Source organism: Nansenia antarctica (genome assembly GCF_963989245.1).
Source record: "Nansenia antarctica genome assembly, chromosome: 3".
Taxonomy (NCBI): Eukaryota; Metazoa; Chordata; class Actinopteri; order Argentiniformes; family Microstomatidae; genus Nansenia; species Nansenia antarctica.
The window spans coordinates 51,852,761-51,924,849 of NC_137688.1; the positions used below are offsets into that span (position 1 = coordinate 51,852,761).

General features: G+C 44.0%; 2 protein-coding genes across 2 annotated transcripts; one reads left to right on the plus strand and one right to left on the minus strand.

Annotated features, from left to right (window-relative positions):
• Positions 1–14,071: 14,071 nt before the first annotated feature.
• Positions 14,072–21,922, plus strand: eif2b2 (eukaryotic translation initiation factor 2B, subunit 2 beta). The gene is made up of 8 exons (XM_080526739.1): positions 14,072–14,310; positions 14,447–14,567; positions 14,905–15,056; positions 18,325–18,488; positions 20,552–20,647; positions 21,150–21,287; positions 21,388–21,454; positions 21,743–21,922. The coding sequence occupies exons 1-8, from the start codon at positions 14,139–14,141 to the stop codon at positions 21,898–21,900; spliced, it is 1,068 nt and encodes a 355-aa protein (XP_080382865.1). The 5' UTR covers positions 14,072–14,138; the 3' UTR covers positions 21,901–21,922.
• Positions 21,923–29,917: 7,995 nt separating this feature from the next.
• On the minus strand, positions 29,918–40,868 carry zc3h14 (zinc finger CCCH-type containing 14). The gene is made up of 17 exons (XM_080526819.1): positions 40,711–40,868; positions 40,335–40,377; positions 40,122–40,236; positions 39,978–40,018; positions 39,633–39,810; positions 38,676–39,015; positions 38,180–38,358; positions 37,798–37,898; positions 35,225–35,380; positions 34,527–34,604; positions 32,879–33,038; positions 32,358–32,542; positions 31,435–31,570; positions 31,060–31,199; positions 30,680–30,759; positions 30,256–30,362; positions 29,918–30,097 (listed from the first exon to the last, which is right to left on the minus strand). The coding sequence occupies exons 1-17, from the start codon at positions 40,744–40,746 to the stop codon at positions 30,094–30,096; spliced, it is 2,079 nt and encodes a 692-aa protein (XP_080382945.1). The 5' UTR covers positions 40,747–40,868; the 3' UTR covers positions 29,918–30,093.
• Positions 40,869–72,089: the final 31,221 nt, after the last annotated feature.

Genomic DNA, 72,089 nt, shown 5'->3' on the forward strand with positions numbered 1-72,089 from the left:
GAACAGCCATGGGGCTCCCTGTAACTAATCATTTATTTCTAAATAAACAGGATTGTACATCTCGTAAATGTGAAGGCTGTGAAGTAAATGTGAAGGCTGTGTGTAAATGTGAAGGCTTCCATAGGGAAGCGACACCGTTGGAACGGTGTAGAAAGCGGCATAATAGCTATTTCTTTTGGGTTATGCTTGTTGTAAATAAAAGTTCTATGATGCATTGAAATGACAGTAAACTAAGATAATAAGATGGTTATCATAATTTTTCAAATCTTTATTAATAAATAATTACAGTAAAAGTAAATGACATTTCTGTCATGGCTTCCGCATTTTGGTCTACGAGAGAGTCGTAATCATATCGTAATCATGTGCTACCAAGCGGACCAATCACAGTGCTTACGGTTGCGTAATCACTGCCGCGTAGTTACATTTTGGGAGAGGTGCGCATCAACCGACGCCGTAGGCTACGCAAGGCTACGCGGGCCTACGCAAGCTACGCCGTAGCCTACGCCGTCGATTTTACGCAGAAGCATAAACTGGGCTGCGATGATACCCAAATGTCATCCACCTGTCAACAGCTAAAGGAATGCATCGACGCGATTGGCTTAACTAATGGCTCTGTTATAGATTGGATGGCACTATTGGAAGAAGAAATAATTTGAACTTCATACCGGCGTCAGCCCTTTCGATAGCTCAGTTGGTAGAGCGGAGGACTGTAGTGGAATATGCTGAAATCCTTAGGTCGCTGGTTCAATCCGGCTCGAAGGAGGTGTAGATTTTTCCCTCACATAGGGCTTTTGAAAACCGTTCTTGGCTTGTTTTCTACTCAGGTAATACATCATGCAGTTCCGAACGCCGGTTCGCGTTCGGAAACCTCCGAACGTTGGCGCTGTCTGGCGAACAATACACTGGTATGAACGCGGGCTCGTTCGCCAGACAGCGCCAACGTTCGGAGGTTTCCGAACGCGAACGCGAACCGGCGTTCGGAACTGCCGGTGTGAAAGCCCCATCATAGGGCTTTCACACCGGCAAAGAACCGTGCCGGTTCGCATTCGCGAACCAAGTCTGGAACCGGCCGGCGCGTTCAGACCGAAGCTCAATTGGTTCGGAACCTGAAAAGTTGGTTCGCAGCAGGCACCAAAAAATTGTGGTTCTCAAGCGCGAACCAAAACGTAGAACAGTCACGTCGTCAGTGGGTGTGTCATATTCTAGACTGCAGAGACCAGCAAGAAGGAAGTAGACAAAATTTAATCTAATCTAAATCTAATCATTAGTGATCAAAAACAATATCAAAAGTGTCGCGGACATGCGCGAACGCGATTTTCGTAAGCCATTTCTATTCCAGTAACGGAGCAGCTGATTAGTAAAAGAACGCATAAATGTTACACCCACCATATAGGTCCCTAGCATAAGAATGACAGTTGAGAATGTACTTTAAATAGAAAATAGTTTTATTACATTAGTTCACAATCCAGGCCCACATTGACCTCTCTCCAAAGAACCTCAGTTATTGTTACCAGGGCAGGTGTTATATTCACTGCACACCATAGGCTACACACTGTAGAAAAGGGTTGTTCACTGCACACGCCCGTAGGGAAATACTTTGACACTCTGGGTGAATAAGTTTACACACGTGATAGGATTCACTGCAATCATCTATAAATATAGCACACTCAAACCTGCCCTGATGGTCGAACTGGGATTAACCCGGTGAAGTCAGGCAATGGTGGGGGAAAAGCGGATTTAATTAACAAACAAACAAACAAAAAAGAAAAACTAGTCCGCCCCGCTACCGGCACACTTGCCCAGGCGGACTAGATAAGAACATAAACTATAACCAAAACAAAAAGTCTCACGGCAAGAGCAGCTGGCCGCACTGAGGCTCTGGAGGAAACACAAATAAACAATCTTAAAACACTATTACCGACATATTAAAATACATAATGATTCAATTTACATGACGAATACTTTAAAATACCTGGTACGTCGATGGCAGCGTCCTACCAGCGACTACCAGCTGCCTTCAACCCAGCAGGGAAGTAGGTGACCTGTAATACATCACGCAATCAATATTACATACAATCAAAGCAATAATATAAAACGCTACGCACAGAAAATAGCCATAGACAGCGGCCTACCTCTTGATCTCTGCCTGTCAGCATGGAGTAAGGTGTGCAACTACCTCACCTCCGACCTGATCACACGGCTGCGCTCTGGCGTTCCCCCTAAGGTGAGTCCTATGTGCTTTCCTTTGGGCACCTCCCCTTTTCCTATTGGCCCTGTCATGCCAAATCGTGTGCACTGCCAAATCGTGTGCACGGCCATCAGCGCGTCACGACCTTACGCGTCACGACCAGCTGGCACGCGTCACGACCAGCTGGCGACTGTGACACGTCAGTCTAGTGTTTTTGACAACTGTCATGCCAAATCGTGTGCACTGCCAAATCGTGTGCACTGGCCATCAGCGCGTCACGACCTAACGCGTCACGACCAGCTGGCACGCGTCACGACCAGCTGGCGACTGTGACGCGTCAGTCTAGTGTTTTTGAAACCTCCGTTTTGGCCGCCATTAGCGAAAAGCTTTAATTTGGCTCTACAAGTGTTAATATGTCATTTTATGAAGTTTTAATATGTTTTCAGGCGAGAAAGTAACCATATATATTCACAAAATGTATCCGGTTTATCAAAATAACCCGTTTATATATGAAAACACATATAATGCTATCGCGTCTCCACAGGCTAAAGTACAACTACACTCATATCCTCAACTTATGTCCTAATCACACTACTGTCATACAAGTCGTACCTTCTCCTTGACATGGACATAAACACCTGCTACCTTCTTTGAAAGAAATCGCGATTTATTCAGTGAAAACTAGTACACCATTCAACATAGCATAACAATAGCATAGCATTCGCGGACACAGTCAGGCAATGCACCTAGCACAACAATAGCATAGCAGACAGCTAAACAGCTAAACATTAAAAATGTTTGTGAAGATTTCTGTTGTTTCACTGTTTGGAAACAGAAACGGGTGTGACTTTCATAACTGTGTCCAAACAACACTACAATTAATACTGTTGAATTTCATTAACAATTTGTCATCCTCTCCCCCCTCTAGGTTACAGCAGCGGAATTTACACATGTGTACCACACGGTTAAGCACAACCTCAGCTACAATAGTGCGGACTGTGGACACAAACTCAATCAAACGATTCTGCATGATTCCAAAATCGTAAAGAAAATGTCTCTAGGGAGAACAAAGGCAGAAGCAATGGTCAAAGACGTCCTTGCGCCGAAGGCAGTGGGTGAAGTTCTTAATGTCTTGACATCAGGACCCCTCCCATTCTCCATCCAGACGGATGCATCAAATAAGGGGAACAGGAAGATGTTTCCCCTTGCTGTACAATTCTTTCAGCCAGAAACTGGGGTCACCAACAGAATGCTTGACTTCATAGAAAATGCAGATGAGTCAGCCGCTGGGATTATAGATTCCATACAAAAATCACTTGATAAATTTGGCTTATCATTAGATCAAGTGATAGCATATAGTGCAAACAATACTAATGTAAATTATGGAATCCACAACTCGGTCTTCACAAACCTGAAGAAAAAGCAAAAGGATCTGCTGCAAGGGAACTGTCATGCCCACATTATGCACAACACAGTGAAACATGCACTGGACCCAGCTCACTGTAGATGTCGAAAACATTGTGCTGAAGGTCTATGGGCACTTCTCCGTATCAGCCAAACGAAGAGAATCCCTCAAAGAGTTTTGTGAATTTTGTGATGTGGAATTCAGGGAGATTCTACGACATGTCACAACAAGGTGGCTCTCCCTCAATCCAGCCATCACCCGGTTTATGCAAACCTGGACTGCTCTCAAGTCTTACTTCATCAGCCTGGGGGATGAGTGTCCCAGACAGATCAGAGATTTGTTAAATCTCAGTGAAGACTCAACTGGGGAAGACCCTGACATTGTGGAGGTTTACCTCCTGTTCTGCAACAATATCCTCTCCCTCTTTGAGGAAGTTGTTAAGAAGCTGGAAAGCAATTCAACCACCTGTGTTGAGTTATATTCCATCATGGATAACTTCAAGCAAAAACTCACACAAAGACGAGACGACCATTTCTTAGTTTCATAAATTATTATTTGCACAACCATTGTTGCACTATATATGAAAATGGCAAAGCTTTGTTTAATTGTAAGTTATTGAGTTAAGTTATGGTGCATATATACAGGGGTATTCAATTACAAATTCAGTTGGGCCAGATTTGAAAACCAAGAAATTTTGCTGGGCCAGACATTTTCAGCGGCCAGTAGCCTAGGCACCAGGTAATGACACATTTCAAACCAACACAAATGAATGTAGGCTTAATGAAATACAAGCAGTTTATTTATAGTTTTCCTTTTAAATTAGGTAACATATGACACAGGCACGTCAAAAGTCATCTCAAAGTGCATAAAAAAGTGTACAGTAGTATACCAATAAAAAAATGTCCTTTTGTAAAATATAAATGTTGGTCATAGCTGACCCAGGCACATCACAAAGTGCTTTTAACTGAATGAAAATAACCATCAACGCCTTGAGTGCACAATTTAACACGTTACAATTATAGTTAAACAATCAAATCTAATCTAATCTAATCTAATCTTACCCAGTTGACTTTCTTAGTGTGAGAAGTGACATGTTTTATTCTGAACAAGAGCAGTGACATTTGGCTCATAAGATGTCAATGCAATCCGAAGGCATTGGTGAGTACTGTCAGTCAGGGAACAACGAGAGCTGCTTTTTATTGTGTTCATGTGTGAAAAGCTTGATTCACAGGTGTATGTTGATCCAAACATACTGAGCACATGGATTGCTACTTTCTTAACGTTAGGGAACTGGTGCACGTTGACATCAGTCCAAAACTTCGCAGGTCCATTAGTGCGAAGCTCCTGTGCCATGGTTACGGATGACTGCATGTCAACAAGTTCGAGTATGAATTTCCCCTCGTCGATGGAAGGTACCACTCCCAGTCCCTTTCCTCTGGTGGATAAGTCCCCTTCTATTGCAGCAGTGAACGGGTCTCTGGCAAAGCCCATCACCTCTGCGGGCAGAGCAAGTCCATCCAGTCGACCAGCAAAGTTCTCTTTCAACCTCGCAATGAAAACAGTCATCACATCTGTGATGTGTGCCGGGGATGAGACGCATTTGCGGAGCGTCGGAAAAATGCAGCATTCTGCCGATGCAGAAGTACGGCCGCGAAAAGGTCCAGTTTGACTTGGAACGCGCGCGTCTGTTCCACAAGATCAATCACAGTTTTGTCTCTGCCTTGTAGCCCCACATTTAGGTCATTCGGGTGTTTGAACATGTCGCTCAGAAAGCAGACATCAGCCATGAAGTTGTCGTCCAGTATGCGATTCAAGTGTGTTTCTGCCTTCGTTTGCTTGCTGCTGCGGAGGAAAGTTGTAATCTCCTCTCTGAGATCACAGAAACGCTCCAGTGCCTTGCCTTTGGACAGCCACCTGACGTCGTTATGCAAAAGCAGATCATGGTGCTCAGCAGACATTTCTGACAGCAGCTTGCGGAATAAGTTAATAATAATAATAATGTTGGAGGCTCGAAGTGGAGCGAATAAAATTAATTGTAGCCATCACATTGTCCATTGTTGTTTTAAGCTCCCCGCTTAGTTTGTTTAGAGTGTTATATTCACGTTCTGTAGGCTACTATTGTAGACATTTCTGCATGAATTTCTGAACACTTGCGAAATACGTTTTTCTCTGCTTTTATGGCTGGGCCAATCGGGGGTCACGTCTGGGCCGCATGCGGCCCCCGGGCCGCTAATTGAATAGGCCTGCTGTATGCTAATGCTTTTTGTTTAATACATTTTGTATTAAGATACGTTCAGTCAGTGTTAATAAAGCACTTTAAGTATGAATCTAAATGCACAAACTTTAAGTATGAATCTAAATGCTTTATTGAAACGATGTTTAACTTATGATTTACTAGCACTGGGGCCCCCACCCCGCCCTTGGGCCCGTGGTGGTCGTGGTCCCGAGGAGCGGGGCCCCTACTGCGAGGGGTGTCCCTTATTTCTCTGACTGAAAGGTGGCAACCCTATGTATGACAGTAGTGTGATTAGGACATAGAAACACAAGACTATAGCTGGATAAGGTCTACAGGTCTACACGGTCATTTTAAGCCGTCGACCAGCCCTCTACGACCACGGGAAGTCATGTTAAAAGTGAAGATACTTCTGTTAAACTAAGCTAAGCTAAACATCGCTAATCGCTAACTCCCTCCTAACGTCAGATCAGATAGATATAAGGGTTATTTTGATAAACCGGATACATTTTGTGAATATATATGGTTACTTTCTCGCCTGAAAACATATTAAAACTTCATAAAATGACATATTAACACTTGTAGAGCCAAATTAAAGCTTTTCGCTAATGGCGGCCAAAACGGAGGTTTCATAAACACTAGACTGACGCGTCACAGTCGCCAGCTGGTCGTGACGCGTGCCAGCTGGTCGTGATGCGTTAGGTCGTGACGCGCTGATGGCCGTGCACACGATTTGGCAGTGCACACGATTTGGCATGACAAAACCTCCGTTTTGGCCGCCATTAGCGAAAAGCTTTAATTTGGCTCTACAAGTGTTAATATGTCATTTTATGAAGTTTTAATATGTTTTCAGGCGAGAAAGTAACCATATATATTCACAAAATGTATCCGGTTTATCAAAATAACCCGTTTATATATGAAAACACATATAATGCTATCGCGTCTCCACAGGCTAAAGTACAACTACACTCATATCCTCAACTTATGTCCTAATCACACTACTGTCATACAAGTCGTACCTTCTCCTTGACATGGACATACACACCTGCTACCTTCTTTGAAAGAAATCGCGATTTATTCAGTGAAAACTAGTACACCATTCAACATAGCATAACAATAGCTGTCTAGGATACAGTAACATAGACAGATAGACAGCTAGACAGATAGACCGCTAGACAGATAGACAGCTAGACAACTAGACAACTAGACAGCTAGACAACTAGACAGCTAGACAGCTAAACAGCTAGACAGATAGACAGATAGACAGCTAGACAACTAGACAGCTAGACAGATAGACAGCTAGACAACTAGACAGCTAGACAACTAGACAGCTAGACAACTAGACAGCTAGACAGATAGACAGATAGACAGCTAGACAGCTAAACAGCTAAACACCAAGACAGCTAGACAGCTAGACAGCTAAACACCAAGACAGCTAGACAACTAGACAACTAGACAACTAGACAACTAGACAGCTAGACAGCTAAACAGCTAGACAGCTAGACACCAAGACAGCTAGACACCAAGACAGCTAGACAGCTAGACAACTAGACAGCTAAACACCAAGACAGCTAGACAGCTAGACAGCTAAACAGCTAGACAGCTAGACAGCTAAACAGCTAGACAGCTAGACAGCTAGACAGCTAAACAGCTAGACAGCTAGACAGCTAAACAGCTAGACAGCTAGACAGCTAAACAGCTAGACAGCTAAACAGCTAAACACCAAGACAGCTAGACAGCTAGACAACTAGACAACTACAACAAGCTGTCTAGCTGTCTAGTTGTCTAGCTGTTTAGCTGTCTTGGTGTTTAGCTGTTTAGCTGTCTAGCTGTCTTGGTGTTTAGCTGTTTAGCTGTCTAGCTGTCTATCTGTCTAGCTGTCTAGCTGTCTAGTTGTCTAGTTGTCTAGCTGTCTAGTTGTCTAGTTGTCTAGTTGTCTAGCTGTCTAGCTGTCTAGTTGTCTAGTTGTCTAGCTGTCTAGTTGTCTAGCTGTCTAGCTGTCTTGGTGTTTAGCTGTCTAGCTGTCTAGCTGTCTAGCTGTTTATCTGTCTAGCTGTCTAGCTGTCTTGGTGTTTAGCTGTCTAGTTGTCTAGCTGTCTAGCTGTCTTGGTGTCTAGCTGTCTTGATGTCTAGCTGTCTAGTTGTCTAGCTGTTTAGCTGTCTTGGTGTTTAGCTGTTTAGCTGTCTAGCTGTCTAGCTGTCTAGCTGTCTAGTTGTTTAGCTGTTTAGCTGTTTAGCTGTCTTGGTGTTTAGCTGTTTAGCTGTCTATCTGTCTAGCTGTCTAGCTGTCTAGTTGTCTAGTTGTCTAGTTGTCTAGTTGTCTAGCTGTCTAGCTGTCTAGTTGTCTAGTTGTCTAGTTGTCTAGCTGTCTAGTTGTCTAGTTGTCTAGTTGTCTAGCTGTCTAGCTGTCTAGTTGTCTAGTTGTCTAGCTGTCTTGGTGTCTAGCTGTCTAGCTGTCTAGCTGTCTAGTTGTCTAGTTGTCTAGTTGTCTAGCTGTCTTGGTGTTTAGCTGTCTAGCTGTCTAGTTGCCAAAACGGAGGTTTCAAAAACACTAGACTGACGCATCACAGTCGCCAGCTGGTCGTGACGCGTGCCAGCTGGTCGTGACGCGTTAGGTCGTGACGCGCTGATGGCCGTGCACACGATTTGGCAGTGCACACGATTTGGCATGACAAAACCTCCGTTTTGGCCGCCATTAGCGAAAAGCTTTAATTTGGCTCTACAAGTGTTAATATGTCATTTTATGAAGTTTTAATATGTTTTCAGGCGAGAAAGTAACCATATATATTCACAAAATGTATCCGGTTTATCAAAATAACCCGTTTATATATGAAAACACATATAATGCTATCGCGTCTCCACAGGCTAAAGTACAACTACACTCATATCCTCAACTTATGTCCTAATCACACTACTGTCATACAAGTCATACCTTCTCCTTGACATGGACATACACACCTGCTACCTTCTTTGAAAGAAATCGCGATTTATTCAGTGAAAACTAGTACACCATTCAACATAGCATAACAATAGCATAGCATTCGCGGACACAGTCAGGCAATGCACCTAGCACAACAATAGCATAGCATTCGCGGATACAGTAACATAGACAGATAGACAGCTAGACAGATAGACCGCTAGACAGATAGACAGCTAGACAACTAGACAACTAGACAGCTAGACAACTAGACAGCTAGACAGCTAAACAGCTAGACAGCTAGACAGATAGACAGCTAGACAACTAGACAGCTAGACAGATAGACAGCTAGACAACTAGACAGCTAGACAACTAGACAGCTAGACAACTAGACAGCTAGACAGATAGACAGATAGACAGCTAGACAGCTAAACAGCTAAACACCAAGACAGCTAGACAGCTAGACAGCTAAACACCAAGACAGCTAGACAACTAGACAACTAGACAACTAGACAACTAGACAGCTAGACAGCTAAACAGCTAGACAGCTAGACACCAAGACAGCTAGACACCAAGACAGCTAGACAGCTAGACAACTAGACAGCTAAACACCAAGACAGCTAGACAGCTAGACAGCTAAACAGCTAGACAGCTAGACAGCTAAACAGCTAGACAGCTAGACAGCTAGACAGCTAAACAGCTAGACAGCTAGACAGCTAAACAGCTAGACAGCTAGACAGCTAAACAGCTAGACAGCTAAACAGCTAAACACCAAGACAGCTAGACAGTTAGACAACTAGACAACTACAACAAGCTGTCTAGCTGTCTAGTTGTCTAGCTGTTTAGCTGTCTTGGTGTTTAGCTGTTTAGCTGTCTAGCTGTCTTGGTGTTTAGCTGTTTAGCTGTCTAGCTGTCTATCTGTCTAGCTGTCTAGCTGTCTAGTTGTCTAGTTGTCTAGCTGTCTAGTTGTCTAGTTGTCTAGTTGTCTAGCTGTCTAGCTGTCTAGTTGTCTAGTTGTCTAGTTGTCTAGCTGTCTAGTTGTCTAGTTGTCTAGCTGTCTAGCTGTCTTGGTGTTTAGCTGTCTAGCTGTCTAGCTGTCTAGCTGTTTATCTGTCTAGCTGTCTAGCTGTCTTGGTGTTTAGCTGTCTAGTTGTCTAGCTGTCTAGCTGTCTTGGTGTCTAGCTGTCTTGGTGTCTAGCTGTCTAGTTGTCTAGCTGTTTAGCTGTCTTGGTGTTTAGCTGTTTAGCTGTCTAGCTGTCTAGCTGTCTAGCTGTCTAGCTGTCTAGTTGTTTAGCTGTTTAGCTGTCTTGGTGTTTAGCTGTTTAGCTGTCTAGCTGTCTATCTGTCTAGCTGTCTAGCTGTCTAGTTGTCTAGTTGTCTAGTTGTCAAGCTGTCTAGCTGTCTAGTTGTCTAGTTGTCTAGTTGTCTAGCTGTCTAGTTGTCTAGTTGTCTAGCTGTCTAGCTGTCTAGTTGTCTAGTTGTCTAGCTGTCTTGGTGTCTAGCTGTCTAGCTGTCTAGCTGTCTAGTTGTCTAGTTGTCTAGTTGTCTAGTTGTCTAGCTGTCTATCTGTCTAGCTGTCTAGCTGTCTAGTTGTCTAGCTGTCTAGTTGTCTAGTTGTCTAGTTGTCTAGCTGTCTAGCTGTCTAGTTGTCTAGCTGTCTAGTTGTCTAGCTGTCTAGTTGTCTAGCTGTCTAGTTGTCTAGCTGTCTAGTTGTCTAGCTGTCTATCTGTCTAGCTGTCTAGCTGTCTATCTGTCTAGCTGTCTAGCTGTTTAGCTGTCTAGCTGTCTAGTTGTCTAGCTGTCTAGTTGTCTAGTTGTCTAGCTGTCTATCTGTCTAGCGGTCTATCTGTCTAGCTGTCTATCTGTCTATGTTACTGTGTCCGCGAATGCTATGCTATTGTTGTGCTAGGTGCATTGCCTGACTGTGTCCGCGAATGCTATGCTATTGTTATGCTATGTTGAATGGTGTACTAGTTTTCACTGAATAAATCGCGATTTCTTTCAAAGAAGGTAGCAGGTGTGTATGTCCATGTCAAGGAGAAGGTACGACTTGTATGACAGTAGTGTGATTAGGACATAAGTTGAGGATATGAGTGTAGTTGTACTTTAGCCTGTGGAGACGCGATAGCATTATATGTGTTTTCATATATAAACGGGTTATTTTGATAAACCGGATACATTTTGTGAATATATATGGTTACTTTCTCGCCTGAAAACATATTAAAACTTCATAAAATGACATATTAACACTTGTAGAGCCAAATTAAAGCTTTTCGCTAATGGCGGCCAAAACGGAGGTTTCAAAAACACTAGACTGACGCGTCACAGTCGCCAGCTGGTCGTGACGCGTGCCAGCTATGGAAGGCCATGACCACATAAAACGGCACGTCTCCACACGTTGCCTCTAGGCGTCAATTCCACACGTCGATTTTTAACGTGTCTACGTAGACACGTCGATTTCTCTACAGATTGTTTCTCTATGATAAAGTGTGGGCTATTGCACAACAAACATGACACAATTGGTTATGGAAGGCAAACCTAGGCCACCAACCCCCTCTGTCAGGGGTTCATTTTACTATTTCCTCATCGTCCGACATTGCTAGTCTCACACATTCACTAAATGTACGGTTGCAATTCGAAAGAAAAGCCCGCAATGCCATCCTCACGAAGTTGGTCTGCTTGTGAAACTTTACTCCCCCGCGAGAAGTTTTCAAATCGGCTCGCCTGCAGGGTGTGGCCTTCCATACGTAGCGAAACGTACCCCCTACGCTGTTGTCGACAGCAATGACGCGAAACTCCTCATTAATATGTATGAGTGCCTTGATTCAAGGTCCCTCATTGGCTATGATACGCGAGTCCATTTTAGCGGAGCGGGCGTTCCATAGCCAGCTGGTCGTGACGCGTTAGGTCGTGACGCGCTGATGGCCGTGCACACGATTTGGCAGTGCACACGATTTGGCATGACAGCGCCACCCGCCACATATAGAAAGTGTCTTTTGTTTTGTTTCACAGACAATTGTGTTTATTTCAGATACTGTAGTGGAAGATATTATCCTCCTATTCCAGTGAAGTAGCTGCCATCTAGTTGTGACATTTTTGTTTATCCTGCCCAGGGTTCGAGTTATAAGCTGAACTCTGTGGGGGTCTCCAAAATAACAGTGCGAAATGTTCTCATGCACGCGCGAATCATGCCCACACAGCGATGGGACTGACAAGTTTTAATTAGCTATAGGCAGTAGCGGATTAAGGTGGTCAGTGGCCCTAGGCTACTCCTTTGTGTGAGGACCCCCCGCCCCCATACACAAGCTTCCCCCCTCCCCAAAATATACAACTCACGAGCACCCTGCACACACACACCACTCATAATGCTTTACCATAAAACACTTAAACACTTTAATAACACAATAACACAACAGTGTTAATAATGCAAAGAATAAAAAAAAGTTCAGTGCATTCAGTTCTGTCTCTATTGCTCTCCTCTCCCGTTGTCTCTCTGTTACTGTCCTGTTGTCTGTCTCTCTGTTGCTGTCCTGTTGTCTGTCTCTCTGTTGCTGTCCTGTTGTCCGTCTCTCTGTTGCTCCCCTCAGCTCTAAATGAAAGAAATGAATTAGCTAATTAGTTGGCATGTAAACATATAGTTAGGGTTGGGTACAGTTTGGGTTTTATTCGATACCGGTGACAAATCGATACTTTAAAAACGGTACCGGTACAGAAACATCATCCTCATCCTCAAATCCCAACATATCCTGACGCTACAGCTGCAGGCTACTCATTTCACCACATCAACAGCCCCACATGAAACAACAGCTATAAAAGCGATAGTCACACATGTATCTCGGCCAATAATTTTGTTATTTTTGCTATACAGAAGGAGCGAAAAATACATTAGGTTAGTACACTAGGTTAGTAAAAAGTAAAAGCCACCTTACCTTTACGGAGACAAGATAGACCAAAGTGGTCTGTTTTCAGTAGGCTGACTGGTCTGTTTTCAGTAGGCTGAGTGGTCTGTTTTCAGTAGGCTGAGTGGTCTGTTTTCAGTAGGCTGAGTGGTCTGTTTTCAGTAGGCTGAGTGGTCTGTTTTCAGTAGGCTGAGTGGTCTGTTTTCAGTAGGTAGCAGAGTCCTCAGTAGTAGCAGCAGTAGTAGTAACAGTAGTAGCAGCAGGGCTAACGTTAGGTGTCATAGCAGGTTTCTTTGATAAAAACCCGACATTTTCTAGGCTTGATGACCCGGTCGGCAGCAGTGGCCTTTTTTTGGGCGGCATGGTAGCTACTGTATGTATATACTCCTGTATAGCTAATGAATGAATGTTTGCTTCTCAATAATAGGCTAGGTGCACGATCTCACTACTTCCTGAAAGGCAACTGGTGTCTCACTCTATTGGTTTAATTGATTAATCAGCTGTGCACTGTGTGTTCCAACGGTTTACCGCACAGCTGATTAATCAACCTTTTGCTGTTGCACAATATTCTACTGCGCCCCATGGTGTCTTGGTGGTGAAGTGCAGGCAGTCAAAGGCATACTGTCATTCACAGGAGATTAATGGTGCGCGTAGTTCTTTTGAAAAACGTGTTTATTTTACAATATTTATAATATAAATTAAATAATATTCATTACATTGACATTTTGATCAAATAATAGTTGTGGTAATGTATTATTAGCGACCCCCACAGATTTTTGATTTTACTGCCTTCATGGGAGCTCAGAGAGCCTCAGACCATCTCTATGGGAGCTCAGCTCCCATTGGCTCCCACATAACTCGAACCCTGATCCTGCCCCTTCATCACCCAGCGTTGATGACGCGGATGGTTCAGGTTACACTGGTCTGAACGCGGGCTCGTTCGCCAGACAGCACCAAGGTTCGGAGGTTTCCGAACGCGAACCGACACGGTTCTTTGCCGGTGTGAAAGCCCTATCAGTAGGCTGTGTGCATGCACTACCCCAACTTACTATGAAGCTGCCCCTCCATCTCTGCTACCCGCCAGCATGTATGTCTTGTATATGCTTTTAATGTGGTTGCTGTGACTATTTTCTTTTCCCTTGTCCCCTTTTTGTAATGTTTTTATTGCATGAACCGCATTAATTGCTGCCAACTGCCATCATGTGCTTGCTTGTTTGTGCTTGCTCCAATTATGTGCGATATGTTGTTTTTATGTCTTTCTTCATTTTGCTTATGCTTGCTCTAATTGTTAATATAATGTAATTCTTTTTATTTTAACTATAAATTATTTAATATTTTATTTTACTTTGTCATTTTGTTACCTTGACGTCCAATAGGATTTTGAGTAGAATGACCCGGAAACCTTCCTACACAATGTAGTTCCGGGTTACATGAATTAATGCTGAACGTGTGACAACAACAAACACTTCTAGAGAAAGTTAGCTTTACGAAATAAAATGCCGGGAGCTGACAGGGAAACAGATCTTACGGAGCGAATTGAGGCCTTTTTGGCCGATTTGAAGCGCGGAGGCAGCGGGACAGGACCTCTCCGTGGCTCAGCAGAAACTGCTAGAGAAACGACAGCCCTGCTCCGTAGAATAACAGCCCAAGCACGATGGAGCAGCGCAGGTGGATATGTTGTTAGCTAGCTAGTAGACACAATTCTATTGTCACGCGCCCGTTCTAGTTGACAGCTGTCAAACGCATTGGAGGACCATGTTGCCGTTTGTTCTGTGTAATTTTTCTGTCATTTTCTGCTGTGTAGGGGATTTGATGGAGATCATACGAAAAGAGGGGAGAAGAATGACCGCCGCACAGCCTTCGGAGACCACCGTGGGTAACATGGTTCGACGGGTGTTGAAGATCATCAGAGAGGAGTATGCAAGGTGAGAGGGGGGGACTAAATCCACCTCAATGCATTGATTGACAGCCTGAAACCAACGTTCTTGGCTTCAAAGAAAACACTTATCTGAGAACATGCTTTCCAAGGGGTACTCCTTCTTTGTATTATCGAACATTTGTTGTAGCATTGGTGATTTGGAATCACATTTAAAAAGTGTGTGCCTCTGCTGCTTTTTGCTAAGAGTACATTGTTTTACCCTCTTTTTTTGCCACTGTACATGTCACTAGAATAGTTAACATGTGTTGGCTGATGTTGGCTGATGCAATAGATAGAAATGTGAACTGATTTTGGTTTCCCCTCCTGTTATCCCATATTTCCAGGTCCCGAGGTAGCAGTGAGGAGACGGACCAGCAGGAATCTCTTCACAAACTACTGACATCAGGAGGACTGAGTGAGGAGAACTTCAGACAGCATTTTGCCCTCCTCAAAGCCAATGTCATTGAGGCCATCAATGAACTCCTCACAGAGCTTGGTAAAACACTTGTTACAACACAATGTTTCACACACACAGTTGTTGGATGCATTCAAGCTACTTTTAAGCTTATCATGTTGCTACATTAAAACATGAGAGGAACTTATAGAGTAGGGCTGCCACAAACGATTATTTTCATAGTCGATTAGTCACCGATTATTTTAACGATTAGTCGACTAATCAGATCATAAATTACAGCTTATCGCACAATTACTCAATCGCTCTTATTTAGCTATCATCTTCTAAATCAGCTTCTAAATTTAGCTTGAAGTTGTTAGTTGTTGTTGTAGGCATGTGCTAACTAAAAATAAAGACAATTAAAATGATTGTTCACTCAAAAATAGATCTTTTAATGAAGCAGCATATTTATTTCTGGCATCACTTGCATGTAATGTAATGTAATAGTGCAAAACAAAGGGTACAGTGCATCTTCTCAGGCATCAATTTTATCACAGTACATCATTTTAAAAATGTAGTACTCAGCAGTTTGCACTCTCTACTACATTTAAAAAATGTGTTTGATGCCTGAGAAGATGCACTATACCCTTTGTTTTGCACTCTCCCTCTCTCTCCCCCCCTCTCTCTCCCTCTCTCTCCCTCTCTCTCTCTCTCTCTCTTACACACTAGGGCTGCCACGATTAGTCGACTAGTCGCGACGACGTCGATTACCAAAATCGTCGCCGACATATTTGGTAATCGACGTCATCGCATGTCTTTTGGGAGCTGAAATAACACATTTAATATCTTTATTTGCGTTCACATTTTACAATAAAATTCTTGAACACAAACAGTATTAGTTGCACCAGCATAGGACACTCGATAATTCAAGCTTTACAATCTGTCTATGGGTACAGGTAGCAGCGTCTCCTCCATATGTGGCGGCTGCCTGACGACTAGTCTGTGGACATTACCAAGGCTTCCAAATATAAACACTAATAATTTACATTTGTACCCAAGCTGTACAATGGCATAGAGATCCGTGTCCACTGACAGTCCGTTCAGGTGCACCAGGGAAGGGTCGGCATTCTCCGGTAGTCTATAAACCAGGGGTGCCCAATACGTCGATCGCGATCGACCGGTCGATCGCAAAGGTAGTATGGGTAGATCGCATGGCATTGAACAAAACGAAAACGAAAAAAAAAAAAAAAAGTTTGCCTATCATCCATCCTCACTATGGCTTTTGCCACTTGATTGACGTACAGGTAAGCCAGTCTGAGATCTGATCTTTTCACCTACACCTAACACGCGGTTCACCACGCATGCGCAGTCAACAGCACCAACTACAAAATACAAAATACCGGCGAGACTAATTACCTAGTTAGCCTTCCAATTTCTACTATTTACTATATAATACTAAATAAAGGCTATACAAATGAGTGGGGAAGCTGGACCAAGTAAGAAACCAATAACGTATAACTTCCATCCAGAATGGGAGGAGGACTTTTTTACACGATGTGATATTGGAAATGCGTCTGTCTGATCAGCAAATGTACGATGGCTATTTCGAAGAAGGGAAATGTGGCAAAAGAGCGAAAACGTACGGCTGCAACGATAGCTTCTTATCGCGTCAGTCAGGTTCTTGTTAAACACAAGAAGTCATTCAAAGACGGCGAAATTGTGAAAAAAGTTTCTCGAGGCTGCAGATTGCCTTTTCGATGACAGATCCACAGTGGCTGATGACACCTTGCAACCAGCTCCTACAGCCCTGACTATTAGAAACTAGCTGCCTCCTCCCAGTGCCAGGTCTCCCACTAAGGTAGAGAAATGCATTTATTTCCTCCTTTCAAACTAGGGAACTACCTGTTTTGTATCTGGTTTACTTTTCTGTTTGTTGGATCAGTAGTTGGCTATGGTACTGCAGACTGGCTGTCAGTGTGTGAGTGAGAGAAAGTGAGTGTGTGTGTGTGTGTGTGTGTGTGTGTGTGTGTGTGTGTGTGTGTGTGTGTGTGTGTGTGTAAGAGAGTGAGAGAGAGTGAGAGAGAGAGAGGGAGAGAGAGGGGGAGAGAGAGGGAGGGTTTGTGCTATGGCTCCCTATGCAGACTGGCAAATGTGTGTGTGTGTGTGTGTGTGTGTGTGTGTGTGTGTGTGTGTGTGTGTGTGTGTGTGTGTGTGTGTGTGTGAGCGAGAATAGCAAAGAGGGAGGGTTTGTGATGGTCTTCTCCTGTGGCTGTGTGACAGAGAGAGGGAAAGTGTATTGTGAGTTTACTATGCAGGCTGGGAACTGTGTGTGTGTGTGTGTGTGTGTGTGTGTGTGTGTGTGTGTTTGTAGTACGTGCATGTACGTTTGCGATGTTGAAACTAGACTGGTAGATCTTGGCAGACTGGCTACTTGAAAAGTAGATCTTGGTTCCAAAAAGTGTGAGCACCCCTGCTATAGACTCTCCCGCTGAGCAGCGCCCGCTTGAACGCGAGCCTCAATAGGTGATAAAAAGCATTGTCAAAGCAAGTTTTCCAAGCACTGGTTGCATCTTCTACATTAACGATGGCAGTTACAACGGGTGTGCGTGTGGGTAGATGTTAATAAAAAGTTATTTAGGTTTAGATGTCGAAAAACTCTCAAACAACTTTCACGAGCTGTGCGGCAACCGGCCCGCTCCCCAGCTGTTGCTGCTGCACACACACTAGAGTGCAGATCAGACTGACGCACTTCCAATATCACATCGTGTAAAAAAGTCCTCCTCCCATTCTGGATGGAAGTTGTACGTTATTGGTTTCTTACTTGGTCCAGCTTCCCCACTCATTTGTATACCCTTTCTTTAGTATTATATAGTAAATGGTAGAAATTGGAAGGCTAACTAGGTAATTAGTCTCGCCGGTATTTTGTAGTTGGCGCTGTTGACTGCGCATGCGTGGTGAACCGTGTGTTCGGTGAAAAGATCAGATCTCAGACTGGCTTACCTGTACGTCAATCAAGTGGCAAAAGCCATAGTGAGGATGGATGATAGGCGAACGCTAGCCAGTGGCAGCTTCAGGGAAGAAAAACAAATGCTTATCGCTTATTTCAGCTCCAAAAAAACATGCGATGACGTCGATTACCAAATATGTCGGCGGCGATTTTGGTAATCGACGTCGTCGCGACTAGTCGACTAATCGTGGCAGCCCCAATATAGAGGTAAAATGGCTGAATCCATGCCTTCCGTAGATAGAGGCCTAACAAAGTGTCCTTTAACCACGTTCTCTTTGCACTGTTTGTAACCACCCTGAGGACCTTAAGGACGGTTAAACTGTGACTTTGTCTCTTGATAAGCGTCTTTTATTTGTCTCCTAGAGGGAACAACGGACAACATCGCCATGCAGGCCCTGGAGCACATTCACTCCAATGAGGTCATTATGACGGTCGGCCGCTCACGCACCGTCGAGGCCTTCCTCAAAGACGCTGCACGGAAACGCAAGTTCCACGTCATTGTGGCAGAGTGTGCCCCCTTCTGTCAGGTATCTGCCACCTCTCCATTCCAACCGTACATCTGGAAAAGAAGACTTTGGCAGACAGACATACAAGCAGGGATTAAAGTTCTCCGTCGCTACGACGGATTTCCGTCAATTGTTTCCAAGTCGCGACGGATTTCCGTCAATTGGCTACATATGTCCAGTGTACTAGAACCACTCTACTACGGAGTGTTTGTCCGTGAATAACACCGGCTATGCCCCGGGGTAGAAACACAAGACTATGGCTGGATAAGGTCTACAGGTCTCCACGGTCATTTTAAGCCGTCAACCAGCCCGCTACGACCACGGGAAGTCATGTTAAAAGTGAAGTTACTTCTGTTAAACTGGCGCTAAGCTAACATCGCTAGTGGCTAACTCCCTCCTGGCCTTAAAGAGACAAGCGCCCTTTTCTCATCTCAATCTCAAAGAGCTTCATTAGCTCACCACATCTACACATTTGGTCCCACACACTCCAGATTTGAACCAAAGGTTCTACCCAGGGTTAGTTACCCCTGGTAGAAAGCCCTTTGCTCTCAGACCTTCAGAACCCATTGAAAGTAGTGGAGGTACTCCAGAAGTCCAAATGCATCTCTAACCCTAGGAAACCCTAGGAAGCCCTAACCCTAATGGCATGAAAATGCAACATGTTGTACTCCCTGTACCCCTGTACGTGTGAGAACATGTCTTTTTACACTAGGCACTTCACATCAAGCATTAGAGCTCCCTACAGGTTCCCGCTAGCTCGCGTGCAAGGCCTCCCAGGAATGGCCTAGGACTCTGAAAGTTGATTTGGTACAATGTAGGGATACAATCAAGGAGTGTGTAGAGTTTGGTGACTGTGACTCTTTCCATGCCCGTTCCCTGGGCCCAAACGTACGCCAGCAGCAGCCACCCACTTTAATGAAGGCTTTTCCGGCCTAGTGGTTAAAGGAAGGTTAAAGGACTTTAGCTCAGCAACCACAAGTGCCACAGACACGGTTCAGATATTTTACGAATCGGCTCGGCCCCACCGACAGGCCACACCCACTTTCATACAAGCCACTCCCCCTAATTGTCTAAGCCACACCCATTATCTGATTATTTGTATGTCAGAGTCAACCCTTGCAATAAGTATCAATTTTATTTCATGAATTGAAAACAGCATTGATATCACATAAATCAGAATCAGAATCAGAAGACTTTTATTGCCATGACATGTAAACATGTTAGGAATTTGGTTTGGAACAATGGAGCACGGTTTACAGCAGGACAGGTGCAAGACAGGACAAGACAGTGCAAACCAACATCGAAGTGCAAGAGTCATAATTAATATAAATATAAAGTGCAGAGATCAAGTGTTCAAGTGTTCATATCCAGACAGTCCAGTGGGGGTGGAGGGAGGGTAGATAGATAGATAGGGGGTCAGGTCAGGGGGGGGGGCAGCGGCATTTAGGAGCCGGATGGCTGTGGGGAAAAAGCTGTTTGTATGTCGGGCCTTCACAGTTTTTAGGGACCGCACCCTCCTGCCTGAGGGGAGCGGGGCGAAGAGACCGTGTCCTGGGTGTGCGGGGTCAGCCATGATCTTCCTGGCCCTCCCCAAAGCCCTACTTTTAAACAGGGCCTCAAGGGGGGGCAAAGGGCAGCTAATCACCCTCTCCGCCGAGCGTATCACATAAAAGCAAACTGGCAATAGAAAAGCTGTTCAAAAGAATCTTCTTCCCTTAAAACGCTAAAGTTATAAAATACAAACATATAGTGGAGGTTAAAATGAGAATATGACTTGGCTTGAACAAATTTTCAGTCAGGAGATTTTTTTTTGCTTTAATCCCTGCATACAAGAGACAAGGAAGTAGATCATGTCATGATGTCATGTTCTCCCTATTTGATTTAGTCCCATTCACTTGCTTGTAGCTCTATTTGGTTTGTAGTGCACATATAGGTACTTCCTGAGCAACTTTGAGATTTTTGAGGTCACAGTCAAATCCATTCTAGCAATACTTACTCCTAACCCTCAATGTTTGTTGTCTCCATAATGTTTGACCATCATTCAATACTCTTGTGATGATACCTTTCCTTGCTCTTCTCACCAGGGACACGAAATGGCTACAAGTCTCTCAAAAGCTGGCATTGAAACAACCGTCATAGCAGATGCTGCCATATTTGCTGTGATGTCACGTGTTAATAAGGTACGTCAATATATTTGAAATTTCTGCTTGTTTTTGACATTTCTTATACCAAATCATGCAACAATAGTGATTTTCACTATTCATGAACAAGCTTCCCACTGCTGTCAGGACTGCAGCATCAATACCTATCTTCCACTGTAGACTGAAGACCCATCTTTTCAGGCTACACCTTAACTGTCCCACCTAAGATCTCTTCAGCCCATCTACAGTTTCTCTACTGTAAATAAATTAGGAAATAATCATAATCTTTATTCTTCCTTCTTATAGCATTATGACTGCCAATGGCCCCTGGCCCTCGTAAAGATTAGTTTTTCTTGCTATGACTGATGATTCACTTACTAGACAAATGTATTTGTTGTAAGTCCCTTTGAATAAAGGCGTCTGCTAAATGCCAAAAATTTAAATGTAACATGATTTGGCCAGTGATGAATTCAAAGTCTTTTCAAACCAGTAATAGGTTGATTAGTCAATGGGTGACTAAAACCTGCTGATCTCTTACCAGGTCATCATCGGTACGCAAACGGTTCTGGCTAATGGAGGGCTCAGGGCAGTCAACGGAACGCATACCCTCGCCTTGGCGGCCAAGCACCACTCTACACCTCTCATCGTGTGCGCTCCCATGTTCAAGCTCTCACCACAGGTATTCATAATACTAAAAGAAAGCCTTTCCTGTTAGTAAAGTACATTCACTCAGTGTGGGGACGTTAGATCAACTGATTACATTAATTCTGTGTCCTCAGTTTCCCAATGAAGAGGACACATTTCACAAGTTTGTGTCTCCCCATGAGGTCCTTCCATTTACAGAAGGTAACAGTGAACAGTTTATTGCTACTTTCAATTGTATGATAATGTTTAGGCTACATTTAGATTTCACATGGAAAACTCCTCAACCGATATGTAAGCACCTGTAGTCATCGCTTTCCATCGACATCAAATGTTTTCATAATTCAACTTGTAAGGATGTGTCAGGTTCTTGGATGAGTGGTATTGAAATTTCATTAAATTACTTGCTTTTCCTCACCCAAAGTGGCTCTAACGGACAATCAGTTTGTTGCCCTTGTGTGATTATCTTTGAATAATCAAATTTTCACTTAGGGGAGATTCTGTCGAAGGTGAACGTGCACTGCCCCGTCTTTGACTATGTCCCGCCGGAGCTCATCACACTGTTCATCTCTAACATCGGAGGAAACGCTCCCTCTTACATCTACCGGCTGATGAGCGAGCTCTACCACCCAGAGGACCATGAACTGTAATGAGTGTAAATTATTAAAAGGTTTATGCAACAGTATGTGTTGGTTTTCTCTGTGAGGTTAACAAACGTGCTTTCATGCTACTATGTTATATTTGATTTGTCATCGTAATGCATTTACATGGTAGCAAAGTGGTCTCTTGAGGATAACCTGTACATCATGCTGCCTCCTGCTACAGAAATAGGAGATTATATATCTACATTTTTGGAGAGAGTGTGTTATACTGAATATCAGCACGGCTGTGATTCGGTCGTAGGTATGAGGCTGCAGGCCGAGTACCGAAGACAATCACAGCCGTGCTGATATTCAGTATAACAGCACGACCTCGAGTGTGATATTGCTTTTGTACAACAGTTCTACAGCGCAATTTATTAGTTAACAGTAATAAGTGACAACAGATTATGATTTGTTTGTTTATTTAATCATTTATTTTGGCAACTGGACTGTTGCCTAGTAACCTGAACACAAACATCTGCAGGCTAGCTACTTTGATATTAATGGTTATTTCGGAGTGATACCTATAGTTAAAAGTCCCATTGCTGCTATACTGTATATCAGCACTCATGGAATGCCTCTTGTCCAATCAAATTACTTTATCCAAATTACTTTGTCCAATCAAATTACGGAACTAACTGTTGGATAACAGGGCTTATAATACTAAATACAGAGGAATCCTGGGGAATCACAATGAATCTCGCCTCAATTTAGTATGATTACACCACACAATAGCCTAATGGCATTTAAAGGAAGACTGAAATACAATCATATACATCAGTTCCCTTTAAATCTTGAATTAAACTAATTTTCTCATTTTCACAAGCCACTTTCACTTACAGTAGGCATTAACGTGTTCGAGTGCGGCTCACATGCCTGTAATAAAAAACTGCATAACCAGTAGGTAATGTGCGTACATCAAGTCAATACCTAACATAGAGCTAAGATCGTTTCCACGGTCAAATTGACCCACGTTGAAATTGTATAAATCACTACTTTGACGTGGTTTTCGACGTAAGACACGGGTAAAATCAAATTTGATCCAAAGTACTTTCTATAAATGAGGCCCCAGCAGTCATTTAATCTAGGTGTAAACCTGGATTACCAGAGGTTCAGATTTAAACCAGGATTACATTTAAACTAGGTTTAAAGTTTGGTGTGACAGGATTAGTAAATAAACCTTGATTTAATCCAGTTTAAAAGTTAAACCACGTTCTTGCAACCCAGCCTATGTGATTTATCTAGAGTTTATCAGGCCGTTCCTTAATGCAAATTATTGATTAAGCAATCTCACAACCACAGAATCTCCTAACTCGCAGGCCACTGACCGTCTTGTACACACACATACGAAAACACCATGGGAATTGTTACAAAGGCCAGACTCACACTCTGTAGAGGGTATAAATTACCTTTAAAATGAAATCAATGGTGCTGGGGCAATCTGCTTGATAGTATTAAGAAGTATCGAAATTCCAGATAATGGTATTAAGGAAGACAACATACATGCATATGAAGTACAACAGCGCTGTCTACTGGAGCTCTCGATTTAAGAATTCAGAAAAACATGTAATGACGCCAGGGTACCAGAAGGAGGCGGTTACACGTCTTCAATTTCGCACTCTTTTCAACGACATACAACCGTTTAATGAATCGGAAAATTATATACGTTTACAAGAAAATAAGAAGACAAGGCACGGAAATGAGAATACGTATACCTGTATCCCCTAGCAGATATAGTTCACAAACGGGGAAAAAGACAACGAGGCAGTATTTGCTACTCATGTAGCGAATAGTGCCCAAAACATGTGAATAAAAAAAATAATCGAAAAAGATTAGGTCCCGCTATATTGCTCAGGCTGCACTACAGCGTCTATTCACAGGCGCGATCCCACTACTGAGCGGCACGGGGGCTTTGGCCTGCTCCGTTTCCGGCCTGGGCCGGTGCACCCCTCCTTAGACGACCTGGTGGTCCCGGGCTCCCCCAGGAGCACCATATCGATACCGAACTTAGTGCGGACACCCGATCGGCATAGTGCACTGCAGCTCAGAACTCCTGAGCTCAAACGATCCGCCAACCTCAGCCTCCCAGTAGCTTGGATTACAGGCGCACGCCACTGCACCCGGCGAGAGAAGAGGAGATTTTTAGGGCTTTTAAGTTTCAAAATCGTGACGTCATCATGTGCCCTCCAATGAAGAAAGGCGGAATTGCTATTGTTACATTGCTGGTGGCTCTTGCTTTGCCTGTGTAATTTAAGTAAACAAACAAACTCTCCATACAGTATTTGGCTGATGGCCGAGTAGAAAAAATGAAGAAGAATAGTGTGCCAGTTAATCACATTTATGAAAAATAAACTAATGTTAGAGATGCATTGTAGCCTATACAGAAATATTGCCTTTCGTTTCTGAGAACTACTTTAATTGACATGGGTTGAAATTCACCAAGACCCAAATAGGTTAACCAAATATAGTGGGATGGTCAGACCAGCCTTATTAATTATATTAATGCTCATAATATATGTAACAGTTATAGAAATCCAGCATTCATTCAGTCTGATCATGATATTCTCGAATACATAGACCTACCTGTCAACCCTCCGTTTTTTCCAGTAAATCTCCCGTATTTTTTACTTATTATAATATATTTTAGTTCGTTTTTGAGTATGTTAGACGTTGGTAAAATCGCGATATCCATGCCGGAGTTGCCACTCTTTCCCCATTGACATCACATCCCAGTCTAACTGTAACACGTAAAGTGAGTATTACATTATACCACAGCTTTGTTGAATACTGTATTGTGTTGAGAGGGGTTGATTATTTTTCAATCAACGTAAAAGTAATGCCAATATTAGCCTCTTCACTGTTCCAAATAATAATAATAATAATAATAATAATAATAATAATAATAATAATAATAATAAATACTAGTATTTACACATTTTACAAATTATGTACAAAAGTGGTTCATTGTGGAGTGTCCGTTTTTGTCCTCTATGCAAAGCAACCCTTCTGCCTGTGTCAGTCTCTGTAGCAGTTCCTCTCTGGTGTCAAACACAGTGTCTCTTGTCTCACACATGACCGCTGTCTTCACCATGTCAGCTGTCTTCTTGTCAGGCCCAGGCAACCTACAATAGACACATTTGCACCTGGCCTTCTGACCATTAGGGGGGGGGGGGGGGGGGGGGAGCCAGAAGTGCAGTGCCCAGAGGTGGAGGACACAGGAGTGGAGCACCGAAGGCTGGAGGGCCGAGGAGTGGAGCCCCCCTGTCTGCCAGTTCCTTGCCTCTCCCTGAAGGCCAATTGCATCAGGGATACCTGTCCCTTGGCTTTGGCCAATTGTTTTTGCAGGATGAAGGCATTCACAACAGTATAGAATATGAAAATAAATCACTGAAGAATGGATGGCAGGTATTTTATTTATTTAACCTTTATGTAACCAGACAGGCCAATAATAACTTATTCTTATTGACATTGGCGGCCTGGCAAAAGACCAAAAGCCTCTTGGGGGGGGGATATAGAAATACACATAATTACACATACACGCTATCAGTGAACGCAGTTTCAAGGAAATGCAATTTTGATGCCCTAGAACCCGCTAATAAACTGTAGTGTCACTTTGTGATCAGATTACCAAAAACAAAAAAAAACAGTTGCCAGTTTCGACTATATCAGGGGTGCTCATTGTTCAATCTTTTTTGAACCAAGATCTTTTCAAGTAGCCAGCCTGCTGAAATCTACAAGTCCAGTTTCAACATCGCAAACGCACACATGCACAACACAGACACACACCGTTTCCATCCTCCATAGTAAACTCACAACATACTTTCTTTTCACACTTTGTCACACAGGCACTTGACATCACATCACACATCACCAGCCTCGCGAATCATATAAATTGCTCATACCAGGCTTGCTGGAACCCCCTAGCGACTCTCCCTTTCTGGGTGTGAAGATCGGTGAGTGGTGGCTTCGGGCGGCATTTAGCCAGTAGTTCTGTTTTTCCAGTCCAGTCTACGAAATCCCTTTAGGTCGCTGACAGTAATGTCCATATTCACAAAATCAAGCAAGTTATCCTTATTGATTATTATTATTTAGATCGTTTGAGCTAGCTGGCATAAGCTATTCTGCCGGGCGAGAGGTGAAATGTTAAGTGAACTTGAAAGTGATAAGAGCCAATCAGTAGTGTTAGGGATTTGTATTAAAATAACTAGAAGTGATAAATCAAGTACTGTGTGTTCATTTAAATAATATGTGACTGAGGTCAGTTGAAGTCTCACAGAACCATAAAAGAGAGGTTCTGCTTTTGAGCGACATGGGGGGAAGGGGCTCCTGACTGTGAGAAAGTGTTGTGGTTCAAACCGCCTGTAGATTGCTTATTTTTTACCTATGTAGCCTACTAACAACCATTTTGTACCTGCTGTTATGATATTCTATTTTCCTATACTCATTTTATACTATCATAACTAATGATTAATGATAAGTCTATTCTTCTATACTGTATTTTAACTTGTTAATCGAATCCCAAGTCATGGGAGTCTGTGGGCCTGGCAACAGTGATGTTTACACAAGCGATCCTGATAAGGACATAGGACCTACAGACCTGGTCAGGAGGGAATGTGTTTGAAGATCAAATAACTGGCCAATTAGTGCTTTAGAACGTACGTAGAATACACCCAAAATAACTATCAAAATATCTGTGCATCCTAAAAACATAACTGTGTGCATATGCCTACTGGTTCCTTAAAAAACATTAGAATGTGTGTGTATCTACCGTCGCGCAAGACTAGGCTGCTCAGGATACCGTTGCCGACAGAGTGTGCGAACACTCTCACCATGACAAACGACCGGGGGGTCACAAGAAGATAACACACAGCACACACGCACGGATACCGAAAGAAGTCGAAAGCCATATACCGATACAAAACAGACGCTTACCATAAAACCTAGGGACAGCCCATCCCTAAATGTTAAGGAAAATGTATAAAGACTAGGCACCAAGGGGAAACGGGGCTCTTGTCCGGTGAAGCTTCTGCAGTTAACCAGCTGATACTGGCCTGTGGAGATGAAGCTAGATAAGACCCCTTTCCATGGAATGAAATGCTATTGTTTGCTGATGCTATATGCTTGCTGATGCTATTGTTTGCTGATGTGCTCGAATAAATATTCTCTTAAAGAACAGTTCAGTAGTGGTGCCGAATATATGATTGGATCATTTTATCTTAGAAGTTATATCAAGGACGTATCGTTGAGATTAAACGAACTCGCTTGTAAGTAAAGATTCAATTAACTCAATTCTGGAGAAGTTGATCCCCTTACAGTAGCTCTTATAGGAATTAAAGAACTACTGATTGGCTGTAAGCATGCTTACCCTGGCCACATTAAACAGCGGGCTGAGGCATCGGAAAAAAATAAAAAGACATTTTCACGCATTCGAATGTACGCGAGGGAAAGCAGAGAGAGAAGTGCTTATAATGTAACGCAATGCAAGCAGAGTAGGAAGTGCTACTCCTGCAAGTGGCGCTAAAAATGCAACGTCAAAATGAATGACTCCTGCTGCACTGGGACCTAAAATACGACTCTTTTAATGAAAACAAACAAACGGTTACATGCACTTTTATTTTAATATTTTCACAGTCCTTTTTTATTTTTTCGTTGGGTAAGCACTGCTTACTCTACTTATATGGACGGCACGTCCTTGATCCACACCCGCACAACAAAAGCACACTAACAGAATAAACAATTAGCATACATACAGTATGCAAATTTGTACAGACAGGAAGTCAACAGGCATTCATGGCACAGACAGTAAGCAGCCAACAGGGAAGGTTTGGAAAAACATTAGAGGGTTGAGAAACAGAAGTAAGACGTAAACAGAAGTAAGGTGAAGCTATGTAATGTGGCTGGGTTAAATATAAGACATACATTAAGATGTATCCCCAAGATTATTTCAGTCATGGGCATGATCGAACAAACTCATACAAGTAGTCAGATTCCTTGTGTAATTTCATGAAACATTTTTGGGGAGTTGGAAAAATATACATTTTAAGTTTCTCAATATCTCGCATCCTGGTTTACCTAGAATCAAGATTGCAGTGGTCAAATCTAGTCTAAATTTTTTTTGGAGCCAGGAATCCAATGGTGCTAATTACAAATGATATAGATGCTCAATGATACATGTATGGGTGGCTATCTTGCATTTTGAATACGCATAGCTGAATTTATATTGCGGTAAACATGATCCCGGACATAATCATATTGAAATGATATTCTTGTAATCAGGATATTTATATCTAAAAATATATTTTATTCTCTTTATTCATTTTGTGTACAAACAGAAAAATAAACTGCCGTCATCGAACATAGACAGTTTGTACATTATTTATCCAATCCAACTCAATCCAACTACCCATATCCCCTTAACGGTTAACCCCATAACACTGTTTCTCCATCTTACCTAGTACCTACACATCACCCACCCACCCAGTCTACACATCTCCATTGTCCTTACTATCATCGTCACTAGCAAGTGTGATATCCTGAGAGTCTTAATCATTTTGGCAGTCAGCGCTACACTGACACAGCTCAGTGCAGGGTAGCTCCACTGAATCGCACAAACATCTGTATGAAGAACAGTCTGCTTTACATTGACATCTGACCATCTCAATGATGGCCTCTAGTGCTGGGAGGAACTCAGTTGTGATTGGTTTCAGCTGGCCATCCTTATAGTAGCCATTCTATAGTGGGTCAAGGAACTACTGCTGGGCAATGTCTGCCTGACCCTCGGGTCGTTGTCTTACCCACTGTCTTCAACTTCAATTTCTGGACTGACCTAACATTAGCCTCTAGAATGTCTTGATATTTGGTGGAATCCATTCCTCCTTCCACCCACACAATATTGCCTGTGCCCCCAGCTGCTACACAACCCCAAAGCATAATGGATCCACCTCCATGCTTAACAGATATCAAAGTGTTCTTCTCTACAAATGCTTCACCCTTTTTTCTCCAAACATACCCTTTTTGATTGTGACCAAAAAGTTCAATTTTGGTTTCGTCATTGTTCCAATAGGCTTCAGGTTTCTCAAGGTTTTATTTTGCATACTTCAGACGCTTAACTTTGTGTTGAGGTCGTAGGAAAGGCTTCTTTCGAGCAAATTCTTTCTAGCCATGTAGGTCTTTGTTGTTTAAGGTGTATTGTTGTCCTGTGAACAACTAGACCGGTGTCTGCTACTCTTTTTTGCAACTCTTTTGCAGTGATGTGTGGGTTCTTCTGAGCATTTCTCACCAGATCTCAGGCCATTCTATCAGAAATCTATCTTGGTCTTCCAGATCTTGCCTTGACTTCAATTGGTCCATTTATATTCCCTTTTCTGATGACGTTTCTGACTGTGGAAATTGGTAGGTTGAAACATTGCAAAACTTTTTTGCAGCCTTCTCCTTGATGGTGGAAGTGAACTACTACTAAGATAGACTCAATTCAAGTTATTGACTGTCAAACAGTTCTCTTGTTATCAATTATTTTGGGAATAATAGTGTAGATCAATGGAAAAAATCCTAATGTAATGCATTTGATTCTAGGCTATGGGGCAACAAACTGGGAAACTGGGAAAAGGGGTGTAGATTTTCTATAGGCACTGTATATGAACATTGACATCCTGGCATATCTATGGTAGTGCACCCAAGCTCCTGTGATGGCAGTAGTAGTTCTCAATACAGATTCATGGTAGCCTAGAGCTGAACCTGCCACAGGTAAACCTCTCCATTAATGTGTTTGGTTTAGGAAGGTTAGATAAATCATAAATACATGCGTCACCTCCGGACAATAGCACATCAATAAAGTAGTCAAAGCCTGGTTGCTTTCTGAGGAATTTGACTTTGTTTTCAAATAAAGTATTCTTACTCTTCCATGGAGCAGCACTCTTCCAATCAGAGATGAAGCGAAATCTCATCCCAGTGTCATGAAACAACATACAACAGTAATTTGACATGTGGAGTATTTTAATACACTCACAGCATTATCAAAAATGTACAGTAACAACTTACAAAACCCAAGTTCTGTCTTTAAAAAGTCAGTTCACAAACAAATGAAATAAAATCTAATTAAGGATTAACCAGCCCATTGATAAACCATAGACAATAAAACATAACCGAACATAATATCTTCCATAGTTTCATATCATCTTGATGAGCTCAGTCAGTGTCGTAGTCTTAGCTAGAAAAAAAAACAAAAAACAACATCAATAGGTGTTTCTTTGAAGAAGAAAATAATTGCACACAACCAGAGTTTATGTAATCAACGTCATTAACATGTAGTCATTTCTAATATGCTCCACGTGGGAATATAAAATGTATACCTCAGTAAAAGATTACCTGCTCTGAGTTTTTGTCCACTTGAGAGCGTGTCTGGGAGGCACAGACACGGCAGGGTGGTAGAAGGAGCACCCGGCACGTTTACACTGGCCAGCAAACCTGCAAGGCTGCAGAGACAGGACCAACACCACTGTTACTACAAATTTAACATTCACAATTACAACAAGATCAGCATTTTAAATAAATTAAAATTGTGACCAAAGACACATTTCATAATAAACATTTGGGAAAAGTCTGGTTGGGAATACCTGTAGTCTGACTACAGGTATTTAAAAACCAGTCATTCTTTAAGGTCCCCCACTATCCTTAGAAGGTACAGAATTGTAAGATTTTGTCAATGATCAAATCGGTAGTAGGAAAAGAACAGCAATTCTGAGAGGAATGCTCCTTATGGAATGCTAATCCTAGTTAAAAAGTGTCTCACTTTGGGATGGTTAAACGGGCAGTCCATCTTCTTACAGTTTGGGAAGAAGCGACAGACACTCCCGGGTTGTGGTGATGGTACTGTGGAAAAGACAAAAATAAACATAACTTAAGTGGACTGGTTTTAGAAACAGATGATGTAATAAGCCACATCCAACTTTGGCACAGATTAGTAATACCATCCTTGCTCCCTCCCCACTTCCAAACTTCCCGTAGGTGTATCTGTCTGGCAGAACTGTTGGTCACATGCTACAGTACCCCTCCTGCCATTTAGATAAATCGAATGGATGTTTAAGGGTAAGAAAAACATTATTGTAAAAGAAGGAAACTGGGCAGTGATTGTAAAACGAGTGGGGGTGGTAAAAAGTGGCATGGTTGTACCTGCTCTAGGCGGGGGTGCAGCAGGACCTCTCCTGCTGACGTGAGTGAAAGGGCAGTCTGGTTTGGTGCACCTGCCGTCGTATTTACAGTTGGGATGGATGAAATGGCATTTATCCCCAAACTTGCAGTTGGGGAAGGTCCTACCAGCAGATAAGGAGAAAGTCATAATAAATCTGTAATTCACGATTGCAAAACATATTTGTTTCTCCTTTCCCTAATTTCTGCTAGTATATAAAATCAAATAAAACTAAGTTGGATAGATTTTGAGGCACAAAACATATTTGACTACAACAAAAATCATTTGGGTTTCCAATCCAATTTCTTAGAACAAGATAGTGCATGACGCTTTAATCTTGCTGTCAAAGGATTACGTACTTGCACTGTATGGCGGGGTGCTGGTACGCACACTCGTCTCCACTCTTACAGATGGGCCAGAACTTGCAGCGTTCCTGAACCTTCTGTCGCTTCACAGGGATGGCCTCTTCCTCGGTTTCGATCTCCATCCATTCATCTGGTATAAAGAGATGAGATGAAGAACAGAGGGAGGGTGAGGGTGGAAAAAGGGAGGGTGTTGAACGTGAATGAGGGTGGGAGGGTGTTGAACGTGAATGTACTGGGTTGTGTTAAATATACTAAGTAAGTAAAGCTTTATTTATATAGCACCTTTCTTACAAGAAAGCTCAAAGTACTTTACAACAGGGATAAAAACATAAAGTGAATACATATAGAAGCATAAAATGAATATAAAAGCAAGGGAAGTAGATAAAACAGTAAAAAGAAGGTAAAGATAGAATACAATAAAAGAAAAGAAACAAATGTAAGAAATAAATAGATAAAACATTTAATAACACTGTATTAATCCCCCCACACAAGTGAGGTTCTATCCACTAAACCGAAATGTAGGTTCCACTGCCTTAATAAAATGCTTAAGGACTTTGTACCACTGAGTCCCTTGCTGTGACAATATTTAAGACTTCTTGAGCCGGTTTCACAGACAAGGCTTAAGCCTAATCCTAGACTAAAAAACATCTTCAATGGAGATTTTACATTGAAAGTGTGATTTAGTCCAGGACTAGGCTTAAGCCTTGTCTCTGAAACCGGCCCCTTGTCTTGAAAATATTTAAGACTTGACTTTTCTTGAATATAGAACAGAGGGAGAGCATTAAACCTTTGAAGCAAGGATCCATCAACAACATATCCTGCCTAAATTTCCTCCACACCACCATACATCCCAAACACACATTGCATTGTATGCATTGTCACACACTACATTCCTTTTGGGTTGAAAGTGCCCTTACCGTCAGAGAAGAGGTGCCTGCCACGCATTATCTGTTGGATGGCAAGAGTGGCGGTATTGACTGGTTTAAGACTGTCTTCTGTCTCCATGTCACAGTCCCCAAGGTTGCCCAGAGGACTTGGTACCCCATCCAATGTCACAGTGAATTTAGGGCTGGCAGGACCCACTGTGTCCACCCTCTCCTTACTAAGGAGAGACAATTTGAGATGAAGTGTGCTGGCCGGAGTACTGCCCCACCAATATAATGTTAGGGTTAACACTGGCCTATACAACCTGACTGCTATCCTGAGGAAGACAAATTACAAATGAAACTCCTCGATTCAGCCAACAACTGCAGCAGAAACCAAAAAGGCAAGTGCTAGTAAGCAAACAATAACAACAAAAGAAATCAATGACTTTCATTTCATTTCCAATGACTTTACATTGCTTCTTATAGTTGAGTAATTGCTTATCTAGGTTTCAGGAAATCTTCGACTGCAGAACAATGTTGTTGAAATGAAGCATTGTTTGGTGAGTGTGTACCTGGGCTGGACCATGCGGGGTGCAGGCTGGACCTCCTCGTGGACCTCCTTGACCAGACCCCCCAATCGGCTCCTGACAGGCTCCCCTAACGTGGGTCTGCTCATGATGAAGGAGCGCGTGTCGAAGGGCTTCAGACCGCTCCCCTCAGGCACTTCAAGAGCTGGGGGTGATGACACAATGTTGTCTGAGTCACACAATTCCATACTAACCTTACACACGGTCACTGAGGTCATCCGACCTGGAGCTAGAGGTACCCAGGACTAGACTTAAAACCAAAGGGGACAGGAACTCTGGAACGCCCTCCCCCCTGACCTGAGAGCCGCTCCTTCAGAACTAATTTTTAAGCGGCAATTAAAGACACATTTGTTTAGGCAGGCCGGTAGTCAACTTTAGCCTTCTTATTGGTCCTGTTTATTGTTGTCCCCTTTTTAGTTTTTAATCATTGATGTTTTGATTGCACTTTTCCTTTTTTTTATGTAAAGCCAGGGCTCGACAGTGCGACTGTTTTGGTCGCATTTGCGAGTGAATATATTTCTGTGCGACTTGGAAATACATTCAATCGCACCAGTGCGACTAAATGACTGCTGAACTACTGTCATGCGCAGTCTAACTTATGTGTATAAGCGATGAGGGAATGAAAACAGTGAACAGAAACGCGTGTCGCAGAAATGCTTCACGCGAGTCCTATATGCGCTTAAAATGCGCATAATGGGTATATGGGATACAGCTCTCATAGTTTGTAGCGCTGTGTTTTGTTAGCCGCTAGCTGCTAGCAGCGTCTGCTTCCGGTTTCATTACAAAGAGGTTAACCCTATATGTGCCTGACGTCTAACAACATTCAAATGACTCTAACATTCAAATGACTCTAATTTTCGGATTTCAATGTATGACACATCATTTGAAAGCTTATGATCCGTAGTTCCAATCCACAACACGTCACATTTGAAAGTGTTTATGTATTTTTTTTACATTTGAAAGTGTTTTGTTTATATATATTTATATTATACAATTTACCAGTCATATTCTGGAATGTGTCTAAATGTTAAAGTTCCATAAGTATAAGCAAAATAAAGTAACAGTTTGTAAATAAATAGTAGCATTTAAAAAATAAAAATAAAACACGAACCGTGAACCGTGACCCAAAAACCGTGGTTCATACCGAACCGTGGGCCAACTTCCCCTTTACATTGTGTGAGTCTCCATTTTTATTACGGCCAAGAGCCGGTTATGATCATTTTGATATGTTATGATTATGATAATTTGTTGTCGTTGTTGACGAAAATTGCGCAATTTTCATTGTGCTACTGAAATTCTTGGTGTGCTACTAAATTTTTTAACATGGTAGCACAGTGCTACCTGGGGAAAAGGTAAGCGTCAAGCGTAAAGCACCCTGTGCATTCGTGCTGTGAAGGGCGCTAATATAAATAAAGTTTTACCTACTTACTTTACACAAAACAGTTGTGAGCTAGACTAAATACATGTGAGCTAGACTACACAGTTTTATAGGATATAAAATATATATCGTTTTATAGTATAGAAATATACGCCACCAAGCGCCCCCAAACAGTCCTAACTTAGACAAATTATTGTACCAGATGTTACAAACAGTGTTAGCGGTGTGCTATGATACATGGTAAAATACACTCACCATAATTGCTATGCTGTGTTATGAGGTTCTCCTTTGGCATGTCCAACTGAAGGCGAGAAGCCAGGGACCTTGATTGAACTGGGCGATGAGAGAAGGTACATTCAGGATTGGTGAAACAACAAACCAATAACGCAACCGTAAATTCGTAAAACAAGGCTGTTAGTCATGAATATGATGCAATTCAACTGTTAAAAGAGGATGGTTACATAATGCCAATTGTTACTCAATGTTATAAATATCGTGGTCTTATCCATCAACGGATCCCATGTAGGTGTGGTCATCATTATCTAGCCAGGCATGAGTGGATGTAGCCAAACCATTAACCTGTCCTATTTAGCCATAGCTAGCAAGATGCATGACTAAATAGTCGGGGTACTGTTTTTTAAGTATTGCATGTTGGAATATCATCTTTTTGCATTTAACCTATACCTAGACACCCCCCCCCACACACGCACACACGGTTCATTGACAATGACTCTCAGTATGTATGTATGTATGTATGTATGTATGTATGTATGTATATATATATATACACACACACACATCACTATTTGCAATTCTGGTACGATGCTAAACTGCATGTCGTTGTCTGGTACTTGTACTCTGCAATGACAATCAATTTGAATCTAATCTAATCTAAACTAGCTAGCTTTAGTTTAGTTAGTTAGACTGAAAGTGGAACAGGAGGATGAGCTAACCAAGCTGCCTGGGGGGCTGGGGCTCTGAAGGGGTGTACGTCTGCATCCTGGGGACCATGCTCTGAAGGTGCTCCTGGACCAGCTGGATGGCAGCGCTCATCTCGTCGGCGGCTGAGCGAGTGCGAGGCGCCACGGGAACAGTCTTCCTCTGTGGTACTATAGGCGCCAGGCAGAGCATTGTGGTGTAAACATTCATACTGATCTACATATATTCATGAACAATACTACTTTATTTGGGTTTCGTATGAATGAAGCCTTATGTAAAAGATTTAAATGTGCATCAACTCGTAATTGAAACACAACACATCTTTTCCCAGCATAGATGTTTCAAAGTCCAGTCTGACATGGCTTTGTGACGGAACAGCAGAAGCTTATGAAAATGAAATGATGATCATCACCAAATTGTGCCACATCATTGAAATCAGATTGGATCAATAAATGGTGGAGGTGTGGTTCTCACATGGAAATCTACTCCTATACCTTGACAACAACCAATCCGTTATCTGAGGCCCTGCGACAACCAATACGCCTCCTATGAAACTGTATATAATTCTGATATATGAATGTATCAAATTGAGTTGCTTTACTGCAGAACCAACTCTGGGTTTTTATTCTGATAAATAAAAACCTGTATCCATCTGACACCCTGGTCTCCTGAGAATTAATTTGCTCCACAGCATCATGATGACGGAGCAGGAAGTGCTCAAAAGTTGTCGGTTTTACGCTCCCCCCCCGCTAATGGTGTTCAGTATGACCATTCATTCATGTTCTACCGCCTATGATAGGATGAATTCTGATATTTCAGTATAAAAGTCTGGGGGCGTAGAATAAAGTTGCTTGCTCAATAGAAAGTTGAATAAAGATAATTTATGCAGATCTTGGCCCATCACAGCTTGTAGCCTACACGTCAGTGATCAAAACATGAATGAGCAAAGGACTGAGAGAATTGTCCTCTTTATAGGAGTGAACACAGTGAAAAAGTGAAAAAACAGCTGGCACCGAGAAGTCTTAACTTAAAGAGCTTGACAACCGCTCCATAATGCTTTGTGCCATATAAGTCTAGAGTCTAGACTAGGGCTGGGCAAATGATCAAAATTTCATTTTCGATAATCACAAGAATTAACGATCAATTATCGATTAATTTACAAGCTTTTTTTTCATTAAAACAACGCCTAGGGCAGAAATAACAAGGATGTTTTCCTTGGGGAAAAAACGTTATTCTTGATTTCTATGCGCCTGGTTATGGAACGTCGCGATGGAATAGGATATGCTGGCTCGACTATTTGCATGAGCGCACGAAATCCTCTACCCTCGACAAAACTGAGCAGCAGAATATCTGTTTCGATTAATTTGCAGATGGCCATCGTTACTTTCTCTTCTCGTTGTGCATCACACCTCCCTATTAGATGAGACGTGATGGAGGGCTGAGAAGGTAGCGAAGGAGCAATCAGGGTCGGATGTACTGTTTGCAGGTGGTATTTCATCGGGGTCGTCGTCGTGTTGTATATGTCACTGCGCAGTGTTTGCAATGAGCGGTGTAACTTGTTGCATCATGCCGTACTGCGTTGCGAAATTCAATGTGAAGGCAAATGCAAAGTTCATTTCTCACACGTAACGTGGACAAACTAATTTCCACTCAATTTATTAATGATTATCGAGCAAAATATTTTGTGATCGACCAAGATCCTTATCAATCAATTATCGATCATTGATGCCCACCCCTAGTCTAGACCTATCATCATGTGCCAACTGAAGGACCCTCCTTAACGGACCACTTGGACATATGTATCAATATCACTCAGAATATATAAGCAGTTGGCTAACTGGCCAGGAAAGGTGTAACATGTCACATAGTTGCTATCTGAGCTGCTTGTTTACTTGCTGTTCAAGCACTTTTTACTGACATTGAGAAACTCTTTATGTCAGCCTATATAGCCATCTAGATGGCATAATGCCCAGTGTGCTGTTGATTGCAACGTACAGTACACTGCAAAACAGTTTGATCATTATTTATCCAAGCTGTTAGATATAGTTGTATTTAAATAAAGACCATTCATTCATTCATTTCCTGCAATATAACTTGTGTGTTAGTACAGGGTCACAATGTTCTGCTGTTGTCTGTCATGTTTAAACCATCTGGTAGACTGGCTGGTATTCTTATCTAGGAGGGCGACCTTGGGGTCGTCTTGGTGGAGCTGAGATGCTTGGCGCCTCTGGTCAGAGGGAAAATGTGTTGATAATTTACGACATAACATCTAAGGGAACAACTCCTGTGATAGGAGTATTTAACCTATCCTTGAAACTGTGTGGTTTGTCTCATGCTGATGCTAGGAGAGAGAAGACGTGCATCCATTCACTTCTCTTTAATAAACTACAACTACAGAGTTGATCTTGACGACCCGTGTTGAATCCATTCCTTGTCGCTTCGTGTTTGCTGCGCACCTAATCTACCTTGAGATGATACAACGGATTTAAGATCACGACTATCCTTTGCAGATTGATCCATTGCACCAATATTGACAAGACGATCCTTCAAAGCTGAGTGTAATGAGACAGCACAGTGTGTGACATACCTGTTGGGTAGGATGTTGTCTTGCTGATGGAGTCTTGGGCCTCGGAGATGGCCTTCAGTATCAGGTTCTTGTTGGCCTGTTTGGCTGGTGGCAGAGAGGGTCTGATACCATATGAGATATGGGTTAAGACTACTCTGGTCATCAACAGCTGAGAGTACCGTGATGATTGTTTAAAAACTGAGTGTCATTCATTGTACCCTAGTGGGGAGGGGGATTGGGGAATACTGAGAGCATCAGTATCACACACAGTATGTGTGTGTATGTGTCAGTATGTGTGTGTATGTGTTTATATGTGTGTCAATATGTATGCGTGTATATGTGTGTCAGTATGTGTGTGTGTGCGTGTGTCAGTATGTGGGGGCTGCTGAGTGCTTCCACTCACTTGCGCTCTGGTTTAGACGGCAGGGACACTCGGCTGGACAGGCTTCTGGCCCCGTAGCCTTCATCCTCCTCGTCATCATCCTCCTCCAGGTCATCGCTGTCCGGACCTTCATCTGCTGCTCTGTTCACCCGCACAATGGAGCTCGCCACTGGGGCCTTGCGCTTTCGTGATGCTTCCTCCTGGTGACCAAACAGGACCCAATGCGGTCAACAACAAAAACTAAATACATCACTGATGTGGTGCTGTAGTGGTTTCAACAATGAATGCAAATGTCTGCCCATTGTCATGTCTAGGGGATGTGCATTTCAAAGAATTTCTGAAACGTTTTCGGGAGAAGTCATTCGTTCTCATAATCATAGTCATTTTGGTCTATAAACTGGCCAGTGTGTGATGAAATGAAAAGGAGTGGGTCAATTTGTCATTTTTAACAGCAGCATTTTGAGAGCATCATAGAAGCACATTTCATTGACATGGGACAATGTTTTTTCCATTGTACCTTACTGCCCCCATCTCGGTAGCCCCTGCTGCTTCTGCTCTCGTGGGGATAGCTATGCTGCTGCCTGCTGCTGTGAGTGGACCCCTCTGAGGACCTGTAGGCGTCCATGGACCTGCCTGAGGAGGACCTGCCCTGGGGGGGCCTGTAGATCTGGGCTGCTGCCCGCCCGGAAGAGCCACGCATGCGACCCGCAGGGATGCCCACCTCCACCGAGTCTTCTGCGATGAGGTCGTCGTCCAGCTCAGGTTTGATGTCGATGACGGCCTCGGAGGAGAGGGGCTCCATGAGGGGCTTCACAGTGGACGTGAGGCGGGAGGAAGTCTTGTCTGAGGAACCTCTTCTGATACAAAACAATGTGTTAGTAGTGTGCCACGCTGTTTTTATCCTTCTAGCGTTTTGCTGTGGTGGAGATACTACACAATATCTTCAGAATGATTCTGAATGTGTTTGCAAACCATCTATTCAATCACAATCAGTATAAGGGCCACAACCCACCTACTGTAAAGATCAAGCTTCATGCCTCAATGCAAACTGAATGGGAGAGACAGGCACATCTTATTGAAGTGATGCTACATGATTTTTCAGACCTCTTGTCTTTAGGCCTGGATGGTGAATGTATAGTTTGAATATATAATCTATGACTTGGATCACTGTTTTACCCCATTCAGCCACGGAATGCCTAGTTCATCTGCGCCAAAACATTTTTTAAGCACTTCAACGGGCACTTTGGTTTTCAAGTTAGGCTCACGTGCCCGTAGTTTTGGGCTCAGTGCAATCACCATGCACACACACACCACACGGACAGACAAATGAGCTCTTAACATTTTAAACTTCGATGGTACCTATTATTCACATTCACTTGGTATTGGCATATAGCGTGATCTACATAAAAGATGGGACATTAACTCATCTTGATAAAAAATAATATCCTGTTTCAATGACAACATCAAGACACACCTGCCGTGGTGCTCATGGGCGGAGCTAGATACACGGGTCTCCATCCTATCAGAGTGTGAGCTGGACACAGCAAGGCTCTTTGACTCTTCCCCCCTCTTCTCTTCGTTCCCTGAAACTCGACTCTTCCCTGCTGAAGTGCCAGTGTCGGAGTACAGCTGTGGCCTTAAGGACGCTGGCTCTAAATGCACACACAACTTAAAAGGTTAACTACATAGATACAGAATGCACAAAGCTGAACAAACAAAAATGTATATCTGTTACCTATTAACTTGCAAAGAACAGAATACATTATATAGATACATACACAGTAGTAACACTGGAGGTTTTTTAAAGAACCACGCTTACCTACAGCCACGGATCTCAGTTTTTCCAGGACACCATGCAACCTGGAATTATAGCAAAACAGCTATTGAAATCAGTTTGACTACATCTGTCGATGGAAAGAGATAATCCTCATTCTCTTAACAAGACACCTTTAAAATAGCATACCAGACAGTGAATTTGATGGTGTTGTTGCCAAGGAAGAGGGAAAGGTCGTCACCCATCTGCTGAGAAGTCTTCTTATTTGCCACCATTACCATGATATAGTCAGGGAGTTCTTCATCTGAATAACAATCAGTAAAATCAGGATGGATTGTAAGCGAATGACAATGTGCTGATATCAACAAAAAGAGGCGGCCGCTGTTAGTATTTTATACATACCGACATATGCACCGAGTTCTTGAAGCTTTCCCTTGATAGCAGCCTGAAAAAAACCGGCAATATATGTTAGTTTCATAGCTAGTAAGTAAACACGTTTGGTTAGGCAAGACATTAGGGCTAACTAGAAGTCACGCTCAGCGTGAGTTAGCCAGTACAGTATCTCACTAACATGTCCGGCACCTAACTACCCAGTTGCAAAGACCTCCAAATACATAGGTGTCATGACACTATCTGGCGTCTACAAGCTCGTGTGTATCATCATAACACCTAAGTGTGCACAAAGCTAGGTATGTTACCTATTTAGCTCATACAGTCTGATGGCAACTCAGGCTAACTAGCTAGGCAAAACGAAGCAGGATTCTCAAAATGACCTTACCCTTATTTTCTTGCTTATTTCTGTCCCAATCTCCATGTCTGCAGTCTTCTGTAACGAATGACCTAAAACGTGATGTTAGAAAACAAATATGTAGCTATCTAATTCCCTTCGCGATTTGTTGTCTTTGAAAAACACACTGGTTTATACTAGCTAGCTACCTACCTAGCTGGGGGTTCACTAGCGACTGCTCCCGAAATGCATCTGTGTTCCGTGAATGATAATTAGTGGACATCCGCCCACTTGCCCTGGGTATGTATATGAAGATGCATTCAAAATAAAGCGCCCAAGTTAAACGTTAAACGCATTTAGAAATAGTAAACATGGATATTGTTGAAACTCACTTGGGTTAGATTTTAGGGTTTCACAGACAAGGCTTAAGGCTTTTAGTCCTGGACTATTCACACGTTCAATCTAAAATCTCCATTGAAGATGCTTTTTAGTCAAGGATTAGACTTTCTGTGAAACCGACCCTAGAAGTGTTACCGAGTATATTTGTACTCAGTTTAACCTTATGGTATATATACTATTTATGTATTGTCCATAATATGCGTCCAATGCAATCCAAATAGGGCACTTTGAAATGTTGGGCCACAGGAAAAAGCCACCATGACTTGGTTTGTAGTAGGCCTACTTGCTTTTTAATTCTTATTCTTATGTTGTCTGTATGCACCAACAACCACAGCAAATTCCTTGTACGTGAAAACTACTTGGCGAATAAAGTCATTCTGATTCTGATGACACATCCTTGTGAAGAGTCCATTATATGTAGTCCATGTGTAAATGACGCAATGTAATTGCACAATATGGAAATTACCTTTTTGAAATTGTATATATTTTTATACCATACTGTTGCGTAATATTTCCTTATTTCATGAAAAATATGATACAATATTTTCACTTTCCAGTGATCTCTATTACCTTGCGGTTTTATTTTGAAATCGTGAAAACGAAACCGGAAGTCTTTATGTCGGAACCTGCCGCTTCAGAGAACACGGATCCGAGGGAAATCTAGAATTGCAAGATACAGAGCGCCACCTGCTGTTTTAACGATACATTTTTCTTCTTCTTCTTCTTCTTCTTCTTCTTCTTATTATTATTATATATCCTAATATATATCTCCTGGTCCCTCCTTGCCCCCGTGAATACAGAGATTAGAGAGATAAGAGGCATTTGTCATGAATCCTATACAAGACAAATGTCAACATTTGGAACTTTGATGGTTTCATATCGTCGCTCTCCAGTAGTCTTCTTATGTGGGGGAGACGCCCTTCTTCCCAAAACAGCATCCCAGCCTCCTCCAAAGGATGACCTTCAACCTGACAGAAGCTTTACCTTACCTAGATTTTCTCCTCACTGCTGAGAGAGAGAGAGAGAGAGAGAGAGAGAGAGAGAGAGAGAGAGAGAGAGAGAGAGAGAGAGAGAGAGAGAGAGAGAGAGAGAGAGAGAGAGAGAGAGAGAGAGAGAGAGAGAGAGAGAGAGAGAGAGAGAGAGAGCACCCCTCTGTGAGTTTCCTCCTCCTGGATACTGGCCAGGATCTGCCTAGAGCACCCTGGACCCAGAGACTAGGCTGATCTTGCCCTGCTCTTTGATCTCTTCCTCCCCGTGGGGATGGAGGGCTGATATAATATGATTTCTTATTATAAACATGAATGTATTTCACAAAGGTCAAGAGGGTAGCTATTGAAAAAGCTGATGGGATTATTGTGTAATGGGTCCTAATACACATGTCTCCTACACATGGGCAGAGGATCCATGTTGTTGTTGGTCCACCATCATAAATAACCACAAGATGGCAGAAAAGACCAAACTAAATACTTTGACTGAAACTGCTACAGCAGCACAGAGAGATATGAGCTTAGGTGTTCTTCAAGAAGCAAAGGACCATTTATATCAACTCATAATGTCCTACAACAGATTCAACAGAGAAAAGTGCCCAGTTTAGCTAATGTTTGCAAAAGGCTTCTTGGCTTGTTTCTTTTTGACTCTAGAATTGTAAAACAGCTATTTTCTTTTTAAGTATTGGCTACATTCAAGTTCAGGTATGAGCCATGTGTTTGGGATTTCAATAATCACCTTAAAACAGGTGTAAATTTGGCATGGGATGAAAACGCTTATTAATCTTGTTCTACGGTGTCTTCGAGAGCAATATGAATAGTAGTTGTACAGTAGATACTTAGGCCTATATCACAAGTATCTGTAAAGGCAGTGGTCACCCAACCTGGTTCTGGAGAGCTACAGAGAGTTCAGGACTTTTGTTCCAAACCAGGAATAACATGCCTGATTCAACTGAGATGAGATGATACTTTATTTAATCCCCACAGGACAATTGGTTTGTCAATACAGTACAACAGTAGCCGGCATAGAAATGACAGACAAAAGGCACAGTCACCACATTAAAAACAAACACCGAAAACCAACTGGCCAATGCCCATCAATCAATGCTCAGTTGAAAAAGCAGTTAGTGCTGAGCTGGAACAAAAGCCTGGACAACCCTGTACAGTAGCTCTCTAGGGATCAAGAGGGATTATTATTCAGGAGTCAACATGTAGCACCTCAAACAATGTTGCTCGTCAGAGGTTTATGGTGTGTTTTTCCTCTGAGATGGCTTCCTGTTTTGCAGCCGCTCAATGCCAACCAACAATGACGGGAAGGATCTTGCTCTCCGTCTAGACGAGCGTCTAACACACTCTCGCTCTGGGGCCGTCTGCTCTATTCATGTGTCATCATTGCAGACACCGTCTGTGCCACAGTCGCGATACATAGGCTCTCTGACACCCAAGGAAAACGAGTTTGTCTCATCTCAGATACTGAGTGTCTAACACCCATGGTCAAGGAGGCCTCACATCTTTGTCAGTGTATGCAATCTGCTGGTGCACATTCAAGACACGGCCATTGTAAGTTAGTTATAACAAGTTGTTATGACTGTAGTTGTAGAAGTTTTCTCACCACTTACTTTTGAGAGCTTCTAGAATACTTGGTGTGGATGGTAGGTTGGTTTTTCCACAGAGATGTGTCTGTCTCAATGACATTACAGATTGGAGCTGTATCTTGAAGTCTGTGATCTTATCAGGGCTTTAACTTGGCATTAAATTTGCACAACTACTGTCACTGTATTATTGTACAACATTATATTGTATTGTTGATTTGTTGATTGTTGATTTGACTGTGGTGACTGTTGACCGAGGACCAAGATTCCAAAGCATTTCACTACATCAATTACAGTTGTAATTGTTACTATACAAAGATAATGATCACCCTTGGATGTATGCAAAACCCAAAGTTACCCATAGAGGGAGGACTGAGACAGGGCTGCCAAGTTTAACCAAAAGTTTGGAGTGAGATTTTTTGGCGGTGGAGCGACCCAAAACTGTACACGTTTTGGCAGCGGCGGCCCCTCTCTCCCACCCAATTATTTGTGCTAGTTTCCTGCAATTTTACATGTTGTTCATAATAAACCAGCACAAGAAATGAAAATAATAAATAATATAATGTTATAAAACAAGAAAAAAATTCAGACAATATATCATGTTTATGAAATCTTAATAAACAAATACAGTAGCCTACAGACTCTAAAAGAAAAATTGGCCCCATCAACAGGACTCAGCCCCTTGGTCAGCAGCAGAAAGACCTGTGGTCATCATCTTATATATAGTGCATTGCTCATAGATGGCTATCATGTTATACAGTACATACCAGGGTTTTTCCTGGGTCAGAATGAGGGCTTGGTGAGTGATTTTGTGCGCGCAGCGCGCCCACATTTTTTTGGAGGGACCCCCAATTGTTGTATTTGTATTGTAAATTGTAATTATTAATAATAATTATTATTATTAATGTACCTGGTTATGTTACAGTAGAGAAACAAAAAACAGTTACCAAAACTGAGTATTTACTAGCTAAGATTGGCAAAAGATTGGCGTGGTGCAACCGAAATTAGTAAACAACTAGTTTGAAACTAACTAGTAACAACTAGGGGTTTAGTAACTACTAAATGCCTACATTTAGTAATGACTTACGCCATATTGGTGCAACCCAGTCCAGTAGGCTACCAGATACGATGTTGTAATGTATGCACATATTTTGCTACCACGGTTGCCAGATGGAATTGACAATGTCCAGCTCAACCGGTCTAAAAGCTGCCGAATCCACCCGTCCAGTGTGACCAAAAGTAGCCCAATCTGGCAACCCTGCTTGCTACGTTCTTGCAGCTCGCGTGAACACAGGTTCTTCCATCAGCGCTCGCCTGCTGCTTCGATTGCAGACTCAAGTTAACGCGCGTGCAGAAAGATGCCACGAAACTCATGTCCGGTAGCTTTCTTTCAAGGAATTTCAAAAATAAAAGTCCCGTAAAAAAAGTTATTTCTCGCCGTGAGAAATAGAGATGCGGCGTGAGAGCGTGAGAACTGGTTGAAATGCGTGAGTCTCACGGTGATTGCGTGAGACTTGGCAGCCCTGCTGAGATAATGTGAGATCTCTGTTACGTCTGTAGTTTTACGACAGTTTGAACTTCACGACAGTGCCGTGTTACGTTATGTGGGACACACGATGTTGAATAAATGGAGTACCAGCTCCGACGAGAAGCTCTGAGTTCAGTCTCCGTTATTGAACATAACATTGGCGACGAGGATGGCTGATTGTTCTCTACCCCCACCCTCTCCTTTCCTAGCAGTCCCGGCAGAACCACCGATTCCGTGGGGCCGCTGGATTTCCTCTTTCGAGACATATATCCTAGCCGCCGGCTTGGAGGAGATCTCCGACAAGAGGAAATGTGCGCTGCTGCGGCACTGCCTAGGAGCGGAGGGTCAGCGCGTGTTCGAAACTCTCGGCACCGCGGCGAGATACACAGACGCTGTGGAACTATTGAAGCAACACTTCGCCCCTCCACAAAGCGCTCTTCTCCGCCGCGTCATATTCAAACGAAGACACCAACGTACAGGTGAGACAGTGACACAGTATGTGGCTGATCTGCGGGGTTTGGCGAGCTTATGCAAGTTCGGGACATTACAGAACGAAATGATAAGAGACCAACTCATCTTACACACGAACTGCGACAAGATTAGGGAAAAACTGTTACTGGAAAATGATGAACTTACATTATCAGCAGCTTTGAACACAGCGGTCCAGGTTGAAACAGCCTTGGAATGTGCAGTTAGTTTTTCAGCCTCTCCCAGCTCACCGGCAGCGGGCGCGCACAGCCTACAGGTGCCCCTCCTCCACGTGAGTACAGCCAGCGGCGGGGAGAGCATTTTACTGGCCTCTCGGTCACGCGACCAGCCACACCAGCCGTGTGGGAATTGTGGCTCTTCTGCACACAATTCAAGAGCTCAGACATGCCCAGCCCGTGGTAAAACCTGCTCCAACTGCGGGAGACTAAACCACTTTCACAAGGTCTGCAGGTCTGCCCCAGCTAGAGTTTCCCAGTCACCTACCACAGTCATCCATAATGTCAGCTCAGGACGAGCGCCATTCAAAACATGCTCGTTGATGGTTGGTGATGTCACTCTGCCGCTCCTCCTAGACACTGGAGCCACAGTGTCCCTTGTGAACTTGACGACCTATACACAGTTTTTCTCCCATGTGCCCCTGGGGTTGCCCTCCACCACTTGCGTGGCTATGCCAACTCTGAGATTGACATTGTGGGCTCTTTTCAGCTGCCTGTGAAGTACGGGGAGAGGACACTGCCGGCCTTCAGGTTCAATGTTGCACGCCACGGGACCAACCTGTTAGGCCTCGACCTGTTCAACGCCCTCGGTTTCACCCTGCTAGACACAGCTGGCTCAGAGATTCACACCGTTTCCATCCCCTGGCAGTAACAGTGGCCTGCGCTGTTCAGCGGTGTAGGCTGCCTCGACACTTTTGCCCACCAGCCTCTGTTAGATCCTACAGTGATGCCTGTTATACAGCCCCTCCGCCGCTCCCCCCTGGCTCTCCGCGATGACATCTCCTCTCAACTACAAAGCATGCTCGATAGCGACATCATTGAGCAGGTGAATGCATCGCCTTGGATCTCCAACCTGGTGGTGGCGAAGAAGAAGTCTGGGGGGCTGCGCATCTGCGTGGATCTGAGAGCGGTAAACAAGGCCATCATCCCTGACAAATACCCCCTGCCAACGATAGAGGAGCTCAACGCCCAGTTCTACGGGTCCAGCGTGTTCTCTAAACTGGACCTCCGTCAGGGTTACCTCCAATTGCCACTACACCCCGAGAGCCGCAACCTCACAGCGTTCATCACTCACAGAGGGGTTTTCCGCTACAAACGCATGGCTTTCAGTTTAAGCTCCGCCCCCAGCTGCTTCCAAAAGATCATGGCCTCCATCTTCGCTGGGATCCCAGGTGTGGCCATCTATCTTGATGACATCGTGGTTCACGGGGCCACCGTCGAGAGCCACGACGAGCGTCTCCACAGTGTGTTCAGTGCATTGGCCAAGCATCACCTCACACTCAATGGTGAGAAGTGTGTATTCGCCGCCCCAGCCATTGACTTTGTGGGGTTCCGCCTCTCAGCTGATGGTACGTACCCGCTGCACTCGAACACCGAGGCCATCCATCATGTCCCGGAGCCCACCACAGCCGCTCAGGTGGCCTCCTTCCTAGGCATGACAGCGTACTACCTCCGTTTCCTGCCACAGTACTCGGCCACAACCACACCACTGCGGAAGCTGTTGAAGCATGACGAGCCCTGGCTCTGGACGTCTGCCTGCTCAGACGCCGTACGCCTCCTGAAGGCCCAACTCACCTCGCCACCGGTCCTGGCGCATTTCGACCTGGCCAGCCCCACTCTTGTCACGTGCGACGCCTCTGCCACAGCCATTGGTGCTGTGATGTCCCAGCTGCAAGGGGGGGTGGAGAGACCGATCGCCTTCGCCTCCCGTGCTCTCAGCCCCACGGAACAGAAGTACTCGGTGGGGGAGCGGGAGGCCCTAGCATGCCTCTGGGCATGTGAGCGCTGGCACATGTACCTCTATGGACGTCTATTCACACTGAGGACAGACCACCAGGCCCTCATCACCCTCCTGGCCACGTCTGGCACCGGTCACAAGCCACTCCGCCTCCACCGCTGGGCCGACCGCCTGCAGCAGTACAACTATCGGCTACAGTTCACGCCAGGACGAGACAACGTGGTAGCCGACTTGCTATCACGCTCAATCCCCAGCCCACCCACAGCCCCAACCTTGACCCCCGGACTGGACCAGGCTGAGCATGACCTCGTCCAGCTCCTCCACACACCCCTTCAGGAGACGGTGTCGCTGAAAGAGCTCCGGGATGCCTCAGCCGATGACCCCACCCTCTCTACACTCTCAACCTACATCACGCAGGGGTGGCCGGCAAGAGTACCTGACGAGCTACTCACTTACTCCAGGATCAGGGAGGAGTTGTCGGTTTGGAATGACACCTGTGTCGCTCGCGGGTTCTGCACTGTGGTCCCAGGTGTCCTTCGGGCGCTTATCCTTGCTATGGCGCACGAGGGTCACCTGGGCATAGTCAGGCTCAAACAGCGCTGTCGTGATGTTGTGTGGTGGCCAGGCATCGACAGGGAACTCGAAACCCTGGTCAAGGATTGCACTGCCTGTCTCCTTAGTGGTAAGACCAGGGCTCCAGCTCCACCCCCGCCCATGCAGCCGTTGGACTGGCCATCTCAACCCTGGGAGCACCTGCAACTTGATATCTGCGGCGAGCTGCATGGGGTACCACATCACCAGCGTTTTCTCGTCGTGACCTACGACCTCCACTCTAAGTGGCCAGAGGTGACACCTGTGGGCTCGGTCACAGCAAAGGTGCTGATCGACATTCTCGACGCTCTGTTTGCACGTTGGGGCCTGCCCAAGAGGATCACGACTGACAACGGTCCTCAAATGATTTCCCATGAACTGTCCTCCTATCTAGTGGGTAAAGGGATCCACCACATCCGCACAGCGTTCTACCACCCTGCTGCGAACGGGGGGGTAGAACGGCTGAACCAAACACTGAAAAATGGCATCAGGGCCCACCTGGCACAAGGGTGCACGCTCACCACCAGCCTCCTCCAGACGCTGTTGCATTATCGGGCCACGCGACACGCCACTACAGGAGTCTCCCCAGCTTCCCTCATGCTGGGGCGGGAGCTCCAGCTGCCTCTCGATAGGCTCCGCCCTACACTAGCTCAGCCCCCGGTCCATCCAGTTCAAGCCACAGTCACCAAACACCAGCGCTTGATGAAGGATCGTTTCGACAGGGCCAGACGTGCTAGGCCACCTGTCATTGCTGTGTCAGACTGGGTCAGGATCCGACGACCTCATCGGGACAACAAACTCCAGTCGTTTTGGTCTGACCCTGTCCAGGTCAGCAAACAGCTTGGCCCGGCCTCGTTTAGGCTCGCCGACGGCACTCGCTGGCATGCTACCCGCCTGCGTAAGGTGCAGCCTTCCCCTGGCCCAGCGCTGGGTGTGGCCTCTTCCACAGTCTTGCCAGCCGCACGGTTGGATGAAGCAGCAACCCCGGCCTACCAGGCTCAGCCCCAAGGCGTGGAGCCGCCACCAGTGGTTGTGGCTGCACCAGAGCCACGTCTGGTTCGAGCACGCAACAGGCCCGATCACTTGCGTGACTACATGACTGAGTATCACACCTAGGTTGTGTGAGGGGGGGGGAAATGTTACATCTGTAGTTTTACGACAGTTTGAACTTCACGACAGTGCCGTGTTACGTTATGTGGGACACACGATGTTGAATAAATGGAGTACCAGCTCCGACTAGAAGCTCTGAGTTCAGTCTCCGTTATTGAACATAACAATCTCATCCAGTTAATACTTAATAAAAAACCCATGGGTAACTGTGAAAGACCCAAACAGCAGGTAGGTCTACTAGTAAGGTTCATGGATTATTTGAAATGTGGGTTCTGGTGAGAAACAGCATAATAACAGCAAGCTCAATAAACAGCCTGCGGCATGAACCCTGTCAGCAGAGTAATGACAGCAAAGATCTGCCCCACATCTGTTTTCTACCGGCATCCCGAACATCGTTCCCCGGGCCAGAAGTTGTAATTGTTTAATAATTACAGATCCAATTAAATATGATTCCAGATTAAACTGTACAACATATGTGAGGGATTGTTTTGCAAAAACAGATATCTATGTTTGTATTTATTATCCTTAATCATGTTTTTTCTTTTAGATATACAATATTACAGGTAAGACAAGATACACTAGTGGTGCAGCTAGTAATAATAGGTAGTTCAGTAATAAAGTGGCTGTGCACTTAAGGTTTTCGGGAACGTTACCCTTATGAAGATGTTCATATTGTGAAGTCAATATATAGTATATATATGACAGTAAAATATGTATATATAAAGATATGTACAGTGTGATGCATACAGGACATGGGCGAATATATGTACAGTTAAGATATGTGCAGTGTGCACGTATATTCTTTGTGTGCAGAGGTAATATTTCGATATATGTTACACAATGGTAACAATTTCAAAGCATTTCTCCAGTTTCATCCTCCTGCCAGCGGAGTTGCAGTTGCTCACTTCTCCAGTTTCTGTGCGTATGCATGGGTCCCAGTGTGCGTGGAGGAGCGCACATTTTCACGGCAATTTTTTTTTTTTTTTACAAATCACAAAATTTGCGTAAAAGTTGCAAGCTTTATAAATGAGGCCCCTGGTCCATATACTATTTGCCATTTCCGGCACTGAGCCATATGTGCCACCACAAGACCAGATCTGGCCCACAGTTGTCTGCTGACTGGTAATTATCTGATAAGAAAATCTAATTTTTCTGGTTTTAGGCTGTTATACAGGTTGGAGACATTTGTGACTACAAATAGCAGCTGTTTTGCGTGTGTTTTGATTCAGACCGAGTTTCTCCGGTTTTTGGTTTGAGGTGTACCAACATTCAAATAAGCATATCTTCTTCTACTATTTTCAATGGATGACAAAACATTTGAAAGCTTACAATCTGCACTTTGATAATCTGGGAAAAACAGAAAAAATGACCTTGCCCTACTTGAGGACTTTTTCACCAGACTCTGTCACATTTGTAGACCACTGTTCAAAACAAACTGTGTAGAGTGAATGAAGAGAACCAGCCATGGGGGTTCACCGATCTCCAATGGCCGAAGTAAGAGGACTAAGTTTTGCTAAACCTCCTGGGATTGTGCTGAATACATCAAGACGAATGCCTTCACTGACACCATCTATGGCAATCCTCATTGCATTTGCAATGTATATTACATAGCATTGGCATAGACAACCATGAAACCCCTCTATGGAGCACAGAGCATGAGTTAGAGATCTTAGTGACTCTCCTCCTCACTGTATTAAATGTGACAACACTGGAAATGCAGTCTTCTTAACTGTGACTCTGGGTCTCCCTGTGGAGAAACCTAATCTGAATATGAATGCAATGGTAGCACATGTATACTACGGCCTTCCCTGCCAATGATTCATAGTCCTTTGGGGGTGTTGACACTTTTAAAGTCGCCTCATTGCTACTCGAATGACCCCTCTATAACTCATATTTCAGCAGAGTAAGGAGCAAAGCTAATTTGGTTTGACTTGGTCTACTCTCGAAAGCAGGAGGTTGCACATGTAATAGACACCATGTATACATCACATCAATGTAAAATATACTGATTACCAGTCAATGATAGATTTTTGTTGATGTTATTGATGGGTCGTAACAAATGACAATAAATTATGTCACACTTACAAAATTATATCAATGGCAGTTAAAAATGCACCACAAATGCACACAATGCAAACAATTATATTCCTATCCTGTGTTTAACTGTATTTGATCTAAAGACTCTCAATAAAATGAACCCACAGATAATGTAATAGTTTATGAAAGCCTATATTGATGTATTTCAGTATTTTAGTAGTCTTTTACTTTGTTTGTACAGTATGTCAGGCCTCTATTCTTTGTTACAGTGCTTTGTCACTTGACAGTAAATCTTTCATCCCCCTCATAGCCGCCATCATCCATCCTGGCATCTGCAGAGACTGCAGTCTTTTACTTCTCTTTTACTTGAAGAATTGTCACAAACACACCGCAGTCTGATCCTGCGTCAACCAAACCTGAGCCTTTTGCTCTAGGATCAGCTGATGTGCTTCCGAGAATTCTATTGTCACACGTGGGGCAACAACAATAGCGCTTCCTGTAGTCACTCTCTCTTGTGCTCTCTTGTGCTTGACCCAATGGCACAATATATATTCCTGTCTTGTTTGGAACTTGTTCACTGTCAATGAAAGTAATATCCTGGAAAGGATATATTTCACCGGTGTGGAAGGTCTTGATCCCACCTTGAGGCTTTAAGAAAAGAAAAGAAAAAAGAGGAAACAAGAGAGGGTGATGGAGCGGACAAAGGGCACACACAAAGAGGTGCGTTGAGTTAATTCATAGCACCTGTCCTGGCTGTATACAGTAACTTGACACAAGCTTTCCGAGTTGAGAAGACACCTGTATGTATGAAGCTGCGGTTGGGTCTGCACACCCGCAGCCCAAACCATCCTTCCCAGAAGCACCAAAAACACCTGTCCACTGAAGCTTGATTAGGAAGATTCGTAACTGGCAAGACAAATGTAGATTATTTACAACCTAAAATATGAGGTAATACCTACTGTCAGCCAAAACCCTTCAGATGAACTAATTTACTGCCGAAACACACAACCACACTCACCATAACCTCATGTTACCATAGTTTCATTGTGGTTCACGCCTCAAGTTTGCAATTTAAGACTCTCTTTCGAGCTGCCCACCATGCTGGAAATGAATTCAACCAACTTTGGTTGTGGCAATAAAAGGATCTCTTGTTTCTTGTTCCCTTCGAACAAGAATGATTTGACTTGAGATTTGGAGAGGTTAACTAAGGACAGTACTCAACCACATCTGGACATTGAAGGGTTACACATTGCTGACTGTTGAATGAATCACATTTGTGTGGTGCGGCTCTGCTCATTAACCCAACAAGGACATAATGGACCCAAAATGTACAGCTGGTCTTCACACTGCTGCCAAACCCTGGGGAGTCTCTGGATGGGCTGGGTCACTGCAAGCCTCAAACCACCAAGTCAGGATGATTAAGAGTAAGAGAGCTGGATTGTGGCCTTGGTGTTACTTAAGATGATTTTAGAAACAATATTCTGATGCAAGTCAAAGCCCTAACTTGAATCGAAATGTTTGCAATCACAATAAAGGCTTATTGAGGAGACTGTCAGTTCAAATGAAGAGAGCAATACGAATGGTTAATTAATTTGTTGACTTAGAAACCGATCCAATAATGACATTTAAGTATATCAATGGTACTTTGGGATGTTAAATGTAAATGTTAATGTAAATATTAAATGTACTACAGATGCCAATAAATCCCTAATTACTGTAACTTTACACATTCATTTGTCGCTTTACAACCATTGGAGGCTGATACAAATACAATAATTAGTTGTCCTTGTCTATGTACAAATGAAGTCAAAAGCCTTACTTAGCATACCCTTTGCACTATTCAATGCAAATACTGCTTTCAAACATACATTGCTTTCTATTTCTTGTAGTATTTATTTGCACAAAACAGGTGTTGCTTAAGTCAGACCATGGTTGGTTCTCTTTCAGTCGACTTGGTTCGACCTCTCATTGTGGGACATGTACTCTTCTGTACCTTTTGCTATCACCATAGTGAGGGGTCTCCCTCATCTCCTACAGAGAACCTGGGTTACATTTGTAACCTTTAGTTCTCTGGAATGTACTTGTTGATTTAACTGTATAGATGACGCATGACCTGTATCGATGATGCAAGGCTGTATGGCTCGGGACACTAATTTGTCTTAGATAATTAAAGATTTTATGCCAATTTAGATGTGCTGACATCAAGTTGTAGAGAGCTGATCGTGAAGATTATCTGACTATCAATAGTCTTAAATGTAAAACTGTATGGAAATCAGTGATGCTGGCTTTCAGATATCTATAGGGTCTTGTAGGCCCAAATGTATTGTAATTGAATTTGTTTATTGATTTATGACAATAATAATAATATTTTTTGTGTCTGCAATTGACTACACATATTTGATTTACCAGAGCTAGTTAATTGGAAATGTAAAGTTTACGTGAAGTTTCCTCTGCCAATAATGTGGCAGGTGTGGAAATACTACTGTGGTAAGCATACTGCATGCCTACTCTGAGGCATTTTAGAAATCAATTGGGGATTGCCACCTCTGACAGGGTTGATGATACCACTGGTATCTTATCAGTGGAAAGAATCTGCTATTGCAATGCTATGCTGCTGTGTCATTCCAGCTGTCTACCATGATCTTGAACGAAAGCTGAAATAGGCCCGGTGACTCCAGACACCAATGGTTACTGTTATGCTGAATATTGCACCATGACAACAGTAAAACAGGCTTGAAATCAGTAATATTTGCAATAACTTCTGTGTAAAAAGTCCCTTGTTTATTGTAAATGATGGCAATTCTCTGAATTTCAGAGAACCACGTGGCTTCCTGAGTTTCCTGTAGCGTGTTTGTGTGCCTCTGCCTCTTCCCCTTTATTTCTTCTGCAGAAACCAGTTTTGTGGTGAGCTTATCAGTGTTCATCTGCATTTCACATCGCCTCATCATCCTGAACACACACACAGACACACACACACACACACACACACACACACACAGACACAGACACAGACACAGACACAGACAGACAGACACACACACACACACACACACACACACACACACACACACACACCTGTGTGTGAGTCTCCACAAAGACAAATGTGTGCACTGGTTACTGGCAGGGAGTCAAGGCATGAGATGGCAAATTAAAACAAATCTCCTTTGTCTCTCTATCAGCATTGGTACGTCTTAATCACAATTACCGCTTGTATATTATCTCAGGTCATTCAGTAAGAAGCTGTCAATCAGAATGAACAATCCTGGAATGATCGGTTTGGTTTGCAGCTTCTCAAAGACACTCAGAAACCACAGCCAGGCACAGACCTCTGGTCTTGGCATGTTACACTGAGTCATGTTTTCCTAAATTTCGTTGTTTGGTACCTGTACTGTAGCAATGACAACTAAAGTCCATTCCATTCCATTCCATGTGCAACTGCCTTAGCTGATTATATTTGCAGCTGGTTGGCTTAAACAAGTGCTTTTTCTTCCATTTGAATGGACAACATATGTAGAGCCACTTTTGTTTGCAGATTGTTCCAACCTGGTTGGAAAAAAAGCTGTTTTGACCAAAAAAAAGAGAAAAATCATAATGTTCTTAACATACGATACAATGTATGCTAATTAACATTTACAGTATGCCTACCTACTCTTAAGTTAGTTACTGACCACACGGCCTTGTTGAGAAAATTCCTTTGGCTTCCTTATTAGTGAGATATGTCACGTTATCTCTTTATAATGGAAGAATGAGACAGATAATACATCATTATTGTGTAGATGAAACCTTCTGAAGGGAGGCACTGATTATCAGGGAACATGCTGCCTGCCTGTATAGCTGTAATTATAGTATTAGTAGGATGCCTAGCTACGCTATTCATCAGAAGACAGAGGGAGAGAAAATTGTACAATGAGATAACCTCTTCAGCTAGCTGCTAGTTCATCAGTAATGTTGATAATACTAATCCTCACTGAATGTTGAGATATGATATTCATTTGCAAATCTTCTAATTAGCATCATGGTGTGTTGGTGGATATATTAAAAAACATCACAGAAAATGTAAGATAATCTCATTTTTTCCCCCCTTTCCCCCCCCCCCCCCTTTTTTCTAGTTATTAGGCATGTAGGCAGAAAGCCATGGTCTGCTGATTAATTGGCTACTCATTGGCTGACACAAGAGGTTCGTCCTGACCCTCATTTTTCGGTATACTACGTTTTGGCTTTCCCAAGTGAATCTTAATTATATATCATGTATCTGTCTGCAAACACAAGAAGAACGACTGACAGTTTGATATTTTCCCATAATTGAACCTTAGGAAAGGAGTGCTCCATTTGCCACCTCCAGTTATGACCTGCAACACTCCTTTGGATTGTAAATCAGTATGAGGCATCTCTTGGCCATGTCATCCTGAGATCCACTTCCTCTCCCTATACACCCTCAGGGAGTGGACCAGACACATGTAGTCAGTGTCTAGTCTCACACTGGGGAGTAGAAGAAAAAAGTACCGGTATGGATTTTTTCAGGGCCCAGTAATGTCTTCATTTCAGTATCACCTGGCCAATGAACCTGACACTTCCACATCTTCCATTTATTACACTCACTGGGATTTGAAAAGCCCATTGAAACCAGTCTATCTGTTCTTGATGATAACATTTGATACATTTACAATAGTAAATATTGGTCTTATTTTGGTTGTGTATTGGTTGTAGCAGTCGAAACATACACACAATGATCCCTGCATGGGAGGGGCCAATTACTGTCTTCTCTAAATATTGTCTCAGGCTTTGACCCTCAGCTAAGGTGGGGATATTATATTCAGGTGTTGTTGGAACCATAGAAATAGTTGACGAGTTAATCCTATTTCTTATGGTTGGAATATTATTTTTTTATGTGACGATTGCTTATTCCTTTGGTCCTGAGTGTTAGGATTTAGGAAGGACACACTGAGGTCAATCTGAGGTCAGTATGTTCTCCCAAGAACTGGGGGAATCTTTGATCACTAACCTTAACTGCTCTAACAAGAGTTAAAATAGCCATTGAGAAAAGTACAAAAGTATCTAGCTTAGGCTATATTCAACCAGCAGGTCACACTAGCAACACGTCCGTTTGACTGCTGCAAGAATTATGAATTAAAACTACAAACAGTAATTCCAGTGAGTGCAGGTTTTTTCCTTGTTTCACATGCTAAATTGTCAGCTGTTGTCATGTTTGTCAATTTATTTTCCCTCTTTCATCTAAAACATGTTATTAACAAATTTCATTGTGTTTGTCATATCCTTTTTTTTATAGACACAAGAATACTTGCAGAACAATGTTCACACCATAGAACAGGCTATAGAATTCTCACACTAATTGACATTACATTTTAAAATTGTTGCCATTTATCAGACGCCTTTATCCAAAGTGACTTACAACAAATACATTGTTTAAGTAAGTGAATCATCTATCCATCAGTCATAGCAAGAAAAAGTAATCAGTGACATGTTGGCTGGGATTCAGTTGACGTTTTACAGTTTTACAGTTCTTATTTTTTTACAGAGAGTTTATGTGATGTCTAAACATAACTACAGATGCTCTCTACATGTGTACTGAATCACTCCGAAAACAACAGTCCATCTAATTTTGAAAGATGAAGTAACTTATTAAAACAACCAGAGCCATGAAACAGAAACTCTGAAAAAGTCAATAACTTCTTGACAGCCGAAATGAAACAGTCATTTTAAACAGCTTTGTTTCCATGATTTCCAGGAATTCCCAGAGTGCATTTTTAAAAGCCAATAGTTTGACATGTTCAACACATTTTTAACTACAATTATGGAAACACAATTCTAGGGTTCTTATGTACACAAATATTTTATTTGGATAGACATTCGTGGATGCTGAAATCAGCCTAACTTTAAGGTTAAAAAAGTGTAATATCCAGGGCCCACTCTCCAAGATCCACTTTGAGATGAAGGACGTTTGTGGTGCTTGTCATCAAACAATTCAGGACTCAGGCCTGCTATGTTATTTAAGTGCAGAAATTCTGATTCTCATAAATGTCTGGTCTTAGTATAATCCCAAGGCACAAGGACAAAATACTAATTTAACATGAATACTTTTGACCATCTTTCTGCTGGGTAGCCTATCACAGGATGTTCACAAACTAAATACATGCTTATTACTTAGAACTCCGAAATGGATCTGACCAGACCCACTATAGCAATATAATATATTTGTTTAAACAACTATCTGAAACGTTTATTTTTTTCTTTTTATGAAAACTGTGAGCATTCACTCGCCAGCCGTTTGTTAATTCCCAAAACCATTTAACAATTTCTTGGCCCACATGGGAAAGGTATGTTTGATTGGATAAGCTCTTGATGTCAACATGATTATAAAAGGCCAACACACATTGCTTATCCATTAGCTTTGAACAGTCTTGAGAGACTTACAACATAATGTGTGGATCAGTGTTATGCCTGGCAGAGGTTTTAAGCTGGTCTGGGACCAGACAGATGTCAGGGACTGTGCAAACAACAATGGTAAGTTTAGTGTGTGAGAGTGCAATTATGGGTTGGATGCCGAGGTTGAACCTTGACCTTTTCCCTCCAGGGGCCCATTCCACTAAGGTCGATTATCTTCTAAGCCTCGATAAAGTTCTAAGCCTCGATAATGTTAGCTTGCGTTCGGTTCCATCAATGTGGCTCAAATAATTCGCTGCTAAACACAGGCTAAAGTAAGACGCGCGTCAAAAAAGGCTCACAGGCGGAAACTACATCCCGAACGACAGTTCCTCTTTTAGGAAATATTAGTTCCCACTTCACACGAGATAGATAGATTAGATAGTTTGACTGTGTGATAGATACATACCGGTAATTTGATCTTTTGAAAGTGTGATGGATCGATAGATAGTTTGATTGTGTGATAGATAACTTGATATTTTGAAAGTGTGATAGATAGATCGATAGATCAATAAATAGTGTAAAAAAAAAAGTAATTGTCTCAACTTGCATTGCTGTCATCTCAGCGGTCTGGCTGGCGCAGTGGTTAAGGCAGCCAGCTCGAGTCCCAAAGGTTGCGTGTTTGAGACTTGACTAAGTGATTTTTATTTTTATTTTTTACATTTAACCGAAGATGTCATGCAAAGGCTTCAAACACCATTGTAATCGTGTCAGTTCTTGTAAATTAGCCTGCACCATCATTTTATAGCCTACATACTTTTTTAGATGAGATTTTAGATTAGATTTAGACAACGAAATGCAGTAAAAAGTGCGTCCGAAGAGGGATTCGAACCACGTCTAAAAATAACGAATAAATCCTATGGCAGCGGTCGATACCACTAGGCCATTGTGGCGTTATGACGATTTGTAGCCTCCTGCTGATATCACCACAGTAGTAATATTCATTTATTAAAATATGAACATATAACAATAACTGGGGCTAGTATGACCTACGCATTTAATCTGTCAGCAATTTCTTGCCAAACCATTTCCCTCGCCTTGTTAATTGCGGCAGTATTGCACTATTTTACATCTTATTTTTCCGTCTTCATAAAAATCAATAATTCGGAATGCTGCGCAAATGTAGTACCCCTGCAGAGTGGAGTATCTTCATTTCGACAGATCGACTCTTCTGGGCTCTTTATGTCTGCGTGCACGCGCCCATATCGAAGATTTGTAAGCCTGTCTTCTGTGAACACTGATGACACAAGGCTGATCCTCGTTCGAGGAATCACCTGAGGCTTGAATTCCAATCCCGAGTTGCCTGATCGCCTGATTTATTTCAATCGCCGATATACTAAGCCGCCTTTAGTGGAATGGCCCCCAGCACATCTATCAGCATCACCATTAATGCCCCTACCACCACCAACAACATCAACGGCCTCAAAATCAACCCACTCAACACCAGCCCCTCCACACCCCCACTGGTGGAAGGTTAGCTAGGTGATGGAGAGTGTCTTGGGAGGATTTGGTTGGAATCAGGTTCTGTATTTGTGAGTGTTGTGCACTTGCCAACTTTTACTGTCAATTACTTTGTTGACGCTTTGACCAAAACGATACAAACAAAATATACGTTTATATGGAACGTTTAGACTTTCACATCTATCTTTTTCTCACAATCTTAGACTTGACCAGATATCTCAGCATCTACATCATCTTTACTACCTTCCAGCCTTCATGGTCAGGGGGCAGATAGCTGATTTGTGAAGTTAGGCTTGGGGGGCAGGGGGTAGATAGCTGATTTGTGAAGTTAGGCTTGGGGGGCAGGGGGGTAGATAGCTGATTTGTGAAGTTAGGCTTGGGGGGCAGGGGGGTAGATAGCTGATTTGGGGGGCAGGTGGAGGGCTGGAGGGGGTGACAACCTTTGCCTGACTACACTGATCTAACTGTGTCTTTCCACACCCCTGATGCCCTGTACCCCTAAAAGCCTGTGGCTATAATTATCCATCTAATGCACTGTGAATGGAGAGCAGGCTTAGGTTTCCAGATGAATTACAGGTGTATGGACTTCACCGCTGGCATTATTGTACGTATAAAGCTATTGGACACACTACACCCTATAGGGAGGAGAGGGGAGACACTTATGGAGGAGTTAGGCCCTTATCTCCGAGGGTTAGCCACCACATGTGAGATTTGGGGTGCTAATGGATAGAGAACAGGGGATTGGGTATAAGTCATCCACAGCTCTCTCACTTGTTAACTCTTTGCATAACTCAAAGCCAACACGTCTTGTTTCTATGTTACTTTATTTTGTATTGTTTTCTGTATGTTAGCAAAGGCAGTTGTCAATCACACTAATCACCGAACTTTGATCTACGTTTGAAAGGTTTTGAGGAAGTAGTTATTATGTATAAACAAATTACGTGTAAGGGAAGGTGGTGTTCATGTCACTTTGTCTTCAAGCCTTCATGTCACCACATCAAAACATGATGATGTATTTGAAAAGGTTTCACATAAACCAGTGTTGTTTTAGAAGCAGGTCTGCAAACTGTCATAGTCTTTGTCCTAACAGTATTTCTTCAACGAGAACTTAATTTACTTTAACATGTAGTTTAAATTTAATTTACTCCAGTTGAGGAGAGCAAGTGAATAATCCCCAACATCCCCAATAATGTCAACGTCACCCCCAAAATACCAGTTTCTCTTCATTAGCCGTGGCCTCTTCACATGAGAGAGGAACATTGCATCTGGTAGTTACGTCACCCTCAGCTTCTGACAGTCTATAGGCTTGTCATGCTGCGCTGCACAATCTCTCGTGCACTGATCTTGTTGCTGGGGTCATAATAAGGCTCTTAAAGCATGTCCCCCAGGGAAGCAGAAATGGGACCGATCCATTTTCACAGTGTTTCCCCCTTTGCCTTGATCCATGTCCCATGTTCCCAGACATTCCCCCGGGGCTATTCTGGGAATCCTCTTTCCTTCATTGATTAAGGGGATTCTGTTTTCTTTTCCTCTGTTGACTGTTGCATGTAACCAGAAGCCTAGCATGTAAAATGGACTAGTGATACAGTAAGGGTTGATTTAATTATTGCCTTATGTACTGTAACTGCGTAACCTTATTAATACTTAACTAAGGACATTTTGTTCTCTATGTTGTTTATGACAACCGCTTGGTTCAAAATGTTTTTGACATGCAGTGTTCGTGTGGATCTGTGTTTCTGGTTCTGTGTTATTGTAATTCTAGCAACATGTAAGCAAACATGTTAAGTAAACAAACACATAAAAAAGTAAATAATGTGAACTAGACCAAGTATGTATACTGTGTGTGTGGGTGTCTGTCTGTGTGTCTGTGTGTGTGCGTGTGTTTGTGCGTGTGCGTGTGTGTGTGTGCGTGTGTGTGTTAAGAGGAAGATCCATTCTTGCAATCACAGTGGGCTACTCAGACTTAGACACAGAAGGCTTGTACGTATGAGTATGAGGCTGAAGCTGAGCGTGACTGCGATGTGTGAACTCTCTCAGGCTGTGCTCCGGGGACTCTAATAACCATGGGGTCACAGCTCTGTTTAATGGCACGACTCATTACCGGATAATTACAGACCAGGGTGCTGTCTATTATTAGGGGCTCTGCAGGATAGTGATGTGTGTGTGTGTGCACCTTCTACACAACCACACACACATAGCAAACACGCACATGCACATGCACATGCACGCATACACACACACACACACACACACACACACACGTAGTCTAGATTAGAACACATCGAGACAACATACTTCCTTCCAAATATTGTTTATGTCTATGCTGTTTACTTTACTTATTTTAGAATTAGAACAAAGTGGATTCATCAAAGGTTCATGTACACGTTTTTAAAACATGAACACTAATACTCTTGTCTCTCCAATACTTCTTGTTTGTCTTGTTTTCATGACACATAGGGTTTTATCCGTGCATTTGTTGCCTATGGGCATTTAGCTCAGGAGAGACTGTGTTTGTTTTGGTGAACATATGCAAGATAGTGCATACAGTATGTATCTTTGCATTTGTAACAAGGTGTTAAAAAACTTTAGGTTATTTACATAACCCTGGTTCTCTGAGTAATATTCGTGAGTATCTCACTATGGGAACGCCCCCTGCGTGACCTCATCAGAAACTGAATTACACTGCGCCCATTGGCTGGCCCAGGCGACGCTTGTGTCACGAGGGACGGGACCCTCCGCCTATATAAGGCGTACACACGGCGTCTGTCATCATTCAAAACAAGCAACCTCTTCCTCGCTTCTAAAGCAAGGAGGGTGGTCCGGTGAGATACTCACGAATACTACTCAGAGAACCGGGGTTATGTAAATAACCTAAAGTTCTCTTTCATAGTATTCGTTTCGTATCTCACTATGGGAATATACTTACTCCCGTATTGCCAGACCTGCCTGTAAAACGACAACTGTCCCAGAATGGACCCTCACACTCTAGGAACTACGTCCTAAGAGGAACCCAAACTGAGGACTGAGTGTGATAGCGTTGGAGCCGTAACATCCAACCTATAAAATCTAGCGAACGTGTGGGGCGAAGCCCAGCACGCCGCCGCACACACCTCCTGAATTCATAGCTTTCAGTCACGTGGTTTCTTCCCTAGCAACCACCGACCTGACGGGCAAAAAGGATCATAGCAACATCGCGCAACATGGCGAGTGGACGCAAACGGTTAATAAAATACAAAGGTTCCATCTCACAAAACATAATGGAATGTCAAAACTTTGACGCTCAATATCTCTGAATTACCCTAAACGGAGATAGAACCTTCTCATTCTAAACGGAGATAGAACCTTATCATTCTAAACGGAGATAGAACCTTATCATTCTAAACGGAGATAGAACCTTCTCATTCTAAACGGAGATAGAACCTTATCATTCTAAACGGAGATAGAACCTTATCATTCTAAACGGAGATAGAACCTTATCATTCTAAACGGAGATAGAACCTTATCATTCTAAACGGAGATAGAACCTTATCATTCTAAACGGAGATAGAACCTTATCATTCTAAACGGAGATAGAACCTTATCATTCTAAACTCACGAGTTATCTTCAGTTGATGGATTTGACTTAGGGGGCATTCATTTGAAGTAACGTAATGAACATACAAGTAACAACAACAGGTTAATGCAGCCAGCCAGCCAAGCAAAGACCATGACTATGCCCAGTTTATGCATTATACACTCTAATATAATTGTTAGATTGCCAGGGTATTCGCTACAGGTTGTTGTTTTGCTCTTGATGCTTCATGCTTGGTTCAACAGAGCCTCAAGCCAATATGTGTCCCATATTCTAAATAAGAACACAGACCCAAACAAAACGAACTCCTTTTAGGTTGAGTCAGTTTTATAAAGTGTGTGAGTGTGTGAGTGTCTCCTGGCCCGGTCAGCTGGGCCGTGTCCCTGGCCACATCTGACGCGTCTGACTACCTGAACACTACCTGAACACTACAGTGCACTTGTCACTTTTGGTTCCGACAGCACGTGTAGGCTAGTCGCCTGGAAGCATGGCCAAAAAGCAGCGTGCGTCTGGGTCGCTATGTATCGTGATCTTAGAATTATAAGGTTCTATCTCCGTTTAGAATGATAAGGTTCTATCTCCGTTTAGAGCTTGTTAATTACACACAACACAACGCCACCACCAAACAGGTGGCTGACTCCTGCTAAACAATAGCCCATATCCTGATAACAAAAAGACATTTAAAAAAAAAAATACGGAAAAAACCCACTTGAGTAAAACGCATAGACGTTGAATAAGTGTAAGCTTCGATGTCGATAATAATAATATAATAATAACACACAACAGAAAAGATGTATTGTTTTGTTTGATACACGTTTTGGTTTGATACAAGTTATTTTGTTTGACAACTTTGCTTTTGAATTCCGATCGGGGATAGGCCCGACCCAGAAGTGACACACATACAAACAAACATTTACATACGCGTACATACCACACCACACTAACATAATATATTATATTACTTTCGTTTGTTACTTTTATTTGGACTTTGGATTACAAGACCACTTCAATTCATGGAAAGGTCCAGAGTCTTTGTTGCAAACGGAGGAACTACAAACAAACAGGTGCGTTGAAACCAACACCCACTCATGCCAGGACGATGGCTAATTTGATAATTTGACAGACATGATAGCCATCACATTAAGTTGAAAAACTCTCGCAAGTTGAGGAACTCTGGGAAACGTTCGCCAAGTTGGACATACCTTTCATGTTGTGTTTGAGACGAAGCAAGACTGCTCGTTTGGAAGGACATTGGATGCGTATGTATAGTCACTCATTAGTTACGTCCACAAGAGCACATACCACAACACAACACACATCTCACACTTATCATGGCCAAGCATGAATCTCTGGTGAGTCTCTGCCTATCTCCTCGCCGGTTTGTACACCCGATTGCACAGCAACTATCTGGCATGATTGTTTTCTAACCAATGCTACTGTGTTTCCTGGTGCGGTATGAACGCCTTTTGCCCGTCAGGTGGGCGTTTCCACTATGCTGTGACGTCACGTGAAAGCTATGAATAGACACCCCTTTAAAGAGTGCCCAGGAGGTCGCCAAACCTCTAGTAGAGTGCGCACATAAGCCCGCGGGGGGCTGTAGACCCTTACTAGAGTAAGCCAAGGCAATAGCCGCCACTACCCAATGGGAAAGGCGCTGTTTCGACACTGGCTTTCCCGTGTGTGGATTCGCCCAGGATACAAACAACTGGTCACCTTTCCTGCAACCCTGAGTCCTGTCTATGTAAACACGCAGCGCGCGGACAGGACATAAAGTATGCAACCGCCTGTGCTCTTCCGAGGCAAAAGGCGGGGGATAGAAGGCAGCCAACTCTATAGGGGTGCAAGAGCCTATAACCTTCGGAATAAAGGCTGGGTTAGGCATCAGACTGACCCTAGAGTCCCCTGGGGAGAACTTTGTACACTCTCGGTGCACCGAGAGCGCATGGACTTCACCTATGCGCTTAGCCGAAGCCAAAGCAAGCAATAGGACCGTCTTTAGCGTTAACACTTTCACCTCCACCTGTTCCAGCGGTTCGAACGGTGGGCAGGAGAGAGCATCTAGTACCATAGCGAGGTCCCATGAAGGAGCTAACGGCCTAGACGTAGGCAATTTCCTTCGGGCCCCTTTCATAAACTGGCACACCAACGGGTGCTGGCTTATCGACTTTCCACCCAGGCCAATATGACAAGCCGAAATAGCTGCCAAATAGACCTTAACGGTTGAGAAAGCCTTACCCCTCTCAATCAAGTCCTGTAGAAATGACAGAATAACTGTCACAGAACACTGAAAAGGGACAGCGTGTGACTCTGAGCACCAAGTCTCGAACACACGCCACTTATGCCCATACAACTTTCTAGTTGATGAGGCTCTGGCGCACTGAATAGTGTCGATCACCCCTTGGGGAAGACCCACTAGTGCAAGGTTGATCCCTTCACGGGCCAGGCCCACAGAGACAATCTCTCTGTGTGGGGATGGAATATCTCCCCCCGCGCCTGGGTCAGCAGGTCCCTGCGCAGCGGTAGTTGCCATGGCGGACCGGATAGGAGATGAAAAATCTCAGCCAACCAGTGCTTTCCCGGCCAACGCGGAGCTATCAGCACCATGGACAGATCTCCTTCCCTCACTCTGGCCAGAGTAGGGGGAATGAGTTCCACCGGTGGGAACGCATACAGGAGGGTCCTCGGCCACTCGTGCGCTAATGCGTCCACTCCCAGCGGGGCTCCCCGATCGCGCAGAGAGAAGAAGAGAGGACACTGGGCGTTCTCTGCCGTAGCATAAACGTCCACGGTCGCTTGACCGAATCGTGACCAAATCTGTTTCACTACTTCGGGGTGAAGTCTCCAGTCTGCGTACAGTGGGTTGCCCCTGGACAACAAATCTGCTCCGTAGTTCAGAATGCCCGGTACATGGGTTGCTCTCAGCGACCGCATGTGTGCACTGCTCCACACTATCAGTCTGTGTGCCATAGTGTGTAACTGGTGGGACCTCAGTCCCCCCTGTCTGTTTACATAGGCAACGACCGTGGAGTTGTCTGTCCTCACCAAAAGATGATGTCCTCTCAACCACGGGAGGAAATGTTTCAGAGCCAAGTGAACAGCTAGCAGTTCCAGGCCGTTTATATGGGTAGAACGAAAGTGCGGATCCCAACCCCCGTTTATCGTTCTCCCTTCGAAAGTGGCACCCCAGCCTCTCAGAGAGGCTTCCGTGGTGATTACTTTTCTGTTCAGGCCAGGTCCCATAGAAACACCCTGTGTTATGAAACCTGGGTCCTTCCACTGGTGCAGAGCCAGTGAGCAATCCCTGGAGACCCTCACACGACGGTGACCGTCGCGGTGGGGGTCCAGGCCCAGAGAGGCCACCCTGTGCTGGATGCCTCTCATGTACAGGCGCCCCAGGGGTATGGCCACCACAGCGGAGGCCATCAAGCCTAACAACCTCTGGCATTGTTTGAGGGTAACTATGTTGCCCCTGCGAAACAGCGCTATAGTCGCGCGCATCGTCTCCACTCTTTCTGGAGACAAAAACGCCTTGGCTCGGATAGAGTCCAGTGCGAGCCCTATAAACGCGATGCGTTGGGAGGGTGTCACCATGCTCTTTTCCATGTTTATTCGGAACCCCAGACTCGTTAGGTGTTTCGAAATGACCGCTGTGTGACGCGCCGCCTCCTCGCGGTTGGTGGCTGCCACTAACCAGTCGTCGATATATGTGGCCACTCTGATACCCCTCTGTCTGAGAGGGGCCACTGCTGCCTCGGTGCATTTTACAAACACCCTTGGGCTTAGTGACAGGCCGAAGGGAAGGACCACATATTCGTACGCTATCCCTTGGAAAGTGAATCTCAGATATTTCCTGTGTGGAGGATATATCGGAATGTGGAAATAAGCGTCCTTCAGGTCGATTGATGTGAACCAATCCCCTGCTCGTATGAAGAGTGTGTCAACATCCTGAATTTGTATTTTCTGAGATGCTGATTCAAGACGCGGAGGTCTAGAATAGCCCTCATGCCCCCCCCTTTCTTTGGGACCAGAAAATACTTCGAGTAGAAACCTCTGTGGGTCTCCTCGAGAGGTACAACTGTTATAGCTCCTTTCTCCCTTAGAATGGAGATTTCCTCCTGGAGAATATTGGCTCGTTCGCCCTGAGCTCAAAAGTACAGTATTTCTCTGAATGGGGGTGGAGCGACACAGAATTGGAGCCTGTAGCCCCTTTGTAGTGTCCTCAACACCCAGTCTGACTGTGTGCAGTCTGCCCATTCCCGCTGATGCGTGGAAAGCGGGCTGACTGGCCACACCGTCACATGCGAGTTGTTGGCGCCCCCTTATGGCCGGGGCGCGCAACAGCCGCCTAGCGTGCCTTCCCGCGCTGTGCGCGGTCGGGCCGCTTTCTGCATCATAGCCGCGGGACGGGCTAGTCCCACGGTCTGCGTTATGGCAGAGAAAGATTTGTTTTTCAACATCTCTTTTATTTTTATGTTTTTCAACATTGTTAACAACGCCCTTGGCACTCTGCCTGGATGCGCTTGTCGGGACATTTTTAATACATTGTGCATTAACGTGCTTGAGTGACAAACAACTTTGTAGTATGAACAGCTTTCCCCCGGAAGGCGTGTGAACACGGACGCCGACCGTGGTCTTGCACTTTGTATGGAACATGTCTTACCGAACTTGCTCTGGAACGGAGCTGGGAGGGTACAGAGCGGTCAGCGAGGGGGGCCGACTGGACTTGCTCTCCTCCCGAGGAGAGGCTGTCAGATCACCCTCTTCTTCTTCCTCGCCGACGCGGCAGCCGGGGGAGGGGGCGGGGACGCCTGAGGTCTGTCCCGGGGAGCCTGTTTTCTGGCCCATGGTTTCCTGGGACCTCTGGGTGCCTGGGGCGCTGCCTGCTGTCTAGCCGCTCTGGGGATCTTGAAAGCAGGGGCCGGGCGAGAGATAGCCTGCGCATATGACTGCCCTGGCTGGGTCACGGGCGCTGCGGGCTGCGCTCTTCTCGGAAGGCAAAGCTCCATAGCCTCATCCTCTCTCTTTTTCTCCTCACATCTCTTCTGCATTGAGGTGACTGCTGCACCGAAGAGACCCTGCGGTACGATAGGGGTGTCGAGAATTTCTTCTCTCTCCTTCGCCGACAGGTTGGTGAGACCGAGCCAACGCGCCCTCTCCTGTAGTACCATGAGAGCCATGGATTTACCCGTGGCTTGAATGGCCGTCTTGTGGAGACGGAGGATGTGATCCGTTATAACGCAGATTTCCTCCCATTGGGTAGGCATATTGTCTGGTTTAGCGGTCATATCCTCCTCCAGCTCAGCCTGGAGCATTGAGAGCCCTCGCTGTCAGTGCCGCTGCTTTGTAGCACTTGTCTGTAAGGCTAGCCTGGAAGCGGTCCGACTTGGAGGGTAGGGACGGGGCAGCCGAAGATACGGGGGTCTTCGGGTGCAGGTGGTGCGCCACCACCGGCTCGACCGGTGGGATGTGGCGGAGGCCGAGGGAGTCCATCCCCTCACAATCCAGTCGAGAACCCCCGATTATTGGGTGTTTCTCGCTGAATGGCCGTTCTTTCCACGTAACTGCTATCTCATCGAGTAGCTCGGGGAAGAACGGCATAACTTGTTTCCCCGTCTTAGCCGCCGTCTGCAGTCTTTTGCCGTCAAAGCGTGACATAGCAGTTTCGGTTTGGGCGACGGGCCAGGGGATATTCAGCCTTTCCGCTGCTCGCTTGCACATGTCCTGCATGTCGCAGTCCATGAGAGACGGGGCGGAGGGTTGGTTACCTCCGTCAGGCGTGGGGGGCTTTTCAGCTCCGCGCCTGCCGATTGATAATGAGGAGTCTTCCTCATCATCGGTGGACAAAATGAGGTCTGAGTCACGCGACCCTCCCTCATCATTGTCCGAGTCTCTCTCATAGCGAGCAGCGGTAAAGCTGTCAATCCCCTTGTCATCCAGTACCGGGAAACCGATGTCAGGGCTATGTGGCACTTAGTCCGCCCAGCATGGTGTCGGTAAACCTGGAGACATGGAGACATGTCCGCGTTAGACTGTGATGGCAGTGTTTCGGCTGCCTTACACAGAAGCGGATCTTCTCCCGACAGGCTAGCCATGCGACTTAGCCGTCGGCGGAGAAGTTTCTTGGGGAACATTGCACAGTGGATACACTCATCGGTAGAGATAACAGCGGCCTGGGCGTGGGTTAATCCCAGACACGCTGCACACTTAGAGTGAGTGTCCCAGCTAGCCATTGACTTGCTGCACGAGCAGGTCTTCCGGCTAGTCTCGGCTGTGCTAGGTCCGCTAGCCTCAACGTTAGCCATTTCTGGCTAAGGGTTGTAGGCTAGCTGCTAGCAGGCCTCGCTACTTCACCCGTTAGCTTGTCAGCTATCAAGGGAAAACAGAGGGGCCAGGGGAGGGATATTACTATCTACCGCTAGCAGTGCGTTATAGAGATAAAGTTATTTCTACTTTTTGTCTCTCACACTGGGTATTGCTACCCGTAACCGTTCGGAGTATTCCTACTCACAGAACAGGGAGTATTGCTACTTGCGTCGTTCAGAACGAGGAGTATCGCTACTTTTTTCGTTCCGAGCAAGGCGAGTATTGCTACTCGAATCGTAACACAGGGTATCGCTACCCCGAGTCAGAGTATTCCTACTCTTCAACAGAAGTATTTCTACTCCTGTGAACGTCAACGAAGTGCAGTTTAGCAGCAGAGCGCCCATCGGCACGAGTTTGGTCGCTCGTATCTGTGGACTGTTTAGCTCTAGCCACCCGCACAGTTGTTGTCAGCTCCAGTGAGAAGCGAGAAGAGGTTTTTGAATGACGACAGACGCCGTGTGTACGCCTTATATAGGCGGAGGGTCCCGTCCCTCGTGACACAAGCGTCGCCTGGGCCAGCCAATGGGCTGGCGCAGTGTAATTCAGTTTCTGATGAGGTCACGCAGGGGGCGTTCCCATAGTGAGATACGAAACGAATACTATGAAAGAGAACATGATTCGTTATCTTGTCACAGTGATAGACTGCACTAGCCCTAGCCCTATGACCAAGTTATAGAAGTGCAATTGGCAATGGCCATATTGACATGGAGCTTATGTACCAGGGATGGGCACATCCTAATCAGTCCAATATTACATTAAGAGATAAGACATCTGAATGTCATAGCAGTGACACCACCACCACCACCACAAGGGGCCAGAAAAACAAACCCAGACATGACACAAGTGGGTGAAGCTTAGATTGAGAGACACCGCAGCCTCAAGAGGATCAACGAAAGCAGGTGAAGTCATCACCGTAACATTCCAAAGGAGTCAGAAAAACTCAAATCAGAGGAGTCTCTGGGCCCTATTATGCACTTCATAAGTCTTAAGCAATAAGACGAGGCGGTAGATCTAAACTTAAGACGTGGAGGCATGGTCAAGGCCACTTTGCTATTATGCGTGCGGTAGTGGGCGCCTAAAACCCGGCGCTAAGCAAAGAAATTAGTCATGGGTGTGTTTTGGGCGTCTTCTCAATCAACCCAATCAGCGTGCCAGGTGCCATTCCCTTTAAGAACCGGCTGCGTTGAGTCATTAGCGCTATGCTATTATGGAAGTCCTAAGAAGGAGGTCAGCGCGCTTCTCTGCCTCTCCCTTCTGAAATAAAGCATTTATACTGTGACCGTAATTGACGTCTTGCCGTGGAGCCACGTGCGTGTTCATGTGTGCCCACATGCATGCGCAAACCGCGGAGGCGCGCTCGTGTTTCAAAACGTGCATGAAGTCGAAACTTAAGAACTTTTCAAACCACTTCTTAGCGCTAGGAGCAAAGTCAGATCGCATAATAGCAGGGGCGCCTAGTGCACTTCATTAACATATGAACACTCCCACAATGAGTAATATATGCACGGGAGTATTACGTCTTATGTGTGGGCGCCTATCGACACCGGCATAATAGCAGTAGCGCGTATGAAGCGCATAATAAGGGTGGCGGTAGGTCTTAACCTGGCAATTAAGACTTAAGACGGCAAGTTAAGAAGTGCATAATAGGGCCCACTGTGTTATACCTTTGGAAGAGAGGAAATGACTGAGGCCCGATCCCAATTCACCCCTACGGCTCCGTTTTCACCCCTATGGCTCAGTTTTGCGTGTTCACGTTTTGGCCCAATCCCAATTCACCCCTAGCCCTTCGTTTTCACCCCTATGGCTCGATTTGCGCGTTCACGTTTAGGGCGAGGGCTGTCTCAATTCATATTTCGTCGAGGGCTAGGGGTAAGGGGGAGGGCTAACTATTACTTCGTTTCGAGGGATTTCAGGACCAGACTAGCTTCGAAGGGCTAACGGTAAGCTACCCCTTGATACCAGGATGCATTGCGAATCATCTACAGAAATCTTATGTCGCTCTATTCAATGCGGAAATGTCATTTTAATTCTCTGTAATTACTTATTAATAAAGATTTGAAAAATTATGATAACCATCTTATTGTCTTAGTTTAATGTCATTACAATGCATTATAGACCTTTTATTTATAACACGCATAACCCAAAAATCGCTTTTATGTCGGTGCTGTGTCTAACGTTACAGTAACGCAACGCTGCATGACAGTCGAGCATTTCAGAGATGTACAGTCATAAATCAATTATTACCTGTGGCGTTTGACAGCGGATGATGGTACACATATGTAAAGTTATCTATCAAACGTTCGGCTGACTTGTACATGATGCGCATTTTGACCTATTTCCACCCGCAATCTAATCCGAGCAGTTGTTATTATGTAATATTATTAATGGGTTGTATCATTCATTTCAATGCATTATAGACCTTTTCTTTATAACAAGCACAACAACAACAAAACGTTATCATGCCGATGTGCTGTGTGTCTAACGTTACAAGCTGATTTGTGCATGACAGCCGCGCATTGACATATTTCCATGTCTGATGTCTAATGTCTGATGTACTAATGTCATTTCAATGCATTATAGACCTTTTCTTTATAACAAGCACAACAACAACAAAACGTTATTATGCCGATGTGCTGTGTGCTGTGTGTCTAACGTTACAAGCTGATTTGTGCATGACAGCCACGCATTGACATATTTCCATGTCTAATGGCATATGACACGCGAAATGTAACTACAGTTAAGGATACGCGTAAAGGATGATGATATATCACCGTTCGACTCTACTGAGAAATGTTTCCGCTTATTTGTCATCTCTCCTTCACGGGCAAATGTGGCCGCGTCCCCAAGAGATCCTCTTTCTACGTTTTTGACCACCACTATGATGGATTGATTTTTGGATTCTAGACGAC

Excerpts from the sequence above, each read along its gene's own strand:
- eif2b2 (XM_080526739.1), top strand. The coding sequence starts at position 14,139 with ATGCCGGGAGCTGACAGGGAAACAGATCTTACGGAGCGAATTGAGGCC. Across the intron at positions 15,057-18,324 it reads TGAACTCCTCACAGAGCTTG|AGGGAACAACGGACAACATC; the intron begins GTAAAACACTTG and ends TTTGTCTCCTAG. Across the intron at positions 21,455-21,742 it reads GGTCCTTCCATTTACAGAAG|GGGAGATTCTGTCGAAGGTG; the intron begins GTAACAGTGAAC and ends ATTTTCACTTAG.
- zc3h14 (XM_080526819.1), bottom strand. The coding sequence starts at position 40,746 with ATGGAGATTGGGACAGAAATAAGCAAGAAAATAAGG. Across the intron at positions 40,019-40,121 it reads ACCATCAAATTCACTGTCTG|GTTGCATGGTGTCCTGGAAA; the intron begins GTATGCTATTTT and ends CTATAATTCCAG. Across the intron at positions 38,359-38,675 it reads ACCGAGATGGGGGCAGTAAG|GAGGAAGCATCACGAAAGCG; the intron begins GTACAATGGAAA and ends TTTGGTCACCAG.